The following is a 72,089-nucleotide window of genomic DNA, read 5'->3' as shown; positions in this document are numbered from 1 at the left end:
CTGGTTGACGAGGGTCGAGCAGTGGATGTGGTGTACATGGACTTTAGCAAGGCATTTGATAAGGTTCCCCACGGCAGGCTCATTCACAAAGTCAGGAGGTGTGAGATACAGGGTGATTTGGCTGTCTGGATTCAGAATTGGTTGGCTGACAGGAGGCAGAGAGTGGTTGTAGATGGTAAGTATTCTGCCTGGAGGCCAGTGCTGAGTGGTGTCCCACAGGGCTCTGTTTTTGGGCCTCTGATCTTTGTAGTTTTTATAAATGACTTGGATGAGGAGGTTGAGGGGTGGGTTAGTATCTTTGCTGATGACACAAAGGTTGGAAGTGCCATTGATAGTATCGAGGGCTATTACAGGCTTCAGCGAGACATTGACAGAATGCAGAGCTGGGCCGAGAAATGGCAGATGGAGTTCAACCGAGATAAATGTGAAGTGATGCATTTTGGAAGGTCGAACTTAAATGTTGAATATAGGATTAAAGTCAGGATTCTCGGCAGTGTGGAGGAACAGCGGGATCTTGGTGTTCAAGTGCATATCTCCCTCAAAGTTGCCACCCAGGTGGATAAGGTTGTTAAGAAAGCATATGGTGTTTTGGCTTTCATTAGCAGGGGGATCGAGTTTAAGAGCCGCAAGGTTTTACTGCAGCTCTACAAAACCCTGGTGAGACCACACTTGGAATATTGTGTCCAGTTCTGGTCGCCCTATTATAGGAAATATGTGGAGGCTTTGGAGAGGGTGCAAAGGAGGTTTACCAGGATGCTGCCTGGACTAGAGGGGTTGTCCTATGAGGAGAGGTTGACTGAGCTCGGACTTTTCTCTCTGGAGAGAAGGAGGAAGAGAGGTGACCTGATTGAGGTGTACAAGGTAATGAGAGGCATGGATAGAGTCGATAGCCAGAGACTTTTCCCCAGGGCAGGATTGAGTGCCACGAGGGGTCATAGTTTTAAGGTGTTAGGAGGAAGGTATAGAGGAGACGTCAGAGGGAGGTTCTTCACCCAGAGAGTTGTGAGCGCATGGAATAGTTTACCAGTGGTAGTCATGGAAGCGGAGTCATTAGTGACATTTAAGCGACTGCTGGACATGCACATGGACAGCAGTGAATTGAGGGGAATGTAGGTTAGGTTATTTTATTTTTGGATTAGGATTATTCCACGGCACAACATGGTCGGCCGAAGGGCCTTTACTGTCCTGTACTTTTCTACGTTCTATGAAACCCTAAAGTGCAGGTTCATAGTTCCTTGTAAGTGAAGTCGCAGGTAGGTAGGATAGTGAAGAAGGCATTTGGTATGCTTGCCATTCTTGATCAATGCATTGAGTATAGGAGTTAGGAGGTCATGTTGCAACTGTACTGGACATTAGTTGCACCACTTTGGGAATACTATGTGCAGTTCTGGTTTCTATGTTATAAGGAGGAGGTTGTGAAACTTGAAAGGGTTCAGAAAAGATTGACAAAAATATGCCAGACTTGGAGGGCTTGAACTATAAGGAGTTTCTGAATAGTCTGGGGTTCTTTTCCCTGAACTGTCGGAGGCTGAGGGGTGACCTTATGGAGGTTTATAAAATCTTGAGGGGCATGGATAGGGTGAATAGACAAGGTCTTTACCCCTGGGTTGAAGAATCCAAAACTAGAGGGCATTGATTTAAGATGAGAGAGAAAATATTTAAAAGTGGCTGAACGGGCAACTTTTTCACGCAGAAGGTGAAGCATGTTTGGAATGAGCTGCCAGTGGTGGAGAGGTGGAGGCTGATACAATTACAATGTTTAAAAGGCACCTGGACAGATATATGAATAGGTAGGGTTTTAACGGAAATGGGTCAAATGCTGGCATGTGACACTGGATATATTCATGATATCTGATCAGCATGGACGAGTTGGACCAAAGGGTCTATTTCCATGCAGTACGCCTCTATGACTCTTAAGGCTTTGGAGGCCAAGTCATTAGGTATATTTAAGATAGACATCTTGATTTGTTCCTGATTAATCAGGGGATCAAGGGTTACAGGGAAAATGAAAGAAAATGGGGTTGAGAAACTTATCAGGCATGATCGAATTGTGAAGCAGATTCGATGGGCCAAATGACCTAATTATGCTCCGAAAACGTATGGTCTTATAATGTTCTGACCCAAATTAATGCTTCACATCACAGCATTAAAATAGGTCAGCTGATCTTTATCCACATTGCTGTTTCTAAAATCTTGCTCTGTACAAATTATACGTAGTGTTTCCTTTGTTATGACAGGACTTTGAAAGCACTTTTCCAGTTTTAAGGGATTAAGGGCCTCCTGAGATGGTGAGAGACACGATAAAATTCCAGGATTTATTTTAAATGTCACTCTGAGGCTATTTAATGACAGGAGTGGGGAATTGAGAAAAAAGGTGTACCAGTGATGCAGAAAACTATTTCTCAATTTCAACATAAAGTGCTTATCAGGAGTGTTTTTTAAATTCTATCACAGCATGTGGGCATCACTGGTTAGGCCAGGATTCATTGCCCAAACCTAATTGCCTGGAGTGCAGTAGAGAGTCACCCACGTTGCTGTGGATCCAGAGTCACATGTAGGCTAGACCAGGTAATGATGACAGTTTTCGTCCCTAAAGGACATTAGTGAAGTGGATGGATTTTTCATGACAACTGTGTCATGGTCATTATCAGATTTTTAATACCAGATTTTTATTGATTTTAAATTCCACCATGTGCCATGGTGGGATTCAAACCCAGGTCCCCAAAACATTACCCAGGTCTTCAACTTCGTAATGCAGCAATAATACCACTAGACCATTGCCATCAATTCTGTCTTCAATTGTTCTCTTTCTCATCTGGAGATATTTGAGGTTGATATTGCACAGTTGAAATAGAAACTGTTCAAGTGTTCCATTCCAGTGCTGATGTCCCACATTGTATTAAATCCAGAGGTTCCTATCAAGAGCCATAGTTGTTTATCAAATGGTATCAAAATTTGATTTGTAGGATGGGATGTCTGCTGTAGGATACACATGAGCACACCTAGGTTTGAGATAGAACAAATTCAAAAATAGTTTGCCAATGATTGTTTAATCAAACCAAAACTTTGGAGGTTAAACTATGAATCAGGTTCGATGTGGGCAGAAACAAGAAAGAGGAAATTCCAAAATGAGTGTAAATAAAGAATCAATACCTTACCATACTAAAGGTATTTAAAGCTCCCTTTGCAAAGCTACAAACTTTTGAAAGCTTAGAACAGTTTCCATGAATTAAATCTTCAGAACACAGTTGAACATAAATATATTTCCACCTGTTAGGCAAGGAAAATAAGGTGGCATGGGCGTTTTATAAAATTTCACTTCATTTGTAAATATTTCACATTACATTTGTTTAAGTTTATTCAAATGTGCATCATTGATCAGAGAGCAAAAGTGAGTGAGACACCTAATGGTTGTCATGCATTGATGGTAATAGGGGAATTGGGAAGTTTTCTTTCTTGTGAATGAAGCACTGTTCTTTTTATGTGTTTGTCAACAGTGTACCATTTCTGATGTAGTAACCAGAACTGTGTGCCAATTCTACTTTTTCTCTTCTTGTGTTTACCCGAACAATTTGGGTCAAAATTCTGAGTGCCAGCAGCTTACATCCAAAAAAAAGTTCAATGCAGTCGTTCGGAAACTTTACGTTGGTTAAAACTGCCATCACGTGATTTTGCAACATCAACAGGCAGCCTATTAAAGAGTCAATTGCATCAAAATGGGTTTACATCAGAAGTCTCTGGTACTGCAGTGATGGTTACAATCTCACAAGACATATATTGGAAAGGGAGCCAATGTTGTCATGAGTAAGCTGTGAGCAAAGAGTATTGTATAGAACGCCTATGAATGCAAATCACTAAGACAGCAAGACCTGCAGATGCTGGAGTCGGAGATAACATAGTGTGGAGCTGGAGGAACACAGCAGTTCAGGCAGCATCAGAGGATCAGGAAAGTTGATGTTTCAGGTCAGGACCCTTCTTCAGAAATAAGGGGAGGTCAGAAATGAATGCAGAGGAGTGGTGAGGCTGTGGAAGGTAGGTGAGATGGTGATAGGTGAGTGCATTTCGGCAGTGGTTGGGATTGGTCAGTGAGATGGGAGTAGGGGATAGGTGGGAGAGAAGATGGACAGGTTGTGTAAGGTCAAGGAGGTGGCGATGAGAGGGAGGGTTGGTCTTGGGATGAGGCCAGAGGTGGGGAGATTTTGAAACTGGTAACGTCCATGTGTTGGCTTCATCCCATGATCAACGCTCCCTCTCATCCCCGCTTCCTTGACCTGACACAACCTCTCCATCTTCTCTCCCACCTATCTGCCACTCCCACCTCACTGACTAATCCTGACCACTGCCTACATGCACTCACCTATCACCATCCTACCTTCCTTTTCCAGCCTCTTCTCTCTTGATTTCTGAACTCCCTTGCCCCTCCCCCATTTCTGAAGAAGGGTCCTGACCCAAAATTTCAACTTTCCTGTTCCTCTGATGCTGCCTGGCCTTCTGCGTTCCTCCATCTCCATACTCTGTTATCCGTGGATGTAGCAGCATACTTCTGGGAAACAAAACAGTGTCAAATCTAGAATAGTCAACAAATCATGAAACAGGAAGATTTGAATCACAGCCACAACTTCACTGTAAACTCTACTCCCATTAACATAAGACGTGAAAGCACAAATGTAGCATCGGTGTTCTTTCAAATTAAATTGCACTTCTTGATATTTCACATTACATTGACTTCACTTTAACTTTCTGTGCATCATCATTATTTGAATGTGTATGTTTATGTCAAGCAGGACAATACTGAACTTCCAGCTTCAACTGCTCCTCATATCTATTCACAGGTTCATTGTAAAGAACATTACCTGACATAAATCTCAGAGAGTTATTGAAATATTGTAGAGAACTGTAGCCCCTGAAAGACTCTGCCAGCCAAGACCTTGAGACAGACATACATTTGGTCAGTACTGACATCATTCTTGAGGCTGCTCATTTCTCTATCTTGACTGTTCTGGTTGCCTCTCCCCCAACATATGCAGGATGCCAGGCCCTTGACATTTCTCCCCAAACTTCTCCTCGTCTATTTCTCCATGCCTCTCACTACAGACTCACTCTCCCGAACCTGTGGGAAAATATTTTCTTTTCTCTAGTCCCTTAATCTGTGCCATTAGAAAAGGAATACCAGTTGACCTCTTACACAACAGTACAAAAGTGGCCACGCCACTTTCAAACAATTGAGAACTGACTGCCATAAGATTCTTGAAAGATTCTTTATTTTGAAAGTGTGACAGGGTGGACAGTGTAGAACACAGTCTTCCTCAAGGTGAGAACCTAAAAGAAGGCAAGATGGACCAGTGATCTGTCTCCTGCCTTCTCAAACAAGGAAGAAGGGGAGGCTGACAAAAATGCTGCTGAGATACAATGCTGATGATGATGCTGATGAAGCCAAGGTAGTACTGAAACAAAGCAGGCAAGCCCAAGAGAGCCTGCTAACATCTAGATTTTAGGCTGAATGACTTTGCATTGTTGACACTCAGGATTAGTCATTCGTGGCACAGAAGCTTCCTGTCCTCAGGGAACGCCTGTTTCATAAATGTTAAATTGTAAGAGAGTTTGATTGTTACTGAACGTAATTAGAGTTGTTCACTTTGGACCAATAATGCAGGGCAACAAAAAGTCACACTTTGTGAATTGCCGTGTACATAGATAAAGGTCACAAATACCGTACACATGACAGCGTTAGGAAGGGGAATGCCAATCATGGATTGTGGAGGACCTTTGCATTTGGAGGACTTTGTAAGACATGTTTTATTTCAGAGCATCCATGTTCGAGTTCTGCAGACTGACACAGAGAACATGCTTGTATGACTCAAACCTGCTGGTGGCCTGAGCAGGAGCAGGCAGCCCGGGGTGGCAGGTAGTGAGAGCAGGAGAAGGCAGCCTGAGGCAGCAGTGGGAGCAGGAACAGGCCCCGTGGCAGCAGTAGTGGAAGGATCAGGTTGCAAATTGGCAACAGCAGGCAGCCTGGTGCAGTGGTGGGGACAAGGTTGATCCCGAAGTAGGGAGGTTGGCCCTTGTGAGGAATGCACTTCTGGACTGTGGTGCTGAACTGTTAACTGTGTTTCTTTGTTTTTTTTTTCATTTTTAGTCAGAAAGATTATAAGATTTAACTTTATAACTTTATGTTTTTCATTTTTTGCTCTGTTCTGAGATTCTGTACCTAATTATCTTTGAACCTTAGGTAGCATTAAGTGTTGACTAACAAGTTTTCTCTGTACTCATATTAATGCATGTGACAATAAACCTAATTCAATTCCTCATTCAATTCAATTCATTTCCAAAACGTTTCCATCTATCGTTGAGGTAAGGGTGTTGTATGATGCTAACTGACTTCTGAAACCCAATGATATAGCTTAACTTCCATTTCCTAGAGATTGTGTTTCTCAAGGTGAATGAGAGACTTGGATAATCATCACTCTTCAAGATAGATTTCAAGGAAATCATGAATAATCAGCAATCTTAGATCAGATTAAAATCACACTGAAATAGAGCAAAGCAATTTAGTACAAGGTGTTGTATATTTTTCAATTATACTACTAGGCAAAATTTGTGAACAATACATGCTAAATGGTTTCAGTGTTGCTTAATTTGCTTTTTGCAATGGAACATCATGATGACACCTCAATAGCTACAACTGAGCTTGAGGAATCCTACTGACTGTTTGGTTGTCTTGCTTAAGTTAACTTTGGCAGATGTCTTCTGTTGAGCCTTGGCTTGAAATGGCCCTAATCTGCCGGGTATCTCCTGCACAGATACAGATGTAACCCCATGGCCTGTACCTGATGGGACTCTGCTGTCCAGCTATGTCCTGAAATGCCTGTATGGCTGGCTGTTGTTCCTTCCCCCACTCTATGCCTAATGACACCCCACTTACCTCTTAATGAATTGGGGCACCGACAAGGATGTGAAGTTATCTCTTGTCAAGTCATTGAATAAATACATTAATTGTTCAGGTGTTGGAGGGAAGATCACCATGGGCAGCCAGCATTTTTCTGCTGGTCCTGGCTGTCCATTGCAGCCACCAACTAAATCACGGCGGTTGCCATTAGCTTGCATGCCGGAGGCATAACATCAGACAGAACCTGGGTAGGATCCTCTATGCGTGATCCCTAGCACCTCTTTTCAGACATTCCACTGTTTTCCTTTATATTTCCATCAGCATATTAATGACCAGAGGCTTATCATCTCTACTGGACTCAGCAGAGCCTCTGACTGTCAGAGACTTCTCTGATCTATAGATGTAAGCCTGCCAGTGCTGTGCTAGCAAGCATATCGCCCCAAGCCTACGCTAGATAGATTACCTACCAAGGTGATTATCTATGGCCAGGAGCATTGAGAGGGAAACCTTGACAAAACGTTATCTGAGGATCTGAGTGATCCTCCTGAGAAGTGTGCTTTACAGGCTGGTAGAGACAAGCCTAGTGGCTGGGAGCTCTTTTTGTTTGCTTTGTCCTGGCTTGGGACTTTGACCCAAAAAGACTGAAGAGAAAAACATGAAGACTTCACAGTGAAGCCTTAAACTAAGGCTTCATGATGGCATTGGGCTTGATGTGTATCTGGCAGTCGCAGATTGTAAGGTTTCTCACTAGGTAGCTGTGGATATCCAATTTCCCCTCAACCATTGGTAACTTACTCCTACTCCCTTGCTAGCTTGGTGGGCTACTCCTCAAAGGGAGTCAGGAGTCTTACATCAGGCATCTCCCTCACCCCTGTCTGTCAGCAATCTTAGCAGGAATACATTAAGACTGTGCCTGCATCGATCTACTGTATATTGATGAAGATATGGGGCAAGTTCTGATTGGAAGGAGCTTCATTGTCATCAACTAGCTGGAATTGATCAGTATCGTTAAAACGTCATGAGATGTGTATGTCTGATGTGAGAATAATGTCCTGTGAGAGGTTTACTTTCTGTCATCGTGACCTCGGCCCATGCAGGCCATTGGTGAAAAGCTATCAGAATTATAGGTTTACCTATTTGTAATATAAGGTTGGTGACCTGATGGTGAATGAGTTGCTGAGGGTGACAATTCCTCTCACTTATGGTGCCATGGAGAATTGATGCTTAATAGATCATTCATGCTTGTGCAACACTGGATCTGATTTCCCTTGGCATTCTAATGGACAGTGACTACCTCAGCCACCATGGTCCAACACGTCTTTTTCACTCAGAATGGTACCTCCTTTCTTGGAGAGCTTCAAGGAACACACAGAGAGAAACATCATGAAAGCTGAGGGGCTGTTCTTGCCACATTTCCAATATCATCAGGTGTATTTGGGATTGATGAGCAGAGGTTGAATAATACTCCTTGGTTCCAGACAGTTAAGTGCTATCCAGATGTGTTTTTAATCTATTGCCCAAAAGTGGGACCCCCTATTGGTTGCCAGGGCTGCAGAAGTTCCTGCCCAATATATTGTGTTTTATTTGTGCATGAATTTGTAATGAGTTGAGGAAAACATAATCATTCAGATATACCCAACCTTTCTCTTCGCATAAGTTCCTGCCTCCACTGTCTGAGAAAAAAAAAGCCCATTCATCATCAAAATTGTCTCTCATTTGGACTGGGTTAGAGTCAGTTTAGCTCAGAAGGTATTTCATTCATGATTGATGCAATTTCTGGCTTCTTGTAAACTGCATCTATGTAACATATAACATGAAACTTGTGTTCTTGTAGAATTGAATATCTTGAAGTTTATTTGCAACATCAACTATTTACACAGCTAAAATATCATGGGACTGATATTTTTGGTTTGATGCTTACTGCAAATCCTGTATATTACGCACACACAACAAAGTGTGACTGAAGGCGAAGTATCTTTATACCGGAAGTAAAATGTCCTGATGTAATTTAACTGTCTGTATCCTATCAAACAATATGGTGTGAAATTATTCAAATATCTGTTTCAGTTGGAAAGAATTGTAATGAATCTTTAATGATTGTGAATTCTTGAGCACCTATAGATATTTTAGACTCAAGACAGAAATGAATGCACATTAATTTCTCTTTTAGATCAATCAGCAAGGACACTTGAAGCTTCTATTTTTCATTTCAAGGGCAGTTTCAGATCTCACATTTTACATTTAACTGGTGTTCTTTCACAACTGGAAATGTGATTTGAAAGAATGTTGGAAAAAATCTGGGCTAATATTTTTCTTTTGTGACTTGATTAAACAGTAACTCATTTGTTACTCATGGAAGTAATGTGCTAATAGAAACAGTGAAACTTTCACATTACGCAAGAACGCTGTCTTAGGTGTTGGTGAATTATTCTTCAGCTTAGTGTCAGTTCAAATTGAGTTACCATGGAAATGATGGAGAGAGCTAATAGGATTTATTAATCGGACTGTTTCAAAGTTTTGAAGTATGGCCTGAAAAACGTAACATTATTTTTGCTGCAACTACCTTGAATTGAACTGCCAACAATCAATGGACAAGCACTTAAACAAATCAGCACTCATGGACACAGTTGTGACAGAATAAATAATTCTCATAGATAAGAGATAATGGGAACTGCAGATGCTGGAGAATCCAAGATAATAAAATGTGAGGCTGGATAAACACAGCAGGTCAAGCAGCATCTCAGGAGCACAAAAGCTGACGTTTCGGGCCTAGACCCTTCATCAGAGGGAATGAAGGGTCTAGGCCTGAAACGTCAGCTTTTGTGCTCCTGAGATGCTGCTTGGCCTGCTGTGTTCATCCAGCCTCACATTTTATTAAATAATTCTCATGTTTGCTTATGAAGATGTGTCTTCTGTGCTGAATAGCATTCTATTTTGGTCTGCCTTAATCCATAGTAAATCTGAACCATTTGTTTTTATTCTCAAACAATTCAGTTTGGAACAAAGTTGCAATCAGTGTGATCTGCTCAATGTCAGGTTAGAAGGTAGCACCAGGAACTGACTGCCTTTATAAGGATAGGGGGGAATGGTAGATAAAGGACTGACCCCACAGCTTCGGAACTTCGTTGAGATTGAAGCCACGAGTGGCAATTCTGTTGTATGTTCAATTTAGTATGACACAACCTGCATTTATTTTGAGATCGCGGGAACTGCCGAGCTGGAGTCTGAAATAACAAGGTGTAGAGCTGGATAAACGCAGCAGGCCAGGCGGCATCAGAGGGTCAGGAAAGCTGATGTTTCAGGTCTGGGCCTTTCTTCAGAAAGGTTTGATGAAGGGTCCAGACCCAAAACGTCAGCTTTCCTGACCCACTGATGCTGCCTGGCCTGCTGCATTCATCCAGCTCTATATCTTGTTATCTGCATTTATTTTGTCCATAATTGCCCAATCAAGCAAAAGCATCTCCCCCCACATGAACTAACTACACCTTCCTTATCCAGAATTTTGTACATGAAGTCTCAATGGCCAAGGTCCATCTTAAACACATACGAATAGATTTATGTCGATACAGTGCAGAGCTGAGGGAACACAGCATGTCAGGCAGCATTAGAAGAGCAGGAAAGTTGACATTTCAGGTCGGGACCCTTCATCAGGACTGTAGATCTTGTGTAGAATAAAAAACAGTCAACGTCCTTTGCAGATCTGGGCAAGAGGGGCTCTGAGCTGGGGTAGAGCTGACTGTATTTCTGAATATTTGGAAGTGTATAGTAAAATAAGGCAAAATCAGCATGGTTTTGTCAAGGGGAGGTCATGCCTGACAAATCTGCTTGAATTCTTTGAGGAAGCAACGAGCAGGGTAGACCAAGGACAGCCAATGGATGTTATCTACCTGGACTTAAGAAGACCTTTGATAAGGTACCACACAGGAGGCTGCTGAGTGAGATAAGGGCCCATGGTCAGAGAGGCAATGTGCTAGCATGGATAGAAGATTGCCTGTCTGGCAGAAAGCACAGAGTAAGGATAAAGGGATCTTTTTCAGGATGGCAGCCAGTAACGAGCGGTGCTCCACAAGGGTTGGTGCTGGGACCACAACTCATCACTTTGTACATTAATGAGCTAGATGAAGGAACTGTGGGCATTCTGGCTAAGTTTGCAGGCAATACAAAGATAGGTGGAAGGACAGAAAGTATTGAGGAGGTGGTGAGGCTGCAGAAGGATTTCGACAGATTAAGGGAATGGGCGAAGAAGTGGCAGATGGAGTACAACGTGGGAAAGTGTGAGGTCATGCACTTTAGTAAGAAGAACAAAAGCATGGACTATTTTCTAAATGGGGAGAAAATTCAGAAGTCTGAAGTGCAAAGAGACTTAGGAGCTCTCGTTAAGGGTTCTCTCAAGATAAACTTGCATGTTGAGTCAGTAGTCGGAAGGCAAATGCAATGTTGGCATTTATTTTGAGAGGACTTGAATATAAATGCAGGGATGTACTACTGAGGCTTTATAAGGCTCTGGTCGGGCCACATTTGGAGTATTGTGTGCAGTTTTCGGCCACATATCTCAGGAAGTATATACTGCCCCTGGAGCGGGTTCAGTGGATGTTCACAAGAATGGTCCCATGAATGGAAAGGTTAACATATGAGAAACACTTGAGGACTCTGGTACGATACTCATTGGAGTTTAGAAGGATAAGAGGGTATCTAATTGAAACTTCCAAAATACTGAGTGGCCTGGACAAAGTGGATGTTGGGAAGATGCTTCCATTGGTAGGAGAGACTAGGACCCGAGGGTACAGCCTTAGAATAAAGGGAAGAACAGTGATAAGGAGAAACTTCTTCAGCCAGAGAGTGGTGAATCTATGGAATTCACTGCCACAGAAGGCTGTGGAGGCCAGGTCATTGAGTGCATTTAAGACTAAGACAGATAGGTTCTTGATTATCAAGGGTTACAGGGAGAAAGCAGGAGAATGGAGTTGAGGAAGCCATGATTGAATAGTGGAGCAGACTCGATGGGTCAAATGGCCTAATTTCTGCTCCTATGTCTTATGGTATTGAGAGAAGATGTCAGCGCATTGCTGCGAGCATGGAGCTCAGGATCCATAGAGAGAACCATTTCTAGAGACTCTGAAAGTACTGCAGATAATGTTCGTTATGGTTTGTTCTAAATTGGGATGGTCTGAATGTTGTTTGGAGTCCATGAGGATCAGATATCACTGGACTGTTAATCCAGAGACTCAGAAAATGTTCTGCAGACGCAGGTTCAAATCCTGCTATGGCAGATGGTGAAATTTGAATTCAATAAAATATCTGGATTTAAGAATCTAATGATGATCATAAATCCATTGTCAATTGTCATAAAATCACATCTGGTTCACTAAGATACCAAGGTGTAGAGCTGGATGAACACAGCAGGCCAAGCAGCATCAGAGGAGCAAGAAGGTTGACGATTTGGGTGTGGTGGCCCATTTCTGAAGAAGGGCCCAGACCTGAAACGTCAGCTTTCCTGCTGCTCTGATGCTGCTTGGCCTGCTGTGTTCATCCAGCTCTACATCTTGTTATCTCAGATTCTCCAGCATCAGCAGCTCCTACTATCTCTGGTTCACTAATGTCCTTAAGGAAACTACCATCTTTACCTGGTCTGGCCTACATGTGACTCCAGACCTACACCAATGTGGTTGACTCTGAAATGCCCTCGAGGCAATTAGGGATGGGCAATAAATGCTGCCTACACAGCAACACCCTCATCCCATGAATGAATAAAAGGAGACAGGTACAGAGAAAGGAAATGTGGCTGTCGTCAAGGGTTTGTTTCAGATTGTGGTCAAAGAGCTTCAGGGCAGAGGGGATCCACCAGGGGGTTGCAGTGGTACAGAGACCCACTGAAATCTTTTCAGAGGGAAGAGGAAAACTTCTTAAAGGTGGGCATCCTTGGAACAGGTTTTGAAGTAGGGTTTTCAGCGACTAGGAGAAAGCAAGAACTGCAGATGCTAGAAAACTTTGGCTCCTCTGATGCTGAAGACCTGCTATGTTCCTCCAGCTCCACACTGTATTGATTCTGACTTCTAGTATCTGCAGTTCTTGCTATCTCCAACAGATTTAAGAACATCTTCTTTGCCGCCATTATGTGACACATGAACAGACCTCTCAGATATTACAGTTGATCTTTCTCTGCAGCTGTAACCCTATGTTTTCCATTTTGTTCCGGACGTACTTATGTCAGATATGATTTGTTTGGTTTGCATACAAAACAATATTTTTTCATTTTATCTCGGGACATGTGACAATAATAAGTTATATCAAATCGAAAACTACTATTTGTTGATTCATTCCCAAACAATTTTGGGAACCCAACAAACGTGTGTCAGTCGCTGTAGCGTAATTGGATAGAATTGATTACGTCTTGCGAACGTCATTTCGTGCAGACCCCGTGGACAGATAGACGTCAATCATGGGCATCATCAGCGAGGCGTTGTTGTTATCACGTGTCGAGGGTAATTTTGTTTGATTGGGCAAATGTGGGCGTCAATCATATGCGCGACCGTCGGGGCGGGACCGTATTTCTCCCCGCCCCCACAATGGTCAGGCGGGGTGTTTGATTGGGCCAGGTGTATGTCAATCATTGGGTGCTGCTGCTGGCGGCCATGTTGTTTCTCCTGACAGAGAGAGCCTGTCCGAGCCTTGGTGGGGGGGGGGAAAAGATGTGGGATGTGTCGCTCGGTCACTTGTTACTGGGCGGCCAGCTGGTGTTGCTGGCAGCAGCTGTGCTGTTGCAGTGCCTGGCAGCCGGCTCGTTGTCTCAGAATGCGGCGGCCAACGGCTCGCAGCCGCGGCAGCTGCAGTCAGCGGCCCGGCTCCGTGGGGAGCTAGGCCCGGGAACCTACCCGGAAGACATGGAGCTGCTCGAGTACCGAGACCCGCTCTCCCCACTGGTGCTCTGCAGCTTCCTGTAAGTCCCTAGCACTTTGCCGTGTTCCTAACCCACTTACCGTCTACAATGTCACAGCAAGTTGCGGCGCAGTGAAAGCCTCTCACAAAAGTTCTGATGTTCTCATCTCCTTCGGGGCCTGCACCATTCTTTTCACCTTAAATAAAACCCCGTACTCCTTTTCTGGTTATGATTCTACATTCTAACAACTGTTTCATGGGAAAGCGCTATCTTCCTGAAATTCCCTGTTAGTTTTGGAAAGGGGACTGGATGCTACATAAAAGGCAATGTTCACTCTCAAGACTTGATTCATAGTCTACATCTTCAGTCTACATCAAACTTGCCAGTTTGTACGCAGTGCAAAAAAATTGTGGGTGCAGACAACGTTATAGCTTGATACTTTATCCCTGGATCTTCTCTCTGAAATCTTTTATTCCTGGCCTCAAATGTGCAAATGTTCTTTTTCTTATGACATGATAGCCATAACCTCTCATCTTTGGCATTTTCTCTGCTTTTTGTTTTTGCACTGTTGCCCTTTCCACCTGGCATGAAAAGGAAAGTTATACGACCCTCCATTGGTGTACTGAGGTTGCTGATGCCATTGATGGGCCATTTTCGCCTTCATCTGTGCTGCAAATATGTGAATGTGTTTTTAACCTAACTGATTCTTTTGTTCCTCCAAACAAAGTGAAATATTTCATCCTTCTATTTGGCCTTGCTACTTTTCATTATTGTGTATGTCTCTGAAGTATCTTATGGCATGAATGAAGTGTTGACGACAGAATCTTCCAATCATCTTCCCTACCATGAACCTCAACACAAAAAAATCAGCCCAAAGTATCTAACACACAAGCTTTGAGCCCTGTTTTTGCGCTTTCTTACTGAGCAAGAATTCTAATTATCTTTTTCTGTGATGTGAACCCAGCAGTATCTCATCACTCTTTCCGATCAACTGTGAACAAGGACTTTCTTTATTTTGTGTGGCCTGCGCCGCCGCCGCCGCCGCCACCACCAAAGGAAAAACCTCAGGTATGGGTGACCACAAAATAGTTGAGGCTGCTGAAGTCCATTCAGGTGTGAGGGCAGAGTTTTTTCTTCCTGGAAACGCTATTAGCTTAACCCCCAGAATCCCTGCTTGAAAGATGAACCATACCTTTTATGAGTCATTTAGTGCTAGATGGGAGCATTGTCAGAAACTTCACGGAAACCAAAAAATGGCATTAACCTTTATGACCTCAACATTTCAGTTGTAGACCCTTTATGGGAATTGGAGTAATACTGTACTTGATTTGAACTACAGCTATAAACCATTTATTTCTTTGATTTGTATAATGATAGCATTTTATATTTCGTCATCTGTGTTTTTGGCAGGCCAGATGAATTTGTTCAATGTGATGAACCAGTGGATCTTTTTGGAAATGTGACTGCACACCAAGAGCAAGGATATGGTTGTGTAAAAGTAAGAAAAGTTTTATTTTAGTCTCGACCTGTTAATTAAATCTTATTGTAAGTTGTGCTGTTGTTTGAACCGTACTGGAGGATTGCATTGTTGCTCTAATCCTACTATTCCATGATCACAACAAAAATTATAACATTTTACCGAAGTCCCCGGACGGTAAATGATATGCTTTCTTTAAATTTGACATTGAATAAAAAAGGCCGTCAACCAGATTTCTTTAATAAACATTTATTTGTTATAAAATGATACTTATTCTATAAAGATATAGAACTGGTTAACAAGCAGTTTGTAATATGGCAATATAAATGCTCATCCCTGTTATGCTGGACACGGGAGTAAATATGCATGAGGTAAAGCAAGAAGAAGATTGAATTTTCTCAGATTTAAAAATACACTTGACCAGTCAACTTTAGTTTTGAATGCAAAAAGGATTAAGTTTGAGGTGTCAGCTGTCGCTGAGAATCTTTGCAAATACTCATTCATGAATTATAGCAGAACTCTTGGAGATCTTTTTCATGCATTGACCCAAAACAAGGGCTTTTTTTCTAGAAATGGATCTAAATTGAGAGGCTCCTCCTGAGTGACTCTGAACAATCTGGAACCTGACAGCCATCAAGCACAGGCAAGGGGTCTCCAATAAATGAGCAGTTGTCGCAAGATTTCTGACAACAAAAAAGATGCCTTGTTGAGAAAGATGTTCAATGACCTTTCCCATGCCGCTTCCAACAAAACTATTCAAGAATACACAATCTTTCAAACTCAAATCCCCAAAGTTTTTTAAATATGCCTTCATAACACAAATCAATAAAGTTGTCTCAACGTCCATTTTCCAAAAACACAGTACTTGAAATGTTGACATCTCTGTTCTTGAAAGGAGCCAACTTCTTCCCTTCTTTGTGTTTCTAGCATTTTCTGTTTTTAACTAATTATTCAGAACTCTGTGTAATATATTTACCTTTGCAGCAATTGAGTTGTTGCAATTGCCCTTGGAACCATTAGGCTTCTGAAAGGAGTTAGAAATCAGACATTCAGCTCCTGTTAGACTTGTCAATGACTTAGTAATCTTGAAAGTAGGCAGTCCATCTGTTGCTGCTCTTTGACCCTTATACTTGAATCCATTTAACTGAAAGCTGTCTTACATATTGGCACACAGTTTTGATTACATCTGTGTTCCCATTGTATGACCATAAAGCTGCACTTCATTCACTGTGGATAAAGCTGTGTAAAAGTTGGAACATTTAAAGTAGGTTTTTGAGTAAAAGTGCAGCCAAGGCCAAGCAACAGATTTAATTTTTCTTGCTCATAACATTTGAAATTCCTAATAGAAACCAAAAGAACTATGGATGCTGTAAATCAGGAACAAAAACAGAAATTGCTGGAAAATCTTAGCAGGTCTGGCAGCATCTGTGAAGAGAAAATCAGAGTTAACGTTTTGGGTCTGGTCTGAGGAAGGGTCACCAGACCCGAAATGTTAACTCTGATTTTCTCTTCACAGATGCTGCCAGACCCGCTGAGCTTTTCCAGCAACTTCTGTTTTGGTTCGTAATTCCTATGTAGCATGGGACCCTTCACTGCATTTATGTTGCTAAATGGATTGTACCGGTCTAATTACACTGAAATTTTTTTATCTGATTAACTGCGTCCTGGGCATAGGGCTCCTGACATGAAATGGTGAATTAACTCAGTATTTTGGTCAACAGTTTGGTGGGCAGGCTTACAACGAAGTCGAACACACACCTGTACGTTGTACTGCTTTAAAGGATATTGAATGTGCCGGGCCACGCACTTTCCTCAGGGGAAAAGTGCCATGTATCAAGTAAGAATTGATTTTATTGTTTGGTGCATATTGATTAATATTGCATACATCCACCATGAAACCAAAAAGGTGGAATCCACAAATTACCTGTGAAAAGCTTTTTTGGAATGTGACAAACAACTGTGTGTGATTCTTTTGTCTCCACAGTAATTTGAATATATGTGAGTAATATGACATTTTTTTTAAAGTTACATTTTGTGAAGTAGCTATGTTAATTTCAAGAACAAACAGAACTTGCCCTTGTAATTCAAGCCAGTTAAATTGTGAACATATCTTTGCATTTCACACTTGAATTTAGATTATTTGTCTTAAGTCATAACATTGAAAATGGAATAGAATATATTTCTACAAAGCGAGAAATTGCAAGGTGAAGGTACAGAGCTTAATGGTTTCAATTTTCAAGAAGCTGTCAAGAAGAGGCAGGAACCACTGGCTACCTGTATTTTATGCTTCTCAAGGCAAAAAAGATTACTTTTGGCTTGATTAATAAAGTTATTAACATGCAAGATTTGCATGTATGCATATTGTATTTCTTTGTACTGCCTGAGAGTTATGTGCACACAAATTCAGTCAACGCTACCAGAAAGAAATTGGATAATTATTTGAAGACTTAACAAAAAGATACAGGGCTATGGGGAAAAGGCAGATGAGTGGTACTATGATTTGCTCTATCCAAGAGCCAATGCATAGGTGACGAACCAATTGATCAGTTTGTGCACTGTAAGCATTCAGTTATGCGGTGAAAATCTGAACAGACTGAAGAAATCTGAAGAACTAAATATAGTGTGAGAAATAAAATCTCTAATGCATTCAGTGAGTGGCACTGGGAACCATGTGGCGTTGCGGGGCTTTCACTCAAGGGGGATCTCTTTTGCTAGGGTTGACTTAGAGTGGAATTCCAATGTTTTCCTTAAAAGCCATTCCCATGCCTCCTGTTGATACCGACTGAATTCTCACATCTCCATTTGTTATTTGCATTATTTTAAGGAATGAAAACTGATTCTAAATTAGTACCTTTTGTCCCATTCATGGATCACTTCCTCCTTTCCTCAGCGTTATATCTACTCTTCTGGAGACTAGAGTCGAACCCAAGGACCATCGTCCTATCTTTTGATCACTTTACAGCCTTCTGAACCAAACTTCAAGCTAAATAATTTATGTTCATAATCATTGCTGTGTATAGTTTGGATGGCAGTTGGGGTGATTGTTTTGGGGTTGGTTGGCTCACCAAGCTTGTTTGTTGTTTTGCAATACTCACCAATACTCACTCATCTCAATCCAATTGGACAAAGAACCATGACTTCGACTGGGACAACACCAAGATTCTGGGACTGGCTCAGCAGAGACAAGCATGAGAATTCCTGGAAGTATGGCACTCCATGAAGCGTGCAATTAACAAACACATTGAACTCAACCCCATGTACATTCCACGACGAAGGAAAGCTGGAAGTGAGGCAATCCACTCAACAGACTCCAGGATAGAAAAACCAGGCGGGAAAACACACTGACGCTTTGTCAGAGGCTACACTGAGGATGTTACCAAGCATGCTAACGAAACATCTGCAAATCAACAGACCAGCTCAGCGAGCCAGCCAACCTGTACCTGTTGTTTCTTGTTGGAATGCCATATCCATGGCCTTAAAACAATCACTTTCACCGTGTCACAAACCTTTCCTTTTGTGCCCCCCCAACCACCAATCCCTCCTCTTTCCCTCAGCCCTTGATTAAGACTGCTCATGTTTTCCACTGGTGATGAAAGAATATTTGCCTATCTGTCTCTGTTTCCACATTTTCTGTTTTTGTTGCAACATGGTGTACTTTTGCGAAACAGTCCGAACAATTTAGTCCAATGACTTGTTTTTAACATGTTCTGTTTCCTTACTAAGCCCTCTACATGTGTATTTTGCAGGTACACAGGACACTATTTTGTAACAACCTTGCTATATTCCTTTTTCCTGGGGTGCTTCGGTGTGGATAGATTTTGCCTGGCCCACACTGGCACTGCAGTGGGGAAATTGCTGACTCTTGGAGGTCTCGGGATCTGGTGGTTTGTGGATCTAATACTACTCATCACAGGAGGCCTGATGCCCAGTGATGGCAGTAACTGGTGCACTTATTACTGAGGATGCACTTCAACTGGAATCTATGAAGCTTTTTTTGGATTGGATGGTGGAGAAGGACAAAGCACGTCGGAGTCTGTTTGTGCCTTTGCCTGGAGTAATACAATTTGTTTAGATGGATATCAACTTCTTGCACATAAGACATTTGCCTGGATTTTTCTTCCCTCTCATGTTTGTTCTATATCCCTATCGGGATATATAATACTATAATGTCTCAATTTGGAGTAGTTTGTGTATCATTTTTACCAAGTTTGTAAATATACATGTTGCAGTCATGATTTTCTGAACTTCGCTCTGATTTTCTTTTTAATTTGCGCTTTATGAAATGCATCAAGCAAGGCATAGGGTAACATACAAAATAGAAATTGTGTATTTCTGTAGCACTGATTGAATTTTTGAATTGATGAATGTCTGTTGTTTCACAGTACTTGAAATAAGCAATGCATGTGCAATCTGTTATTTAACAGATGATTTAATAGCTGTGGAATTAAATACACACACCGTAGAAAATCTTTTGGAAAGTTCAAAGCTGGATGGAAGTCAAATGAAGCACTTGGATAAAATTATCATATTGTCAGATAATTGTAAATAGCATTGTGTGCTGTTTAAGATAGGAACCCACTTCAGGGCAGAATGTCTCGGTATTTTCCTCGTGGAAATACAGCCAATAAACAACGATTTTAGCTTTGAATATTGCAAGTCAGACCTGCGAGCTGTGATTTCAACAGGATAAAGCCAGAAAGAGAAGACTGCATTGTTAATTCATGGTAATTGGCTCACCCATTTTGGATTGATTATCAATTAAACAAGAATGGTGACAGCTATGTTGTCTCACACACTTTTTAATGTCTGTTCCCATTGTGGCATACTAGTTCCACTGGTACTTGGCATCATGTAAAATTGGCATTTCACGTGGGGGTTAATTTTGTAAAATGTTCATGAAGTCAGAAGAGAATATCCCCTTCAAGACTTGGTTGTTGCTGATCTTCTAAAGATTTAACCGTTGAAACTTTGATCGATTTAAAGTAGCATGCAGAAACTTCTCGTTATAACATTCTATATTTAGTTGAAGAGTGGATCCATATGGATACTGAGCACAGCGGCAGGATAATATTTGTGCCTTCTCCCCTTTCCCTAAAATTGACTTAAGTCATTGAATTTTCTGGTCTTTGTTTGAGTGGGTGACAGATGGCCTCTAATTTATCAACGTTGCCACTATCCAATGCCAGATATCTTCCGCGTGCAATTGCTTGTCATTAAGTGCCTCTGTCTTTCAGGATGGTTTACTGAAAGGCGAAAACTGAAATTCTGACTGTACGTAACATGCTCATTCTCTAGTTAAATTGTGAGTTTCTCCTTTGACTTCATGGGTGGGAATGTCTGTGTATTTATGGAAAAATGCTGATTGGGCAGCTCTTCCACTTCTAAGTATTCTGTTATCTTCTGTTTCATATGTCTGGGAGAGACATTGAAAAGAATTCAGCTGATGATGCTGTCTCTCTAATATTTCATGAACTTTTTCAAAGACATTGCACATTTTATAATCACTGAAGCATTGTAAATGGCATGTTTTGGGAATTGTTCATCCGTTCTCTGTCACAGAATGTCTTCAAACAGCATTCTTCAGTTGGTCATTGCATAGTCAATTTTGTAAAACCATACAGCACAGAAATAGATGCTCTGGTCCAACACATCAGTGCCAACCTGACATGCCAATCTGTCCTAGTCCCATTTGCTGGCATTTGGCTCAATCTCTCCAGCCCTTCATATAAGTGTACACTCCATGTGTCTTTTAAATTTTGTAATTGTTCTGGCCTCCACCACTTCCTTTTGCAGCTCATTCCATACCCACATCACCCTTTTTAAATCTTTAGTCTCACCTTAAACCTGTGGCCTCTAGTTTTGGACTCCTGTCTCCATCCTAGGTAAAATACTTTGGCTGTTTATCCTATTTGTCCCCGTCACGATTTTATAAGCACCTGTAAACGTCTTATCACTCAGCATCTGATGCTTCAGGGAAAAAAAAAAGCCCCAGCATATTCAGTCTCTCCTGAGAACTCAAACCCAACAGTCCCAGCAACATCCTTGTCAATGTTTTCTGCACCCTCGAGTTTAACAACATCCTTCCAGCAAAAGGGTGACCAGAAATTGACGCAGTATTCCAAAAGTTGTCTCACCAATGTCCTGTACAGCTGCAACGTGACATCCCAACTCCCATTCGCAGAGTTCTGATCGAGAAAGGCAAATGTGTCAAAAGCCTTATTCACCGTTACCTGCAACTCCTCTGAAGGAACGATGCAACTGCATGCCGTAGTGTCTTTGTTTGGCAACATTCCCCAGGGCCTTGGAATTTCTTTCTAAACCACTATGCGGACTGCAGTGTTACAGACTGAATGGCTGACAGCATCCTCTCCAAAGACAAGCTAAAGCTAGCAGTCATCCTTCCAATAATCTCTTGACTATCAAAAAAATTCAAATGCCTTTTTGTTAGATAACAGGTGAGCCAGATTTTGATCTCGATCGTCAAATGCGTCATTGATGTTGAAAATCACTCAAAATTTCTTGGAATTACAACAGGTATGTGTGTGCTCATTGCTTGAGATCCACTTTCCCTTAAATGCATTTTCTTGGGGTGACGTTAAATGATCATGAGTCTGTAGATGCATTTTCCATGGAAATCATCAAAAACCAGAGCATATTGCTTGATAGAAAGTAAACTGTAGAAGTCAGAACTGTTTTGAAGATCAGACAGGAAACAATGAATAGAGGGAAAGATGGATAGGTGTGATTTTAACAATGTTGACATGGTTTTCAAAGAAATGTGTGCTTTTTAAAAATTTAATGGGGCAGCCAGCATGGTGACCTGTTCACAATTCGGCTTCCTTTCCCTGATAGCACTTGCACAGTTACACTTAGGATGTTGTTTTTGGAACTCAAAGGTTACTGCTTGGATACTAAGGCAATAAATACTTTCTTAGCCAACAACAGCCACAACTCATGAATAATAATTTTATTTTTAGAAAGGTTAACTTTTTCCAAGGGGTGAGGATCAGTAATTAGAAGACAAAGATTTAAGGTGTCTGGCAGAAGAATCAGAGGCAACAAGTGGTGAGTTACAATGATCAGAACTGCAACATTTGAAAGTCTGATGGGAGCAAAGACAATAATAACATTTGAAAAGGAACTGGAAAATACATTGCTGGATTAAGGAGAAAGAACAGGAGACTAAAAGTAGTTGGATAGCTCTTTCAAAGACCTAGCAGAGACACAATAAGGCAAATGGTCTCAATCTCTGGTGTATCAATTTATTATTCTATAAATAATCTGGATTACGATGATAAAGTACTCAATCCCACTTCAGATTAGTTTATAGTCCAACAGTTCCATTTTAATCCGATATTTAGTGAACAATTTCATTTCAGGCCATCTTCAGGTTTAATTCAAAATCCCATTACAAACAATCCAATGAGACTTTTCCTTAAGCAACCTAAAACCCAACAACCCCACTTCAAACCTTTTTTTCCCCACAAATAGTTCTATTTCTAACTGTTTTATAATCATATAATTGCATTTAAATTAATTTATAGCCCAAGAGTCCCATTTCTAGTTTGCATATAGCACAAGCCAGACCACAGCCCAACAATTTGGCGTCTACTGACACATAGAGTGTTAAAGCAGATATCACGAACACATTTAAGAGGAAACTTGATGCACATATGAGGTAAGAGAGAATAATGGGATCAGTCATGCTAGTAAGAGGTCATAACTCATGCTGATGAATGCAAAATGCATGTTCATTTAATCAAGTTAATCAGGAAGTTGGTGATTTCATTGATCTTCTCTACATGCAAGTGGACACCTGTATTTTTAGAAGGTGGATTTAGCTTCATGTAGCACCACACTTCTTTGGGGCACCTCCAACAACTGCAACTTACATTTAAAAAGGGACTTTGGCACAGTAAAATGTCCTAATCATGTCAAGGGCCTTTATTATCTTACAGCGTGCCTCATAAGGGGAAATAAGACTGATGACCAAAAGCTTGATCAAAGATATAGGCTTTAAAGGAGAAGGAGAGGTAATGTCTCAAGGAAGGGTAGAGCTGGAGAAGTTTTGAGAGGAACAACCAAATTAAATGAGGGGTGGGGATGAATATAAAGAGACCAGTGTGGTACATCTGGACTGAGTAGAGCAGCAGATTTCCCTCCTGAAAGATCAACAATTAGCATGATGGTGTTTTACGTCAATCTAGTAGTTTCACCTTCACTGTTAGTAATTTTTTTCTGGATTTACGTAATTATTTGAATTCGGAAGTCCCCAGTCTCTGTCTGATTTGAACTCATGACTGCACCAGGATTCTTTCCAGGCTACAGGTGCCCCACAATAACATATACCTGGTTCTCTAGCAAATATTGAGTAATGCAAGCATTACCAAATTTTTGGATTCATTTGAAGGGAAATACAGCTTCAGTTAAACTTTGTTTAATTAGAAATGTGAATGTGTTAATCTTGAACTTGTAAAGACCATGCAGAAATTAGATTCTTTTGGTGAGTGTACAGGTTATGCCAGTAAAACCTGCAATTCAATTTTTAATTTGTAATCAGAAGAATACTAAGTAAAAGTAAACCATTTGGACATACATATTGAATCTGAGATCATGACCATATTGCTTCTCTGTTGCCAATCTAAATATGGTCTTGCATCTGGCATGCCCAACACTTTGGAGAAAAAAAAGCTTCACATTAAATATTTTCATTCAAAATTCCAAAAATATAAGTCTTGACTGCATGACAATCTTCTAATTTGATAAATGCTCTGAAATTTGGTTTAATCTCATTATAAGCTTCTGTCACACAAAATTAACATTGACCATCATGATCATTCTGCTTTCAGAATGAGGAGTATCTGATTAGCGAATATGTATTCAACCCAGGAGAATTAAGATATGTTATTGTGTGATTTTTTTAAAAATTACAGCACACTTTTGCAAGGTCTTTTTGCTGTTTTCAACTGTGGATTCAAAGATACTGGTGCTATCTATTGGACCTTTTCCTCCAGTTCAAGATTGTGAAGCTCTAAACTTCCATCTACTGAAGGCATTCCACCGGCCGACATGTTAAAATTGTAATTAAATTCCCACTTTCTAGCTATATATCTACTTACGTCATTCATTGTAAAATTATCATAAATGAGCTTTATAAGGCTGTGTATAAATCCAAATTATTTTCATCTTATTAGATCCTAGTTCAAACTTACAATTCATACCCTTTTCAATGCAAAATAATGTTCATTAGCCTCCACAACACTGCCTGTTTGCTGTCTGTCTTTGTACTTGCTGACTGTATTTGCCTATGCAGCGAGGACAATTCTAATCCTGGGTCACTCCTCATCTTCTCCATTCCATAAATCTAAGTACACCCAATCCTCTGTGTTGCAACACAGCAATTTTCAATCTTTTGGATCTTTGGTGCCACTGACAATTTTCTTCAAAAATCCTAGCCCCCACCATGATACCAGGAGTGTTTTTTACATTTAAATACATTTTTGTGTTACATTAACCATTAATGGACATTAAAAATTTAATGATTTTGCTGAGAGTAAGTTTTGTCGCTCAATTATAAAACACAAGATATTTTAGCGAAAAACATTTTTTGGATTTCATTGGCCAGCATGTCAGTTGTTAGGGTACCACTGGACTACCTTCACAACCCACTGTTTGACAAACATTCTACAAGAAAATGTTCACTTTGTCTATTATCTGTGTGGTGCTGACTGACAATGGTTCCCAACTCATCAATGCCTTTATTGTGAAATTTGCATGCTCCTCTTAAACACCATTTCCTGCCTAAAGCTGGTACTTTGAAGAGCCGTGTGCTCTCTAAACACAGTAGTATTGTGCTCCTAACATGCTGCTTGGCCTGCTGTATTCATCCAGCTCCATACTTTGTTCTCACAGTAGTATTGTGTGTTGTCTCAACTCCAATATGTTTCACAATGAATTGAGTTAAATTATGCTGTCCAAGAAAGCCTGAGTTATTCGCCAACAGACAGTTACACAAAATCAAACCTCACATTTCTAGTTAGGGTTTTTGGGCCTTATTAACATGAATGCAAGTATTTGTATCACAGTTTTGACAATATACACAGTTCAATGAGCTACTTGCTTTAATTGACTGCTTTAAAAAATCAGCAGAGGGCACCACATTAACATCAAAAAGAACTTTAGCAAAATACAGAGGGAAAGAAAAATGACAAATTCACTGCATGAATTGAAAAACAAATACATTTTCATAACAGACATCTTCAGCATAGAGTTATTCAATTTCTTAAATAATAATGTTGACCAATGAAGCCACAATCTTCGAATCTTTCACTTTTTGCTTTGACTTGGAATGTAAGAGGTTTGGTGCTTGAGGGTGAATTAGTTAAGAACATTGGTCTGTGTCCATGGGAATCCCTTGCTAATAATTTTGAAGTAATGGGTTAACTTGTTGACAAGAACTGTAAATTTGACTGCAATCTCAGAACACAAAAAGTTTTCGTCTAACACTTTAATACTGCTTGAGAAGTAGCTGCAGTCAGAGGGCCTTTCTTTCATATGAAACATTGTTTCCCTGAAGGGCAGCTATCTCTCTTTTTGAAAACATGTTCAGGAAATTCTCCCAGTGCCCTCTGTATCATTGGTGGCTTCAACACCACTGCTGGTAGAGACGATACATTAAAGGGAGAAGTGCTAAACAGCTGACATCCCTGATTTAGCTCTGCTCTTCAATAGGTTGAGACATAGAAATTTGTTAACAGCGAAGCCATACATCAGTAGGAAGAACTTTTGAAAAAGGTCCTGCTGCAGGATGAATATTCCATCCAGAAAGAAGAGACCACCTTTTTTGGGGGACTGCAAACTGAATTACCAGATCTTTAAACTTAAATCAAGTGCTGTATATTTTTGAACTGTGCATTGCAGTGTTATTTTTGAATCACTGAGGCAGAACATTTGAGACTTAGTGACACCGAGACTCTTCAGGAAATTCAGCCTGAAGGCAGCTTGCCTGGTTGTACTGTATCGCACAAAAGCTGAAGTGCCAGACCCTGCTGGCGGAAAGCATCCATCTCCCCCTGCTGTCTTCAAATAGGAAAATACAGAAAAATCAAAGCAGCTTACAAGAAAGTATTCTGACGAGACCCAGGCCTGCCCAATCAACTTGTGAATTGAGAAACGACCATCATTACACAGATGACAATATGTCGCCGATTCTAAAAATGTTGGCGCAACATTGAGGGCCGAAGGGCCTGTTCTGCGCTGTATGGTTCTATGTTCTATGCTCTAATTTAACCTGGATTTTCAACCTGAACTTGTGATTGGTGGCACTTTGTGTGTGTTTTTCGACTTGTACTGCCTGTCAAACCATTTGCCTTTGTTATTTGAGTCGTAAATAAGAATACAGGTATTACTGTTTTCATGTGTTTTTCATTAATGCGTCTTGGCTGTGATGCGATTGATGAATAGTGGATGCTGTTTGAACAACATGAACTTTCCACTGCATAGTATAACGATTTTCTATAGCAATTTCCCTATAACGTGATCTACTATGGAGATTTTCTATGTTATATACTTATATGTAATGGTGTGCTTTGTGAACCTTAATAGATTAAATTGCAGTAGCAAGTTACAAACCCTTTTACAAAAACAAAGTTGCTGGAAAAGCTCGGCAGGTCTGGCATCATCTGTGAAGGAGAAAACAGAGTTAATGTTTCGGGTCCGGTGACCCTTCCTCAGAACTGAGGAAGTTCTGTTCCTGATTGACATCATGCATCGTTCTTTTGGTTTTTACGAACCTTTTTGCTCTGTCTTTTGTTAAAGATAAGTGTGAAATGAAAGAGTTATTTTCTGTTATTTGTTAAGCCTGATGGTGTGTATTGATTCTGTCTTCATCATGATTAACTGAAAATGTTGAACATTTTCGGCTGATGAGAAAGCTGGCATGGATTGTTGACATGTAGGTTTATTTGACAAACCTTACTGAATTTTTTTGTACAGTTGACGAAGGCAGTAAACATAAATGTCTATGGATGTATTTTGTATGGACTTCCATTGGACATTTGATTAAATCGCTCTTAAGAAATTGTTGACAAAAGTTAAAACTCATATAATTGAGGATAAATACTTCATGTGGTTTGGAAATTCACTGAACAACAGCCTAGATATAGTCAGTAGATCTGGCAGCATCTATGAAGAAAAAAATCAGAGTTAACATTTCAGATCTGGTGACCCTGCCTCAGAACTGATGGTAGCTGGGAAAATGTCGGTTTATATGCAGAAGATAGCGGGGGGGGGGGGGGGGGGGGTTGGGTACACAAAGGAGTTGATAACGATCTGGCAAGGACGGTGAATAGATGTTAACGGGGACTGTTAATGACTAATGATAGATATTGTGTAGCGGCAGGCTATCTAGTAACAAGGCCTGGTGTGTGGAGTAAGGGGCGAGGACAGAGGAGACTTTAGGTCCTGAAATTATCGAACTCAGTATTGAATCTGGAGGGCTGTAGAGTCCCTAAGCTGAAAATGAGGTGTTCTTCTAGCTTACGTTGAGCTTTGGTGGAACACTGCAGTACACCAGAGGCAGAGATGTTGCCCAGGGAACAGGGTGGTGTGTTAAATTGGCAGGCAACAGGTGGCTCGGTCTTTTTTGTGAGCAGAACGGAAATGTTCTGCAAAGTGGTCACCCATTGTACGCTTCATTTCCCCAAAGAAGAGGACATCACATTGTGAGCAGCGAATGCCGTAGACTAGATTCTGGGAAGTACAGGTGAAGTTTCGCTTCATCTGGAAGGTATGTTTGGGCCCTTGGATTGTGGGGAGGGAGGATGTAAATGGGCAGGTGTTGCACTGGTTACGGAGGAAGGTGCTTTGGGGCTGTGGGAGGGTGTTTTGGGGGTAAAGGAAGAGTGGACAAGGGTGTGCCAGAAGGAATGGTCCCTGCAGAAAGTGGACAAAGGAAGGGAGGGGGATATGCGTCAGGTGGTGGCATCTTGCTGGAGGTGTCGGAAATGGCATCTGATGATCTTCTGGATGTGGATGCAGGTTGGATCGGAGGGGAGCCCTATCGCTGTTGCAGGAGGGAAAAGAAGGGATATGGGCGGAAGTGTGGGAGTTGGGTCAGACCCAGTTGAGGGCCATGTTGACAATGGTGCTGTGAAATCCTCGGTTGTGGAAGAAGTTGGATGTTTCGGAGGCTCCCTTGGCCTCGTCTGTGTAAAAACTGTAGCCACTGGGTTCCAATGGAACTACATATGACATCATCAACTTTATTCCTGAAAAGGTTAGAGTCCGGGTAATTTATGAAGATGGAAAAGCCAGAAATAATGGAGATCCAAAAACTCGGGAGAATGGCAGTAACATGAGTCATTATGCTACCATGAATACCTAAAATCATCTAGAAAGCGGAATGAAACTTTGGCTTTAATATTTGGAGAGCTGGTTAGAAAAAAAGTGAGGAGAAGTCAGTATTTAGCTACACACAGCTCTAGTTGCAGCACGTTTGGGGTATTAAGCAATTCTGCGCACCAGATTTCAGGCAATATTTACTAGCCCGAAAGGAACAGTGGTTCAGATTTGCCAGAATTATACCAGAATTGCAAGGGTTAAATTGATTTAAAAGAATTTGAGTTGAGTTTTCTGGAATTTAGAACATTAATTGTGATTTCACTCAACGTTTCCTGGAATTGGTGATTTCACTGAATGTTTCAAGACAATAAGGAACAGATAAAATGGAGGGAAAGGGGCTATTTTTGCTGGATTGGAACATTTTCTACAAGTCTGAACCAAGCCTTTTATGAGCATAGTCAAAGGTTGAAGTTCACTTTTGCAAAGACCAGTCAAACATGCAACATTAATTGTGAATTTTAAATTTGAGACTGGTAAACTTTAGTCAAAGATATTACATAAAGTGGGGAAATAACACAGTAAGGAATTAGGTCATAATCATCTGTTACTTTCTTGAATACAGAATGAACTTTATCATCTGTTCTGTTAATCGTGTTCCAAGATTGACTGCTCATTACATTGTTGCTTGTGGCATCTTGCTGTGTGCTAGTTTGTTGCAATGGTTTTCAACTGGTTGCTGCAATGCAAAAATTATTTGTGGACTATGAAATATTTTGTAACAGTAAACAAGTGAAACTGCATGTCTTTTGAGAAGCTATAAATTTGATCTCTCCAGTGTATATTGGAATGTATAGCAAATAACGCAGAGCAACTTGACTATTAGGGTTCATAGTGGCACCTGAATTGCTGAATACCAGTCCCATATTAGCAGCTGTTGTCTTCTCGCTAAGTATTACTGTGCTGAGTACTTCTCACTTTTAAGAATCTGCTACCTACATCATGCTTTCAGAAAGGGCCAAATGATTTGCAAAACAATGGACTTTTCAATTCATTTGTACAATTAATGCAGCTGTAAAGTGGTGCTTGACTCACAACTGCTGTGTTAGCAGAATCTGAAGCAGCATCAAACAAATCTGATAGATTTAATGAATAACAACATTATTCTTGGAATGAATGCCAACCAGGAATAGAAACAAGTTTCTTGGCTTATTGCTTGACTGCTAGCTCCTTCAGTTAAACATCTGTTGTTCTAAATAAAGCAGAAAAGTCAATAGTTTAAAGTTTTTGAAGCAGAATACTGCCATTTATTGTACAACTTGCTATCACAAACCATCATTGAATGAGGCTTCTTAAAAGAAAATCAGGCGTTATGGAAAGTATTTGTATTCAACCTATAACTACACACCTCTGGACCAGGTTGTACTTGAACTTGAGCCTTATGGCTTAGAGGGACAGACAATACCACTGTGCCACAACAGCCCCATTTGGAGTAAGATCTGGATCACCGGCAGGAGCACATTCACATCCAAATTGTAGAGAAAATAGGGGAGAGTGGTCAAGGAGTCCTGACTGCCCGAGGCTGGGTCCCACTGTAGACAATTCATTCCTCTTTCCGATCAGTAGGAGAAAACCACCAGAACCATTCACACATTGGAAACCCTGCTGCCTATCTGGCTTGAACCTTCCGCAGCAACAGTAGAGTTTTTAACTGACGAGGGCTTCTATGGAGCCACTCAATAACAGATGACAATGGGCATTCTGAATAAATCAATGAATGTTGTGGCTGCAGAGACACCCAGTTGCAGGAAGAGATAATGGGAACTGCAGATGCTGGAGAATCCGAGATAACAAAGTGTGGAGCTGGATGAACACAGCAGGCCAAGTAGCATCTTAGGGGCACAAAAGCTGACGTTTCCGGCCGAGACCCTTCATCAGAAAAGGGGGATGGGGAGAGGGTTCTGAAATAAATAGGGAGAGAGGGGGAGGTGGATACATGATACAATTTTAACCTCACTGCAAAGCCTCTTCCAGGGATGCCTTACCTGAAGAAGTTACCCTCCTCCCTCCGGACAAACCCCAGGGGATCTTTCTCCCACTGCAAGTCTCTTGTATCCGCATCCCCCTCTCTCCCTATTTATTTCAGAACCCTCTCCCCATCCCCCTTTTCTGATGAAGGGTCTAGGCCCGAAACGTCAGCTTTTGTGCTCTTAAGGTGCTGCTTGGCCTGCTGTGTTCATCCAGCTCTGCACTTTGTTGTTGCAGGAAGGGAGTCTGGAAGATGATGATGATAAAGTCCCACTTTTTTTTATTTATTCAGAATGTGGGTGTCGCTGGCTAGGCTAGTATTTGTTGCCCATCCTAATTGTCCAGAAGGCATTTAAGAGTCACCCACATTGCTGTGGGTCTGGATTCACATGCAGGATGTTAGTTTCCTTCCCTGAAGAACGTTAGTGAACCAGATGGATTTTTGATGACAATCGACAATGGTTTTATGGTCATCCTTAGACTCTTAATTCCAAATTTCACCTGCTGTGGCGGGATTTGAACCCAGATCCCCAGAACATGACCTGGGTCCTTGTTTGAATAATCCAGTGAGAATACCATTAGGTCATTACCTTCCATAAATGATTCTTCCCTCCACATCCTGAAAACTTTAACCTGCCCTGTTCGGCTTTTTGGCTGATTAACAAACTGACAGCTTGTGGTTGGTACACCAAAAGGTGCCCTGCAGTTCAGTTCCACAGAACACTGATAAACCCATTCTTTTGAGTTCCCAGATCGCTCAACACTTGTATCTAAAATCTGCTGAGAATTTACCTCTATGTTAAGTCCAAGGCAGAGCATCAGATTCATGAATTTCAATCAGTTTTTTGGGAGCTTGTTTTTTGATCCTGAACTACAGTTGTTAAAGGGAAATAAATATTATTCAAAATGGAGTAACACTCAAGAAGATATGCAACAGGATAGAACTGTGTTATGCTCCATTTGAGAGCCTGAGTAACTATAAGTCTTTGAAATGAGGTGATAATATAGTTCATCATTTTTATTTATACCTACAAAGCCCCTAACCATGACAATTGACACTTGGTTTCTTTTTAAGAGACTACTGGTAAAACAAAATATTCAAGTAACCACATTTAAATCTGATTACAATGGTCTGCAATATTCTTTTCTTTTAAAAATTTTTTTTTCTAATTAATTATGTCAGGTACTACAGTGATCATCAAGTCTTCATTTCCACGACGCACAACAAGCCCCAGGGTGTCACTGTTTTTAATCGCTTCGCTCACTTGTTCTGAAGATGTGATTGTTTGTCCGTTGATACTGATAATGATGTCACGGTCTCTTAAACCAGCACTGAAAATGAAGAATTTTCAAGAATTATGGAAATGCTTTTGTCCAATGATACACAAAGTTCGAAAAGTGACCATAAAAGCAAATTGTACAAAAGGGACCAAACACATGAAACAGCATTCAAAGTAGCAGCAGAAATTGACCACTTAGCCCCTTAAGCCTGCTTGCAATTCAGTAAGATTCTTTTGCTAATGTTGTGGGGGAGGGCTTAAACTAATGTGGCAGGGGGATGGGAATCAAATATTGGACAGAAAAGAGGTAGAAACGAAAGCCAGTAGGGAACTAGATAATGGAGTCAGTGTGACTGAAGGGAATAGTAGTCAGGGAGCAGATGATGAACACAAAGGGACAAGTGGTCTGAGGTGCATTTGTTTTAATGCGAGAAGTGTAATAGGTAAGGCAGATGAGCTTAGGGCTTGTATTGGTACCTGGAGGTATGATGTTATTGCTATTACTGAGACTTGGTTGAGGGAAGGGCATGATTGGCAACTAGTTGTCCCAGGATATCGATGCTTCAGGTGGGATAGAGAGGGAAGTAAAAGGGGTGGAGGAGTTACAGTAATGGTCAAAGACGATATCACAGCCGCACTGAAGGAGGGCCCCATGGAGGACTCAAGCAGTGAGGCAATATGGGTAGAACTCAGAAATAGGAAGGATGCAGTAACAATGTTGGGGCTGTACTACAGGCCTCCCAACAGCGAGCCTGAGATAGAGGTACAAATATGTAAACAGATAATGGAAAGGTGTAGGAGAAACAGGGTGGTGATGGGAGACTTTAATTTTCCCAAAATTAACTGGGATTCACTCAGTGTTAGGGGTCAAGATGGAGCGGAATTTGTAAGGTGTGTCCAGGAGGGTTTTGTAGAGCAGTATGTATGTAGTCCAACTCAGGAAGGGGCCATACTGGACCTGGTGCTGGGGAATGAACCCGGCCAGGTGGTTGATATTACAGTAGGGGATTACTTTGGAAATAGCGACCACAATTCCGTAAGTTTTATAATACTCATGGACAAGGATGGGAGTGGTCCGAAAGCAAGAGTACTAAACTGGGAGAAGGCCGACTATACCAAGATTCGGCAGGATCTGAGGAACATAGATTGGGAGAAACTGTTTGAAGGTAAATCCACATTTGATATGTGAGAGGCTTTTAAAGAAAGTTATGTGCTGAGTCAGAGAAAATGGGTGACATTCTTAACGAGTACTTTGCATCGGTATTCACCAAGGAGAGGGACATGACAGATGTTGAGGTTAGGGATAGATGTTTGCTTACTGTAGGTCAAGTTGACATAAGGAATGAAGAAGTGTTGGATATCCTAAAAGACATTAAGGTGGACAAGTCCCCGGGTCCGGATGGGATCTATCCCAGGTTAATGAGGGAAGCAAGAGAGGAAATAGCCGGGGCCCTAACAGATATCTTTGCAGTGTCCTTAGACACGGGTGAGGTCCCGGAGGACTGGAGACTTGCTAATGTTGTCCCCTTGTTTAAGAAGGGCAGCAGGGATAATCCAGAGAATTATCGACCGGTGAGCCTGACATCAGTGGTAGGGAAGCTACTGGAGAAGATACTGAGGGATAGGATCTATTCCCATTTGGAAGAAAATGGGCTTATCAGTGATAGGCAACGTGGTTTTGTACAGGGAAGGTCATGTCTTACCAACTTAATAGAATTCTTTGAGGACGTGACAAAGTTGATTGAGGGAAAGGCTGTAGATGTCATATACATGGACTTCAGTAAGGCGTTTGATAAGGTTCCCCATGGCAGGCTGATGGAGAAAGTGATGTCACATGGGGTCCAGGGTGTGCTAGCTATATGGATAAAAAAAAAACTGGCTAGGCAACAGGAGACAGAGAGTAGTAGTAGAAGGGAGTTTCTCAAATTGGAGACCTGTGACCAGTGGTGTTACACAGGGATCTGTGCTGGGACCACTGTTGTTTATGATATATGTAAATGATTTGGAGGAAAGTGTCGGTGGTCTGATCAGCAAGTTTACAGATGACACTAAGATTGGTGGAGTAGCTGATGGTGAAGGGGACTGTCCGAGATTACAGCAGAATATAGATAGACTGGAGAGTTGGGCAGATAAATGGCAGATGGAGTTCAATCCGGGCAAATGCGCGGTGATGCATTTTGGAAGATCAAATTCAAGGGCGAACTATACAGTAAATGGAAAAGTCCTAGGGAAAATTGATGAACAGAGAGATCTGGGTGTTCAGATCCACTGTTCCCTGAAGGTGACAACGCAGGTCAATAGGGTGGTCAAGAAGGCATATGGCATGCTTTCCTTCATTGGACGGGGTATTGAGTACAAGAGTTGGCAGGTCATGTTGCAGTTGTATAGGACTTTGGTTCGGCCACAACTGTGTACAGTTCTGGTCACCACATTACCAAAAGGATGTGGATGCTTTGGAGAGGGTGCAGAGGAGGTTCACCAGGATGTTGCCTGGTATGGAGGGTGCTAGCTGTGAAGAGAGGTTGAGTAGATTAGGATTATTTTCATTAGAAAGACGGAGATTGAGGGGCGACTTGATTGAGGTCTACAAAATCATGAGGGGTATAGACGGGTGAATAGCAAAAAGCTTTTTCCCCCAGAGTGGGGGACTCAATTACTAGGGGTCATGAGTTCAAAGTGAGAGAAGGAAAGTTCTTTACACAGAGGGTGGTGGGTGCCTGGAACGCGTTGCCAGCGAAGGTGGTAGACGCAGACACGTTAGTGTCTTTTAAGATATATTTGGACAGGTACATGGATGGGCAGGGAGCAAATGGACACAGACCCTTAGAAAATAGATGACAGGTTAGACAGAGGATCTTGATCGGCGCAGGCTTGGAGGACCGAAGGGCCTGTTCCTGTGCTGTAATTTTCTTCGTTCTCTTTTCTTTGTTCTCTTTGAGTGGTCAGGTCAGCCACAATCTTAACAATGAGTTAAGTGATGTTATCTGAAGGCCTGTGGCCAGACTGTTGATTAACCCACTGTAAAATCTGTTACCTTGTAAAACAAGCCATTTCACACAGGGAAATCACCTCTGTCCTGTCCTTGCACAGCACAATGGTGTTGTGAAGGTGAATGAATGGAGCAATTAGAAAAAACAGCAATTAATATTTCAAGTTTTCATATGCTATTGCTTAACTGAGTTAAGGCTTCATTGCAGTGGAGGACAGGGAGGAATTATCTGCTAGCACAGTACTCTTTAGCAAACACTGAAAACAGTCAACACTTTTACTTCAAAACAAAAAAAGTGCCCATTAAGTGATAAGGGCCAGCAAGTGCAGCTGAGAAATTGGTCTATCATTTTGCATCTCAGGTCACAGTAAAGTTCTCTCTGCTAAATCCAAATTATGCATCTCAGTCCAAAACTTTGAAATCGACCCATTACTCCAGGAGCAATAATTCTCACAGTGGAATTGAAATGAGAATGGAAAACCAGATCTTCCACAGATGGCCCACAGTGGACATTTATATTAGTCTGGGGTACATTTGAACCCACATCTAGAAACAAGGGAAGCTTCTAACACCCTGCACCAGCCAGACTATTTTGGCTGCACCTTCCAAAGCAAGAATGGATAGATGGCATCACATGTGGACAGGGTGGTGAAGAAGGCATTTAGCATGCTGGCCTTCATTGGTCACAGCATCTAGTATAGGATTTGGAACGTTATGTTACAGTTGTATCAGTCATTAGTGAGGCGGCACTTGGAGTATTGTGTGCAGTTTTGGTCACACTGTTATAGGAAAGACACAGCTAAACTGGAAAATGCGCAAAGAAGATTTATTAGGATGTTACCAGGACTAGTAGGCCTAAGTTATAGGGAGAGCTTGGGGCCAGGATATGACTTTATTCCTCAGAATGTAGAAGAATGAGGGGTGACCTGACTGAGGTGTATAAAATCATGAGTGGCAAAGAAAGGATGAACGCATATAGTCTTTTTCTCCCAGGGATGGAGTATTGAAAATTAGAGGGCATAGGTTTAAGGTGAGAGGGGCAAGATTTAAGAAGGACCTGAGGGGCAACTTCTTCATGCAGAGAGTAGTGTGTATTTGGAATGGATGGCCAGAGAAAGTGTTTGAGGCAGGTACAGTAGCAACATTTAATCAATATTTGGATAGATACATGGATGGAAAGGGTTTAGAGGGATACGGACCAAGTGCAGGCAATTGGAACGAGCTGAATGGGCACCATGGTCAGCCTGGACCAGTTTGGGCCAAAGGGCCTGTTTCCATGCTGTGTTACTCTATGACTCTATGGAACTGCCCTGTTGACCATGGAGATTTTTTATTCAGATTGTAGTGTTTGAAACTGGCAAAAGCAAGATCCAACTGGCAGCAGAAATGGTGGAAATTAGTATGAGAACTTTAGCCAGTGCTAAAATTCTTTTTGCCACACACTTTATTTTTTACTTGTACCCCAACGACCATGCAGAAAATGCTTCATGAATCAGATGAAAACCTCGCAGCTCTTGTCTGTTCGAAACATTTTTTATGTATTTTTTTAGTCTTCTCCAATGTTGGCTGCAATTTAAATATTGAGAGTTTGAATGAATGATGGTCAAAACTAGTTGAATTGAATTCTCGAATTTTGCCTTATTACCATCAGATGGAACATGGAATCAAGCAGTAAAGGGGGAAGATATACTCTGCCCCACAGCAGTGTCTAGGTTTATCTGAAGTGGTACAAAAGTTGCCCATTGCTTCAACAGTCAGAAAGTGCCCTAAATCCTAACGGAATTAATTTTATAACATGGTGTGAAAGCCTTTGCAGTTCCATTCTAAACTAACTTCCCTCTAGCGATGTAGCACCAACAGGAGATATAACAGGAGGATTAGGTGTGTGGACATGGGCTTTCAGTATCTAATGAATACTGTTTTATTTGCTATACAATTGAACACAACCAAAAAACATATGGATTTCAAAAACCCAGCAGATTCCTCATCGTGCCACTTGTCTTTTCTTATATCTCATACCTTGCAGCAGGCGTTGCCGGAATGACTTCAAATATGTAAACCCCAGCAGAAACATCAGGAAAATCTTTGTCACGCATTTTCAGGTCCCGCAAGAGACTGAAACAGAAAATCATTTGCCTGCTGTGATTTCTGTAATTGTAAGTTGCATGCATTGAAATCTGACAGCATTGCGTCACTGTCAAATCCAGCATAACTTTAAATGCTTCATCTTTGCAGTGAGTAGGATAAAAGCCAACATGGTTGCAAAACTGTACATATTGTACATTTCCTCATGATAATGTGGCATTGTCTCACTTGGTGATTGTTACAAGCTTGTCCCAGTTCATCAGTAACACTCCTGATCAAACAGACACATTACACTCATAGATATGGGTGGATTCATGGATAAATACTCACTGAGGTTGTTGGCTTGCTTGCCATGCTGCCCCGTTATCAGACAGATGTTTCATCACTATGCTAGATAATGTCATTAGTGCAGCCTCTCCTCTTGGTATTTATGGTATAAATTGATGACCTTCATTGACTGGGTTCACTGAGATGAGGGAAAATTTGTCGTGTTGTTTTGTTGCTAGCTGGTGTTTGTGTACCCTGATGCCTAGTTTCCTTCTGGTCTGGCTGATCTAATGTTTGTTGCAGTCATTGCAAAGTATTTTGTAATGTTGGTATGTTGGTCCTGCATATCATGGTATGGGATCTTTGGTTCTTCTGAGGGTTTATCATACCATGCTAGCTCAAGCCAACCACAGACACATGGGAATTCCTAGAGATAACAAAGTGTGGAGCTGGATGAGCACAGCAGGCCAAGCAGCATCTTAGGAGCACAAAAGCTGACGTTTCAGGCCTACACCCTTCATCAGAAAAGGAGGAGGGGGGAGAGGATTCTGAAATAAATAGGGAGAGAAGGGGAGGCAGATCAAGATGGATAGAGGAGAAAATAGGTGGAGAGGAGACAGACAAGTTAAAGAGGCATGGATGGAGCCAGTAGAGGTGAGTGTAGGTGGGGAGATATGGAGGGGATAGGTCAATCCGGGAAGGAAGGACAGGTGAAGTGGGCAGGATAAGGTCAGTAGGTAGGAAATGGGGGTGCAGCTTGAGGTGGGAGGAGGGGATGGATGAGAGGAAGAACAGGTTAGAGAGACGTGGACGAGCTGGGCTGGTTTTGGGATGTAGTAGGGGGAGGGGAAATTTTGAAGCTTGTGAAATCCACATTGACACCATTGGGCTGCAGAGTTCCCAAGCGGAATATGAGTTGCTGTTCCTGTAACCTTCAGGTGGCATCGTTGTGGCACTGCAGGAGGCCTAGGATGGACATGTCATCCAAGGAATGGGAGGGAAAGTTGAAATGGTTCGCGACTGGGAGGTGCAGTTGTTTATTGTGAACTGAGCATAGGTGTTCCGCAAAGCGGTCCCCAAGCCTCCACTTGGTTTCCCCAATGTAGAGGAGGTCACAACAGGTACAGCGGATGCAGTGTACCACATTGGCAGATGTGCAGGTGAACATCTGCTTGATGGGGAAAGTCTTCTTGGGGCCTGGGATGGGGGTGAGGGAGGTGATGTGGGGGCAGGTGTAGCACTTCCTGCGGTTGCAGGGGAACGTGCCGGGTGTGGTGGGGTTGGATGGTGTATGGAGCGGATGAGGGAGTCACGGAGAGTGGTCCCTCTGGAAAGCAGACAAGGGTGGGGATGGAAAAAATCTTTGGTGGGGTCAGATTGCAGATGATAGAAGTGTCGGAGGATGACGCATTGGATCCGGAGGTTGGTGGGGTGGTATGTGAGGACGAGAGGGATTCTCTTTTGACGGCTATTGCCTGGTTTTCAACCCATAATGCAATCAACAAACATGTGGAATTAGACCCCATATACAAACCCATGAGAAAAGAACCAGAAATGACACAAGCCAACTTAACAAACCAGGTCATATAAATTCCCAGTGGAGTAAAACAACATTACTTCATCGGAGGCCGCACAGACGATGTTGTCTGGCATGGTGACGAAACGTCTATACAATAAGTGGCCAGCTCAGCAAGCAAGCCAACAACCCCATCCACAACCCAAGCTACAAATACAAGGACCTTAAATAGATACTTACTCCAAAACAAAATCTTATAACAAGCTTAATGAGTGCATGAATGCAGTACATAACACTTACCTTGGTGTCAGTGCTACCATTCTTATTCCCATATATTTTTTCTTTGGTGAAGAGTTTTCTGTTGGTATAAAACCAGAATGGTACATTTAGGATACAGGATTATGCCTACTTATGGAACATACAACATAGGAACTATGACAACATTCATTCAAATTTTGGATTCTGACGCACACCCACCAAGTGATACTTAGCTCAAGCATCCAGACTTGAGGTACTGGGAAATATCTGCTGGTGGGAGGTAGATGTGGGAAATGTCACAGCTACGTTTGACCTCTTTCTCAAATGCCATTTTCTGCTGGACTTGCTGAGTGTTGGTTAAGAGGTTGTATCCCTGATTCTTGTTAACTTGTGACTGTATCTGCCTTATCCTAGTGCTAGAATGACTGAGACTAGTTGTTTCAGCACAAACAAGGAGTTAAATGAAGGATTAGATCATAAAGCCCGAAAGTGTGGAAACAGGCCATTTGGCCCAACAAGTCCACACCAACCCTCCAAACAGCATACAGACCCATCCCCTAAACCTACATTTCCCATAGCTGACGAACCTAATCTACGTATTCCTGAACACTGGGTAATTTCGTATAGACAATCCACCTAATTTGTACATCTTTGGACTGTGGGAAGAAACCCCAGCACCCGGCAGAAACCCATTTAGACTTGAGGAGAATGTGCACACTTCACACAGACAGTTGACCAAGGCCAGAATCAAACCTGGGTCTCTGCTGTGATGCAGCAGTGCTGAACACTGAGCCACCAGGCCGCCTCTATGGATCTATACAGATTTCTTTCTGTTATCTGTTATCTGTTTAGTTCAGTGACAATAGATCACATATTGACTGAACAGTGGGTTAACAGTAACATGATAGTTTGGGTTGAAAAAGAAAATGACTCACACTTTCTGTGGAATTCTTTTTAAAACATGAGCAACACACCACTGAAATGTAGAGCTATGTTCTGTCCTTTCTGCTGATTTAGCTGCTCTCATAATGAAAAGCAGTTGACGGTTTTTTCACCTCACAGTGGGTCTCCTTGAAGATGTACCAATAGAAACAACCACAGCATGTAATATAAAAGTCCAACCAGCAGTCTGGTTTTAATCATAAATGTGTGATTAATTTTCTGTCTCATACCTTTCAGCTGGCGGTCATGAGATTCTGCAAGGAACTGCTGAATTCTTTTTGCAGGGATTGCAAAAGATATCCCAGCTGTCACCTTAAGTGTGTTAATGCCAATGACTTCACCATCCTACAGTGTAAAATAATTGATGACAAAATACATTTAATTAAATTGTCTGGCAAAATGCTTAATGTGTTGTACATTTGACACTTGGAGTGAAATTTTAACTCCAAAGAATACGTTCAGGATGGTTTATGAAGTGAAATAACAAAATATTTTAAACCCCAAACCAAAGCAGTCCATTTTGAGTGTAAATCGAGGTGTGTTCAGGACAAGAGTGACAGTGAGTAACCAGCCAACCCTGAATGGGTGATTCTGTCATTTAAATACTCATAAGAGGCTGTGTGCATCTGATATTTTCCTTTGCTCCAACTTTCATGCTATCTGCCTGAGGAAACTAAGCAGCAAGAAGTTCTGCATGGAAGAGGCCAGTGCTTTTCCAGAGCAATCTGTTGGTTAGGAGACACTGAAGTTTTGCCTTCACACCCCTCCTGAATGCAGAACTCCAATCTGTCTGGTCTATCAAACAAAGCTGTTTATCTCTTGTGAAATCAAACACCCTCCCAACCTCTCAGGCCCTGCCATGGTTGTCCTTCCCTTTTCTCCTTGACTCCTTCTTTCCTCTCCCCCCATTTCATGAGAAACCCCATCAATATCTGTCCTTTTCATCCAAATCTATGATTCTTTCCTTATAATCCCTCACTATGATCTCAGGCGGGCACAGCTTCCTGCCAGTCTGCCTTTCAACCTGGCTGCTGTGGACACGAAACAGATTTTAAAAAAATTAATTGTGTCCTCCCATTAAATTAAGCAGCTGCTGGGGGAAGTACCTTCTTCCAGTTTTCCCTTCAGCAAACAAGCCCTCTCCCTGTAAATATCACATCCTCGATGTCATTAATTCTTGACACATATTGTTCAGTAAATGTTGTTCCAAACCACACAGGAACAGCCAAGATGTCATTCTACTTGAAAGAAAATGCCCAAGAGCACTGAAGATTCATTCTTTATTCAGGATTGCAGCCTGTCAAGCTAATTATTGCATACACCCTCTGATACTAATCAATCTTCTCCTCCCCACACTGCATTGCATAGCTGTTGCGATTGCTGCCAATTTGCCCCACTCATTGACCTGTACTCATTTGCTTCAAAAGCATTTTCTTCAACCAGGCAGAGTTGATTAGCTGCCCACTGCTTCACAAAGCATCCTAAACTGTCTTTCTGCATGACTTCTGACATTTCCAGCTGTGGTAATGTTCTCTCCTTGAGTCACAGAATTCCTACAGTGTGAGAGCTTGCCATTCAGCCCATTGAGTCCACACCAATCCTCTGAACAGCATCCCCCTCCCACCCTATCCCTGTAACTCTGTATTTATCATGGCTAACACACTTAACCTGCACATCTTTGGACTGTGGGAGAAAACCATGTAGACACAGGGAGAATGTGAAAACCGTTGCTGAGGCTGGAACTTAACCTTTGTCCCTGGTGCGGTGAGGTAGCAGTGCTAACCACTGAGCCACCGTGTCACTGTAATCGTTTGAAGCCAAGGGACTATGTGTTTAAATCCCATTCCAAAGACAAGAGCTGTGAAGCAAAGCTGACACTTGTCCAGAGCTGAGGAAGGACATCAGTGTTGGAGGTGCTGTATTTTGATGACATGAAGCACAGGTCTCTTATACACTCTCACACTTATAAGATCCATGACCACAACTGCAAAGAAGTTCAGGATACTTTCCTCTTGTGTTTGGCCCTCAAGCAACATCAGTGAGACAGTCTTTATATATCTGTTCATATCATAGATCATATCATAGCTGCAATGTTCTTTAAACTGCAGTCGTGATTTCAATGGCTGTAAAAGTACTTCGGATACCTTGAGGTTGTTAATGGCATGATATAATTGCAACTCCTTTTGTTGAAACAGAGGAAATTGTAAATTGTGACAAAACCTGTAGAATTTCTTGTGAATAAATAAAATTTTGAGGAGAGTGAAACTGTTCTAAGAAAGAATTTTTTTTGGGATTAGATGGAAGGTCATAAATAATTAACAATATAAGCCATTGCCAGCAGTCACAGTTTAGCAACCAAAATATTTGACTTGTGGCTCTTCTGTCACTACCTGATAACTTTGCTGTTGGTACTTAGTGTTCTTGGTAAGTATTGAACAATCTCTCATTCACAAAGCATCTACTTTCAATATCAATATACCAGTGGATAACAGCAGATTCCATCATTTAGCCTTTGGGCCAGATACCAACATAACTTTTGGAAACTCACTGCACTTCCAAGAAGTAATGAAATAACGGTTAGCTTCATTGGACATGGGCCAATGATACTTGAGCAGGCTCAAAAAAATTCTCCATACCCATGGTCACTTTTGCAAAACAGAAGTTTGAAAAGTAATCCTTTTAATTTGGAGAGCAGGAAGTGAGTAATAGCTGCCTAGATGACTCTTCCTCCCGTGGGAAAGCACGTACTTCAGTGAGGCACACAACTGCTGCTTTCCCACCTGTTCAACCTGGAGTGCTGTTTTATCAGATCTCTTTTGAAATGGGAGGATTCACATCAGGATCCATTGCCACAGTTACAATTACCTAATCAACCTGGCAAGCCAATGATGGAGGATCATCTGTCGGGAACATTACTGCTCAAATCCAACAATGTCCTCACATCAGGGCACAAGTAGAGTAACAGGATAATTTAATGCCATAACTGATAATATTCCAAAAGGTAAAGCCAATGGCTGGTAGGGACTGTCAATTACTTTTGTGATTGAGAGCTCCCCTACCACACACCACATTTTCACTTCCACAAAATCAGGCCTGAATTCCAAAAAATTAAACAAGAAGTGCTTCTTATGCAAGTTTTACATAACTGAGAAAATCTGCAGCATTACTGCTGCTGCTTTACATGAACTGACACAGTTCCCAGTTCGGAGTATACATCAAACACATCTGGCACTCTCTGTGGTGTCCTGATTCAGTGAGGCTAACTGCATGGACTCCAAATGGATTCTTGTTTCTGTGGTTCATTACTTCTTCACTTATAGGAGTGACTTATAAGGAGAAACTCAAAGAGTGCTATTTCAAACTTAATAAACAAGATGAGATTTTCGTTGTTGGATTGGTTGCATAGTTATATTAGAATACATGCCAGAGAATAAATGATAGAAAGAAGTTTTTTGTAAAATATAAAGCTTGGGAATCACCATTACAAAAACAGGGATCAACCATCTAGGACACACATGAGAAATTTCTTGATACCACAGGATTCTGAACTTGTAGAATTCTCAAAGAGTTGCAAAATTCCAGTCCTGATCAGGACTAGGGGCTAAAATCTCAGGTACTAGGATTTGCCTCTGTCCCCAAGCCCACCATCAATCTGAGCACAACAGCCACTCTACTCCCCAGTGATCAGAGTGATCCCTCCCCTGACCTAAGCGGAATGGCCCTGACCATCGCTCCAGACCCAACACTGCTCTCTCCAACGCTAATCTGAGCATAGCAGTGTCCTGCTATGGAAAAGACCTCACTCTTCAGCCCAGGCACAGTGCCTGCCCTTACAGCCACCGGAGTTATTGGACCTTGACGCACAACCATCCTGGGCCCTGATCCTGACAAAGGTTGATTGTGCTTTGGATACTAAGGGAGAAGACAGCCAATGCGGATGATGTGGTAAAGTGGTGTTGAGATAGAGATCTCATTGAATAGCAGAACAGGCTTAAAGAGCAGCATGGACGACTCTTGTGCCTATCAAGCACTACTCATCTTGTAACCCCTGAGTTTGAAAACATGAATATCTGTGCCATATTTCATATGCCAATCTCATTGGAATATACATGTCCAAATGATGCTGACAGCTGCAAATCTAAATGTGTTCTGTCACAATGTGATGTTCACCTGTTTACTCTCAGCAGCCCCTTGCCTGAATAAAATAGTTTTTCACCACAAGTCTAGCAGCTGGTCTACTTCAACATATGTGGCTTCAAGAGAATTAGTGGAGATAATTGGGGCCACACGCACCATAGCAAACCAGAAAATTCAAGTTAACATTTCCACTTATCCAAAAACAGATAAGCTCTGATTGAAAACAAAGCTTATCGTGCATTTTAATTTAACCCCATGTGCTGTAAACAACTCCTTCAGTTCCATTACAAATGAGCAAATTATTTTGAGGCTTCGAGTGTCAGTGTCAGACACTGGCAGCAAAATATTATACGCATTTCTTTTTCACCAGACGTTAAATAGTGTTCGAGTTCTTGTGGATACTTTGTCCAAAATTCTAACCGTATAAATTTCATGAAATATAACCTCCATTTTTACTGTCCCTGTATTTCTGAGTTGAAAGGATTAATTTCAAAGCTAACAGACCCCAGTGTATTATGAGCTGTTCAAGAGTTCAAAACTTTGGACAAAAAGAGGTCTTTTTTTACAAATTATTAATTCAAAAATATATGTTAAACTGCTGCTCACCAGATTGACAAGTGGTCCTCCAGAGTTTCCATACTGTAATAAAAATGGAACATGTTCACAAGGCATGATTTTAAATTATTAATTCTTTATCCAAAGACATCTTTGATTCAAGTATTTTTAAAATTGACAACTTTAGTACACAAATTTTAAAATTGTAATGTTGAACACTGGAAAAGCACTCTTATCTGCTGTATATTGAATGATACAAAGTCTTTCTCAATGTCTGTAATATTTGCAAGAAATGACAATATTCATAGAGCTAATAACACACACTGAATGAAAGCTCCAGAATAATACCTTAAAGTAGCCCATGAAAAGAACTAATCCACTGTCTGTGCAGGCCACCATTCCAAAATTTGCCATTTTTGCTAGGCAACCTAGTTAGATAATTTTAAAATTTGTGTACTCTTTAATAAGCTTCCTAATAACAGGCTTCATTTTCTTTTGCAGTCCAGGACAAACCAATCCTTGAAAACTGGTTCAGCTTATCAGAAAGCTTGCACAGTTTCCCCACCTTGAATTAATTTATCTCTATTTTTACAATGGTGCCATTTTTGAAAACAATTATTATTTTCCTGGCCTTGCAGCATTCCTCCATAAACTTGAGATCATCCAAAGCTCTACTGCGAATGTTTTAACTCACACCAAATCCCCATTCACAGATCACTTCTGTACTTATTAGCCGACCAGTTCAAGAATGCCTTGGTAAACAAATACTCGTCCTCATTTTCAAATCTTTCCATGGCCCCAACTCTTCCTATCTTTGTCATCACATTCAACTCCACAATCCTCTAAGAGATCTGCATTCTTTCAACTCCTGCCTCTTCACTATTCATGATCATGCCTTCAGCTGTCTACATGTTTGGCTCTGGAATTCCATCTTTACTCCCTTCGTTCACCTCTCTTTCCTCCTTGATGATATTCTTGAAAATTTACCTCGTTGACCAAGTTTTTGGTTACCTGAACTAAGATTTCTCAGGTGGCTCAATGTCAAATTTTATCATTTGTGGAACAGCAAGAGAAACTGCACTATGTTAAAGGCATTACATAATTGAAAGTTATTTGCCTGTCTGTTCGGTTTGAGATAAGAGTAACTGGATCTCAATTTATTCATATGAAAATTCATATTGCTGTAAGAAACAAGATTCTGCAGTGTGCACTAAACATGTTTTTCTCATTAATTAACGGTACAGATCATTGCATCTTCATTTTACCTTGCTCTCTATCTACTATGGCACAATTGTAGGCTCTTCTACAGTCACCAAAGTTCTTTGTTGATTTTGTTGGAACACAGTCATGAAAGACATACTTTTAAAAGATTCATCGCTGATACACTGAGTTACCTATTTGTCAGGCAAGGTCCCATTGGACAAAGAGTCAATTGGATTCACAGAAATTATTACTTCATAAAAAGCTCAGCTTTTCACCTTGTCAAAATTTAACAACAATTTTACAATGAGGTGTGTATATAGATTCTTATATCTTATTTGTTTGCACTCTTTGACCTTACATTTATTATGGCATCTGTCTGAATATAGTCCATATCAGAATCTTTGAGACCAAGCTCTTTGCCTTCTCTCTCAGTGGTGCTGACAATTCCAGTTGTGACTGTATTCTGCAATGAAAATGGACTGCCAATCGCCACCACAAACTCTCCTGGTCTGAGATCTGAAGAGCGTGCTAGCAAAAGCACAGGTAGAGGGTTCTATTCACAGACAAAAAAAAATGTAATTAATGCTCACATTTCCAATTTCGTAAGCATAGAGAATCAAATAGTTTACGTTAAAGAAATGCAGTTTTATATAAAAGAGAGCCGATATAATCAAATTAACTACTGATTTGAGAACATTGTTAGAATCTGAAAATACAGAGAAGGCTGCTGACCTTATTAAGCCTGTGCCAAATCTTTCAAACAGTTTCGAAATTAATCCCTATTCTGCTGCAGTTGCCCCATAGCTCTGCAAAATTTTCTTTTCAAGTAAGTATCAAATTCCCTTTTAAAAGTCAGCACTCAGTCTGCATCTACCACCATTACAGATCATAACAATTCACTATTCAAAAAATTTTAATTTTCCCTCTGGTTATTTTGCTACTTATATTAAATCTGTTTCTATGACTTTTGACCCTTCTGCCAGTGGAGGCAGTTTTTCCGTGACAACACTGTCCAAAACCTGCATCGCTTTCACCATAATTGTCTTAATTTGTGAATTATTAACCTGTATATTGAAGCGGAGAAAGAAAGAAAACTGAATTAAGGAAGTCATGAGAATGGGAAACCATCATCTCTGTGGTTTAGTCTGGGTTTGAATCCAAAGTCTCAATTGCAAAAAGATGTGTTCCAACTCCTTGTGAGTCAACTGCCTCCAAGTTGGCTCTCTTATTTTGCATTTGCAAATACTTCACTTGATGCCCAACTGAAAGCCATATTGGCCAACATTCTCGTCTTAAAAGCTAAAAGAGTATTTGCAGAGCAAAGCAATTCTTTGTTTAAACAAAAACTAAGGCATGATAAACATCGCACACTAGGAGGTAGGGGAGAAGGGTAGGTGCAGAAGAAGATAACTTAAGGAACTTACGTCTGGCTGTATTTTAATTAATGCTATATCTGACTTTTGGTCAACATCTTTGACCTTTGCTTCATAAGCTTCTCCATTCTTCAATTCCACCTTTATTTTCTGTTTATTGCTGAGTACATGTGCATTGGTGACAATTAGACCATCTTCTGATACGATAAACCCAGAGCCACTTGCCACAGCGATTTCACGGTTACTGAAGGGCATCCTGCATGGTAACAGGTAATAATAACAGAACACAGTTCGCAAAGTATGGAGCAATTTTACAGTATGGTCAGTGTACTCTAACGTAGTAGCTTACTGTCTCAAATATTAACTGTTCGGTTAGATACAACTTTTTTCATCAGAACTTACTGTTATGAGGAAATCTTAATTTCTTTTCATGATGTTTGATCCATGATAAAGTACCATTTAAAAGACAATGGGAAAAAAGAATGAGACCACGTGGGGAGGTATTCAGAATGCAGGAATAGAATGAATAAAATGGCCAACTTCCACATTTTGGACATCCTGGAGAGTTCAACTTTAATAATTAAAATTCTTTGCATCTTAGAACACCAAGCTTTTGAAGATAAACAAGGTGGTGGGGGATATGACAGAAGATAATGTCAGTTATCAACCATTGCAAATGTTTGAATGTTATGACTTTTGTTATGTAATTAACATGGGTAGAAGCTCCACTAACTCTAAGTATAGAAAAACAGGCTGGAAGAGAACCAGCTCTGAAAGGATTCAAGAACAGTCAAAGTGTTTTGGTTGAGAGAAGGAACTTGGAATTAAGCAACAGTAACCATTTATGGAGATGGAATATTTCCAAACAATTCAGGGAAAATTACAGCAGGAGCTTGTATTTTTGATATAAGCCTTTGGTCTGGGCAAAATAAATTAATGAAGAGGCACATATATTAAGTTATGTGGAGGTCTGAAAAGATACGAGAACCAAAAACCTACTCTCTGTGTACAGCTAGGTTGATCATTTCAAATGCATATGAATAATTTATTCCATCATTAAATATGTTTTGCTTGCATGATATATGTCATCGTGAATCATAGAAAGTGGTTAACTAACAGTTGTTACAAGTACTGTCCTGGAAATAGTTACCATTTCAAATATTGTACTTGACTCTGGTTGGGCTAATTTTCAGAACTCTCATCATTTAATCTCCAATCAATATTCTTTGAAGGATATGATTTCCAACAATGCAATCTAGTCAAGTACCTTTTATTCCAAATTTCCACTTAAATAAAGTGTTTCCTGGAATACAGACATTACTAGCAGTCCAGCATTTATTGCCTATCTTGCATTATCCGTGTGAGGTTGACAATAAACATTATACCTGAAGTATAATTTAAAATCATTTTAAAGGTGCTACATATTATGACTAACAAACTTAATTGTACCAATAAAACAAAATAAAGGCTTTTTAAAAATTTTTCTCCTGTCTTAATCTTTCACTCTTAGAAGCCACATAACTGCACAGTACCGAGTGGAGATTCCTCTTCCATGGGTCTCTGCCCTCCTGAATTGTGTCATAATCTCTCATGACATTGTATATGCATAATTGTTATGAGCTTGTAAAATACATCACTTTTTGAACTGACACTATGAATAGTAAATTTTGGCAGGACAGTTCAGAAGATACGAACCCCATTGTAGGAAATTTCTCTTTTCTGGCTGCAGTGACTTAGTTACACATGGTTGAGACGCTAACACATCAGAAGAGGCAAATTTCTGAAGCTAGGCTGGAATTACTCACCCTATTCCTGCTCAGGAGATTCCTGCTAAGGGGACACAAATAAATCTGAACACTCATTCGCAATTATTTATGTAGAACTACAGAAATCACTGCAAAACAAGTCAATCAAGCTTGTATCACAATGATCCAATGCAGTAATACCAGGTCTTGTCCACATCTGCTACACAGTTCATGGAATGCTCAGAGTTTAACAATACCTGAAAGATTTGAAATTTGAAGTCACAATTTCTCATGAGGATTGACTAATGTCTGATCTACCAAGGACAGTCCCAGCTTATTATTCCACAGTGCTCATTAGTGTTAAGGTGAGGCGCATTTGTTGAAAGCTCTTTGGGAAAAGAAAGCATACATTTCTTCACAAGGTGTCATTCAGAAAATGTCTGTCCATTTCCCAACCATATCAAAGTCCATTGTTCCCACTTCCTGATGTAAAGTCATAGAGATACACTGTAAGGAAAGAGACCCTTCGGTCTAATCAGTCCATGCGAACTATAATACCAAACTAAACTAGTTCCACCTACCTGCCCCTGCCCCATGTTCCACCAGACCTTTCCCACTCATGTATGTATCCAAGATAACAAGGTGTAGAGCTGGATGAACACAGCAGGCCAAACAGCACCAGAGGAGCAGGAAAGCTGACGCGTCAGGCCTAGACTCTTCTTCAGAAGATGTCTTTTAAATGTTGTAATTGCACCCACATTCACCACTTCCTCAGGAAGTTCATTCCACATGTGAACCACCCTCTATGTAAAAACTTTGCCTCACGTCTTTCAAATCTCTCTCCACTCACCTTAAAAATGTGCCTCCTAGTCTTGAAATCTCCCATCCTGGGGAAAAGACAACTCCCATTAACTCTCTGTATGCCTTTCACTATTTGGTTAACTTCTATCAGGTCACCTCTCAACCTCCTATGCTCCAATGAAAATAGCCCCAGCTTTTCTTTCTAACGCCTTAGGTCCCGTTTAAATCTTTCCCCTCTCACCTTAAACCTATGCCCTCTAGTTTTAAGACTCCCCCACCCTGGGGAAAAGACCTTGTCTATTTACCCTATCCATGTCCCTCATGATTTTATAAACCTCTATATGGTCACCCTTCAGCTACTGACCCTGTCCCAGTCTATTCAGCCTCTCTGTATAGCTCAATTCCTCCAACCCTGGCAACATCCTTGCAAATCTTTTCTGAACCCTTTCACGTTTCACAATATCCTTCCTACTGTAGGGAATCCAGGAGTGGCCTAACCAATGTCCTGTACAGCCACAAAATGAACCTCCCAACCTCCTGCACACTGAGCAAATGTGCCAAAATGAGATAGTAAGAACTGCTGATGCTGGAGTCTGAGATAACAAGGTGTCGAGCTGGATGAACACAGCAGGCCAAGCAGCATCAGAGGAGCAGGAAAGCTGACATTTTGGGTCTGGACCCTTGAACAAAGGTCCAGGCCCGAAACGTCAGCTTTCCTGCTCCTCTGATGCTGCCTCGCCTGCTGCGTTCATCCAGCTGTACACCTTGCTATTTTATTTGAAACATACCAAAATGCCTTCTTCGCTATCCTGTTTACCTGCAACTCCATTTTCAAGGAATTCTGAACCTGCACTCCAAACTCTCTTTGTTCAGCAACACCTCCCAGGACTTGACCATTTGTCCTGTCCTGATTTGCCTTTCCAAAATGTAGCACCTCATATTTATCTAAATTAAACCCCTCCATCTGCCACTCCTTGGCTCATTGGCCGAACTGATCAAGATCCTGTTGTACTCTGAGGTAACCTTCTTTGCTGTCCACTACACCTCCAATTTTGATGTCATCTGCAAACTTACTAACCATACCTCCTGTGTTCACATCCAAATCATTTATATAAATGTCTAAAAGCAGTGGACCCGGCACCAATCCTTATATGCCAATGTATTTTCTTTGTATCACTGTAAAGGTCCATAAAATGACTGTCTTACATGCTGAACCTATACTCTTACCTTCGAAAAAGTTCAAGATGAACCACAGCAGGAGCAATTTTCTCCACCACGTCTGCGATGAAGTTAAACTTGAATCGCATGCTGTCTGGGTGCTGGTGACCTACACTAAGCAAATTTTTTCACTTAGTAAAAAAACAGATAACACAGACAATTTGTTTCACTAGGTATTGTCTTTTGTAGTCCTTTTCTAACTTTCTGAGGGACTGATTCTCACCTTTTATTTGTACCTCAGACTCACACTCCTACTCTTTGGCCACCCAGTGCACAGCAGGTCGAGCAGATCACTGGAACTCCTCATAAGTCAGATCCTGGGCCAGATCAAGGTGGCCATAAACAGGCAATGGGCAACTGAATGGATCATTGGGACTGACTGCCTGCGTATCATCCCTAATTATGTTCATGGCCTAGCAGTCTTTGTGAAGGAGCATGTCCACAGGCATGCTCAAGCCTTCTGTCACCATTGGTTGCCAAGGGCATTGTTAATTTACAAAACAACATGCATTTTGCTAAGAGATGGTAAGCACTGCCGATGCTGGAGTCAGAGCTAACACGGTGTGGAGCTGGAGGATCACAGCAGGCCAGGCAGCATCAGAGGAGCAGGAAAGCTGACGTTTCGAGTCGGAATCCTTATTCAGAAATGGGGGATGGGGAAGGGAGCTCTGAAATAAATAGAGAGGAGGGGTGAGGCTGGGGAAGGTGGGTGGGATGGTGTGGGATACGTTAGAGCAGGTAGGCAGTGGTAGGATTGGTCAGTGAGGTGGGAGGAGCAGATGGGTGGAAGAGAAGACAGACAGGTTGTGTCAGGTTATGGAAGCAGAGATGAGAGGGAAGTTTGGTCATAGGATGAGGCCAAGGGTGGGAAGATTTTGAAACGAGTAAAATCCACAGTGAGAGGATTGGGTTGTAGGCACCCAAGGTGGAATATGAGGTGCTGCTCTTCCAGTTTCTGGTTGGCGTCATTGTGACACTGGAGGCGGCCCAGGATGGACATGTTGTCCAGGGAGTGGGAGTGGGAGGTGAAGTGGTTTGCAACTGGAAGATGTTGTTGTTTGTTGCGAACAGAGCGCACATGCTCTACAAAGCGCTCTGTGAGCCTCTGCTTGGTCTCACCAATGTACAGCAGGTTACATTGGGAGCAGTAGTCACATTAGCGGATGTGCAGATGAACCCCTGTCTGATGTGAAAGGTTTTTTTGGTTCCTTGGATGGAGCTGAGTGGGGAGGTGTAAGGCCAGGTGTAACACTTCCTGCGGTTGCAGGGAAAGGTACCGAGGGTGGTGGAGCTGGTGGGGAGTGTGGAGCGGAGGAGAGAGTTGCAGAGAGAGCGGTCCCTATGGAAGGCAGATGGGGTGGGGTGGGAAATATATCTTTGGATGTGGGGTCAGATTGCAGGTGATGGAAGTGGCAGATAATAATACATTGAATCCATAACATGAGGATAAGGGGGATTTTGTCTTTTTTTTTGTGGGGAGTGGGTGTGAGGGCTGACGTGTGGAAAAAGCAAGAGATGCGGTTGAGACATTTTTGACCACTGAAGTTGCGGGGGGCGGGCGACATGTTGCGGTCCTTGAAATAAGAGGACATCTGGGATGTTCGGGAGTGGAACACCCCATCTTCGGAGCAGACACACCGGAGGAATTGGGAGTAGGGGACTGTGTTCTTGCAGGAAGTTGGATGAGAGGAGGTGCAGTACAGGTACCTGCAATGGAGCAATGGAGACAGAGAGGTCCAGGAAAGAGACAGAGGTATCAGAGATGGTCCAGGTGAACTTGAGGTTGGGGTGAAAGGTGTTAGTAAAATTGATGCACTCTTCAAGTTCCTCATGGGAGCATGAGGCAGGGCCGATACAGTCACCAATGGAGCGGAGGAAGAGGTGGGGGATAGTGCCAATGTAGCGGAGGTATCCTACGAAGAGGTAGGCATAACTTGTGCCAATGCAGGTTCTTTGTATCTTTGATTTCTGCTCGTGTCCCTTTAAGTGCTGGCTCCCTTTCACCTGTTTTTAACTTTGGTTTGGCTTATTAAATTCTCCTGACAGTAAAAGAGTGAGACAGTTTGTAACAAAACAGCTGGGGACAAAGTGGAGCAGAGGATTGTTGTTCACTTTTGAAAGTTTGTTAGTAACAAGTGGAATTATCAAGAACCTCATGAAGTTCTTGAGGACAACCTAAACACGGCATTGCTTAAATACGTCTGCACCAGAAAGGCAGAAATGTACACACTTTCTTCATGTACTTGAAAGCATTCTACTTCCATTTTGCTGTTTCTTTCCATTTTTATTAATGATGGTTGGAACATTTGTACTGTATTTGCAGCATTCATACAGTAATATATCTCAGAATATGCTCATAATTCCTCACAAACCGCGAAGTTCCAGTTTTTCAACAGCTATTAAGAGATGGTATTGATGATGACCAAACATTGTAAGAAACTTAAAGCATAAATCAACCTGCAGCACAATTGACTGGTAGGACATGGTGGGTCAAGGAGCCATTTTCCATGCTGTAAAAACTCTACGACTCTCTCTATAACACTGTGACTTTCTAGCAGTGGTGAAGCAGTGGCAGAGGCTTCAGAACATTTCTGTTAACAGAAAGAATAATCAGTGACAGCAAGGGAACTGAGGAGGACAAGAATTTAAATTAAATCAGATTTGGGGAAAAAGCAATATGAACGTAGATTGTAGAAAATTTCTGGGAAAAATAATTTTGTTAAAGTCCAAGATTCAACTGATGGTTGTGAAGCAGCTTGAGAATAAGATAGCTTAAATTTAGTAAATTAAAGAAATATTCCTTCTCTATTGCATATTGAATAGTTGAAACACCTGATGAATGAAATGTATTTTGTTGCTTTATTCACATAGATGTTGGATTCCTTTTGTTATCTAAAGTCAAGTAAAGTTACTATTTATTTTTATGGGTTGAGCCTCACTCAGCATTGGAGCCTTGCCAAATATAATCATAAGTCAGGATCGGAAAATGAAGCCAAGAAGCCAACCCCACTAGTTTAGGGCCGATTCGGGAGCTTTGTTTTGACAATTTCCTATTTGGGCTTTATTTTTAAAAATAATAATTGAATGAAATTGCATCAATGGTGTAATTTTGCTACTTCTGCAATCCAGTTTAAATGTTCACAGTGATTGTGCAGCACTGCTGGCCAAGAGGTTGTGCAGTCTTCAGAACAAAAGGCAGCAGAGACTGACATTGAGAAAGTAGTATGGGGTAAGTTACTGCATGACTCCATGTTTATAGGACACAGCTGTGAAGATGTACTTCTCAAAGGTCCTATTGGAAAACTGGTTCTTGTTATGTGTTGTTGGACTCTGCAAAACTAAGTTCTCAACGGGTTAATCCAGTGACAGTTAGAATGAACTAAGCTCAAAGCAGTTACTGTTCCAGAACATTTAATCTCAAGACCCATTAATGTATACCAGCACTGCACAGTAATGTCTTGGTATTCAATGTTAAATCCAACAATAATATTCCATTCATTTTCAGACTGGGATCCAAACTAATCTGTTCAGCTGAAATATTTGTGTAAAATTCGTAAAATTTATAAAATTCACATTTTGCCATGTTTGCTTCTTCATCTGCTGATGTGGAATGAAGTTTGATTAAAACAGCTGAAATTTTACTTAAAATTATGCTCAGCATGATGAGAACATATAATCTAAATACACTTTAGAGACAAGCTGCTCTTTTTTTTGCACATCGCTCTTGGAAATCCATCTAGTCCATAAATTCCCAAAAGAAACTCAAAAATCCCTTTAAGCTTTTGGAGAAATTGTTAAAACAACTTCCCCTCCTTCAAGGGATTTTTCAACCTCCTGTGATATTAGAACTGTTAAGGTATCGGCAACAGATTCTTTTGACTTGATCAAGTGAAATGTTATAAATCTGCAATAACTCAGCCAAGAACAAAAGATATGACTTCAAAGGCCAACTTGCATAACACCATCCTAGTCGGACAAGTTTATACACTCAGGAAAAATGCTGTGGCAGCAGACAAAGAAGTTAAAAGAAGGTGGAACTTTTTGTCAGTGGCCAAGATTTTATCTTCATAAATACAGTGTACACTCATAGAAAATTCACAGCCTGAGGGGCTCAAGCTTCAAGATCTATTCTTAAATATGAGACAAACTGAAAAAAATATAGATTCCAAAGCAAACAAGCCTTCTCGATCTTGTAGTTTTGACCTTCCCAATCATAACAGCTGTTGCATGGAGCTATGTGCACTGGAGCGAGCTTGTTGATCAATAATTTCTGACTATTCAGAGATTCAGACATAGCTGTGGTGATTCCTTTCATACAGCAGTACTATGTTATTTCTTGAGGAAAATCCAGCTCCCGTAACCCTCGACAGAAAACCAAGCAGTTCCGCTGCAAGAATCAGATCCATGGCTCCTGATGTACTCTCACTGCTTTCCTCATCTCTGCATTCTCTATGTAACATTCAATGCCGTTGTCCAGTTAGAAGTCGGCTGGATCTGAATGCTAGGGCTGGGAGTGAGTTGAGAGGGGCAATGTCTTCACAACAATCATGTCTGTCTTCATCGGTATAGGGTCCTCACAGAGCTTCAAGTGGCAAGTGACCAAATCTGACTCTTTCAACATGTACCAGTGGGCAAATAATACCATGGAAATATCTGTTCCAACTGATACACAATGAGCTTACTTTGCTGACTCGGTTGACAAGCATTTCACATCCCCACCCCTCACCCATGCTCCATTTATGGGATGGAAAAAATGTTATGCAATTCGCAGCCACCTGTCGTGACCAGAGTAAAATTGGTTTTGCCTGGTATATTCCTCAGAGGGAAGACTGCACCATTCACAACCCCAAGAGGTCATTTACCACTTCAGTACCTCTGAATTGTAACCTCTGTTATAATGCAGGAAACATGCAGCAAATTCGTACTCAGTGGTGTCAGTCATGGCGCAGTGGTGCCACTTTCCCTGTTGAGTCAGAAGTGTGTAGGTTTCAATCTCAATCTAGAGGTGTCTATCAAAAAAAGATTGACAGTCCAGCGCAGAACTGTATTCAGGCAGAAAGTGCAAACTTTTTGATGAGATATTGATTTTTTTTGACCTCTCAGTTAATGTAAGTGATCTCCACCCACAGATGATGTACCAGTGCTCTCAGCCAATGTTTACCTCTCCAGAACCACCATCCAACAAACAGTCCAACTGGCCATTGTTGTTCTTTGTGGGAACTTACTGTGTGCAAACTGGCAGATAATTCTTTACTTTGGCTGCATTCATTACAAAGCCACCACCAGGTGTAATTATAAGTACACATGCATAGGATCATAATGTTGCAGCATGAATTCACAACTCAATGACAGAATGGCATACTGCTGGTTTGTTTTGTATTTGTCTGTCAAGCCTGTGTTAATTCGCTGCAACCTGTTTATTTTCCACTATTGTAGCAGCTCTCATCCTATGGAAGCAACAACAATAGATCTCGAATATTCAAAGTGATTTGATTATTTCCTGTCTGGACATCAAATGTCACTTTTAAAAAACCAATTACCTTGAAACAACAATGGGGCAGACAGTGCACGCACTGATACTGATATCACTGGATACAAAATCTTGCGATAGTTCTGTGCACGGAGACAAATCCTGAAACCTGTCGTCATGTCCAGCTGACCTCACCATCTCCGTCTGTGCATGCATCTACTCTGTGCCCTCTTTCATGCATTACAACAGTGACTACACTTTAAAAGTTCTTAATTATCCATTCAACATGTTGGATTGTGAACGGTACTTTTCAAAACAAATCTTCTTTCTCAGCCGTTTAATTGGCGTTGGTTGATGAATGAATCTTTGCAGAACACCAGTGGGATCTGTACTACCAAAATAACGCCAGGGATCCACTTGTAAAATGGTTTAGCAACCTCTTCAAAAAGTCAGTACTTCCTGACTGCCACATTGCAATATCAGCCTGCATCATGTGATCATGTCAGAGGGGCTGTAATACGAAACCATCTGACTCAGAGGCACAAGGACTCCCCACTGCACGACAGCCTCATGACACCAGTAGGAAACAGCTTCTTTGATGATGGGTTGTACCTTATTTCTTGTTACTTTCTAAACAAAATTACATTGGCACAAGCCTTAGACTAAGTTTGAAGCATAGGCTCATGAGGAAGGTGAAAAATTAAACTCTAAGTCTTAGCTGCTACTTTCAGCCAGCCGAATAAAGGTTGCAGAACAAGACCTTGCTAACTCAACGGTCAAACTGTGACTCAGCTGATTCTTGGAAGAAACAATTTGTTTTGAAAACTGCTGACAAAAGATCCAAAAATATATCTGGGAATCACATTATAGTGTTGACACCAGGAGGCTGCAAGATCATTTTTGTGGTTGTTTTCAACCAAATATGTTGGGTTTTAGAAACTCAGTTGCTGGAAATTCTGACTTTGTTGAGAATAATCATTTGATCAGAAATGGTTACAACACAAAACAGGTCTATTCAGCTAATTGGTCCATGCCAGCTCTCTACCTGAGAAAGTTTAGCCAATCTCACTGCCCCTCAGAGCCCTGCAAATTTTCTTCCAGATGCTTTTCCTATTCCCTTTTGGGATGAGCAACTGAATCGGTCACCACCCACTATTTAGGCAGTGCATTTGAAATGGTAATGGTAAAGTTGCCATAGTCTTACCAGACCATAGGGCTGCTGACTCATTAGAAAAAGACAACTGGTTTAACCTGATGGGCACCATGACTCAGGCAAGGGAATAGTTTGAAAAGGAGAATCTTTCATGGTAACTTTAGCTGGTTCAGAAATTGAAACCACATTGTTGTGTTACTGTGCATTGCAAACCAGCTGTGCGGCTAACCGAGCTAGCTAAACCAACCCCTTATTTGAAAGTTAATTACTTGCTAAACAAAAAGGATTTCCTTCATGTTTTGTTTTACCAAAACATTTAAATCTGTGTCCTCTCGTTCGTGATCTTTGCACCTGTATAGGTTTCTCTCCCTCCCAGTCCTGTTCGCTGTTGATTTTGGACATTTAAATCTTCTCTCAATATTCTCAAAACGGCTGACTGTCCGATGAGTATAAACTCAAACTTACTTGGAAGCAATTATGTTCCATTGTAACATGTAGACATAACTCTACAGTGATATTCACATTCTACTTTTGACTAACTTTAAGTGATGGTACATCTTCTGGATCCCCAGCCAAAGCACTTTTTCACAAGTGCCACTTTGAAACAACAAATACTAATAGTTCTGTTATTCTTCCATTCATGTTCATGTAAAAGCTCAGGCTATTCTGTGGGTTCTGGCTTTTCAGAAGTATTTTTCAGTTGGCATCAACATGATAACTTCCAATCGCTGTCGGCTAAAGGACATCATCTTGACAAAGATTACCAGGGAAGTAAGGGGAGAAATGACAAAATGAATTGTTCATGTGATTGACTTTTCTAAAGACCAATCATGGATGTCACATTTTCCTCACTGTGTTCTGAAGGTGTGCAAGGCTCTCTTTCAGTGACTTATTTGTGAAGTTCTGGCAAATTCCTTCCTGCATTATACTTGATTTCTCATTATGGCAGCAAAAATGCAATGTACATATTCCTTTTAATTATGACTTCCTTTCACAACCGTTGATACCCTAGGTATGCCTTTGTAACAATGGTCTTGGTATTTTTGTACTTTTCCTGAAGAACAGTAACATTTTCCATGTCCACTAATTCTGTCAACAATAACTTCTGGAATAGTATCACTATCATTTTATGTGGTTGAATATTTGTGGAGTCTGTCAAAGGCCATCTTGAGTGCCCACCCATCAAAAGTTTCCTTCCATTTCTGCTGAAGTTGTAATGAACAGCACTTGGCAAGCCTGGTCAGTCAATACTATTTTCTAGATATGTGCCCCACTGTCTTTCACAAAATCTGTATGTTCTGCAGAAATTTTCATGAGGCAAATAACCATTGTCCATTTAAGAATTGATTAAAAATGATAATTTCAGGTGACTGATGGTAAATTTTGTTTGCACTAATAAAATCCATATTCTCTTACAGTTTGTCAGCAAGTTGTCACTGATGAAAACTTTTTGATGCTTAGTAAGAGGTACTTGTAATTAAAGGGAGAATTTAAACGTGATCTTCCTTCTAGATTGTAAGGTGTGACCAATTGGCAAAATGACAAATTGAAGTCTGAAGGAGCAAGTTTACATGAATAAAATTAAATTATGTTTGAATGAAAGAAGTTCCTGTATGTAACTGTACAAACAACCAAGTCGTGCCCTCCTAGTGCAGTAACACCATCCAAGTCTCAGGCCCAGGAGGCCTGAGTTCATCTCATTCAGAAGTGTGCAATAACATCTCTGAACAGGTTGATTAGAAAACACCTGTAATCAAATATGTATGTTTTCGAAAGGGTAGCATGCAATGAGGTCATGTTGAGCAAAGAAGGGCAGAAGGTTAGGTTGACAAGATGACATACAATTTGAAATTGAAAGGGTTGAAGAGTCAGTTTTTGACTGAAAGTGCTTTTTCAAAAAAAAATGTTATTTAATTGTATAAACAATGCTGCAAGGCTAGCAACTGTTCCCCACCCTTAAGTGCTGTTGAATGGATGCCATATCAGTGGATAGTTGACTTGTAAATATAAACTGCTTTCTTCAGAGTGGCTGAGTCAAAACTGTGAAACTCCCTTTCAAACAACGGAGCAGCCCTACACCACTAGATTTCACTTCAAGGAAGCAACTCATCACCAACACTTTCTCAATGACAAATCGGGATGAGCAACAAATGTTGACTTGGCTAGTGACCCCGCATCCCTTGAATGAATTAAGAGATGTCATCCACATTTCTGTGGGATCGGCCGGGAGTCACATGGAGAACAGAATAAGTAAAAAATGCAGATTTCTTTCCCACAGTGAACAGGATAGGGTTTGGGACAGTTGATGTTAGTTCACCAGGTGTAATATGAATCCATGCCCCCGAGCATGACACGAAGCCTCTAGATTACCAGCCTAATGGCATTCGCTCGAAGCCCCCTTCCTTCTGAGTGGTGGCCTCCAACTAACGAGATGCCCTCCAGTGATGGGCTGCAGGAGCTAGCGTTCATACATACCTGCATCACAGGCTCCCTTCTGGATCAGAATGACAGGAAGCGCGTTGGAGGACTGGTGCCGGCGGCTGAGAGCCTTCAGGCGGCAGATGTTGCTGTAAGTCTGGCCATCGCTGCCACACACCTCAGCGTTGTGCGGGCAGCCGCAGGTGCCCTTCTTGCGCTTGCCAGCCGAGTAGATGCACTCGAAGCCTTCCGCACAGACACCGTGCACGTCCTCTCGCCCCCCGCAGCTCTCGCCCTCGGCCGCGGCGCAGACGGTGCAGCAACCGCAAGAGTCCTTCACCTCGCCCTCGGAGCAGTTCACCGGGTCCGGGGGGCACCGGGAAGGATCGCAGACCTGGGGGCAGGCATGTCTCATCACTCTACCGTTCACCGCCATCAGGCAGAAGCTGAGTATCAACACGGTGCCCAACATGGTCCACGGTCGGCAGCAAACCTGGTCAAAGTGGCCACGAAAGGAGCAAAATAAAAAAATCAGATCCCGGAGGAACTGGGCAAAGAATGCAGCAAGGCTATTGCGTCTCTCTCACAGAAGGACAGACCTTGCAACTGAAATGAATTGCGGCAGTTTGCTCCCAGCAGCTCCTCCACCACCTTTGCAGGAATGTACTGGAACGAGTAATGCGCTGAAAAAAAACAAAATCCTCCGGAGATAACAGTTTGGTCACTCTGTCCTCGTACTTGTCAGGTTTCTCTGGTCACTTGTGGCTGTCGTCTATTGCTGTGAGAAAGGAGGGCAAGAAAAAGAGCCAATGAAATCTGTGCCAAAATCCCCCACACCCAGCCCATTGGATGCTTCCAATTAAGCTCATTCTTCGCAGAAAGCTTTAACCCTTGCAAGCGACCCGTTCAAGATCAGTTTGGATCAGGGACCGCTTTTCGTGCTGTCGTGCTTGTTGTCTTGTGAGCTATGCAGATATTATCGGCCGCCAGCAGCAAATCAATCGACCCTGCAGATTTCCTGTGAATGGGCATAACGCCTAATCAGCAGGCAGGGCGACAACACATCTTGTGGATCCGCTCTCCTGGAAAAATAAGAAGCCATCTCTTCTCGAAAAACAGTGAAAGACTGTGCAGGGTGTCAGCTCCTGTTCAGTCGGTGGCCGTGTCAGCTCTGGACCAAAATCTTGAACAGGAAAAAAAGTGTAGATTAAGATCGACTAATTCCACTGCTTGGAGATTCTAGAAATAGGGGCTAAGATAACAAGGTGTAGAGCTGGATGAACACAGCAGGCCAAGCAGCATCAGGGGAGCAGGAAAGCTGACGTTTCGGGCCTGGACCCTTCTTCAGAAATGGGGGAGGGAAAGAGGGTCCTGAAATAAATAGGGAGAGGGGGTTGGCTGATAGAAGATGAACGACTAAGGATCCTGGGATTGTGTTCATTAGAGTTTAGAAGGTTGAGGGGAGATCTAATAGAAACTTACAAGATAATGTATGGTTTAGAAGGGGTGGACGCTAGGAAATTGTTTCCGTTAGGTGGGGAGACTAGGACCCGTGGGCACAGCCTTAAAATTAGAGGGGATAAATTTAAAACTGAAATGAGATGACATTTCTTCAGCCAGAGCATGGTGGGCTTGTGGAATTCATTGCCACGGAGTGCAGTGGAGGCCGGGATGTTGGATGCCTTCAAGGCAGAGATCGACAGATTCTTGATCTCAGAAGGAATCAAGGGCTACGGGGAGAGTGCAGGGAAGTGGAGCTGAAATACCCATCAGCCATGATTTAAATGGCGGAGTGGTCTTGATGGGCTGAATGGCCTTACTTCCACTCCTATGTCTTGTGGTCTTAAGATGGATAGAGGAGAAGATAAGTGGAGAGGAGACAGACGGTCAAAGAGGCAGGGATGGAGCCTGTAAAATCAGGACCAATCGAAGCTAACAGACTGGATTAAAATTAAGTTTAAGTGAGCATGGCAGTTAACTATAAATCAACATGAATTGGTGCATTCTCCATGGCAATACTCTCCTAATCTGCTAGAGTGTACTTCCCAACTGATCAACACACTCTTCATGCTTTATAATGGTGGTGCTTGGTATGGTGACTCAGTGTTAGCACCACTGTCTCACGGCACCAGTGACTTGGGTTCACGTCCACCTTCGGTCAACTGTCTGTCTGGAGTTTGCACATCCTCCCTATGTCTGCATGGATTTCCTCCAAGTGCTCTGGTTTCCTCCCTATGTGCCAATTTTATGTCCAATTGACAATGTCTTCTTGAATATCACGTGATGTAAATTGGCTAACCAGTCCACCGTGTAGAATCTTGTCAAAGGCCTCACAAAAGTCCATAAAGACAATGTTTACTGCTGTGCCCTTATCTATCTTCTTGGTCACATCCTCAAAAAAAACTCAGTCAAGTTAGTGAGACATGATTTCTCATACGCAAAGCCATGCAAACTGTCCATAACCAATCCTTGCCTCTCCAGATGCATGTAAAGCCTGTCTCTCAGAATTTCCTCCAACAAATTACCCACCACTGATGTCAGACTCACCAGTTTAACATATAAAGTAGATGATTTGTTTTTAAAATTGATTTAATTATTTGTTATATTAGAGTAAATTTCAATGAATTATTATACTTCAGGTTTTTGCCTTTTTTTTCTTGACAATTTTGCTTCATTTCCTTCCACTCATGAAAGCTTTGACTGGTCACAGGGTTTCCCTGCACAGAAATGACAGATCTTTTGGTTTAAATGGTCTTCTTCGCACCATAAGTTTGACAAGGTCAGCCAGACGGACCTCATGGAATACGAGTTCCCTGTTTGGGACTGTTAACCCTGTCCAATCAGGGAGCCCTGGCTGACAGATGTAAATTGGAGTGTCAGACGTTCTGTTCACTCTCAGAGCTGGCTTTGAGGAAGCTGGAACCAGCGTCAAGTACTATGCACATGTATATAAAGGGTGACTTGGTGACTCTGTGGATTCAATACAGTGGTGATGAGAGTGGGATTAATTGTATAACCATGCACAAGTACCGACTGGCTGAGGCCCAGTTGGACTTCAGGCAGACATCATAACTGGCTTTGTCATAAGAAAATGCAGCAAGTGGAGCATTTGAGTTACAAGATGTGCCAATGTAAGTGGCCAGACCACTTGGCGGACACACCACTTGAGTGAAGGCAATTGCATAGCTTCACTCAGGACATGTCCGAGACAGGGACTTTAGGTCAGCCCACAGGAAAGCCACAAAACAAAGCCAAGCATTGACCAAACAGTTAATGTTTTCTTCTGGATCCTGACCTGAGAAACATTGTAGTTGCTGCCGGTTTATGGATTTGAGACAGCAAAAGAGTTCCACTAGGCCTGAACTGAGTAACACAATTCATAGGCCGGCGTGCGTTGACTGGAAAGCCCACCTACATCTGGCTTGGAACAATTAAATTGCTTCGTAACATCCAAATCAGAACCAATCCAAATAAACTTCTGGTTAAATGGTCACCAGTTCTAATGGAGGTTCATACCAGTGAGCTGCATCAGCGATTGCAGAAACAGTCTTTACAAAATTCACTACGGAATTCAACTCTTAAGTTTGTGTAAAATCTCAGTTAGAGTGAGAATCTGCACTAGCGAAACTTTAAAGATTAAGGTGACAACTTCAGTTCTGGTCTCGTATGAAAAGCAGCTTGTTCACTGACCATTGATTGCAGTAAAAAGCTCGGCTCCCAAACCTAATGGCGCGAAATTGGTTGAGAAAGATTCACCTTGATTGGCTCAACATTTTTCAATGAGAAAACGGCTGCCTGAGTGAAGTCCTAACTAAATACCTGGAAATTTTTCAGGATATTTTAGGGACTACTAAAGGAACCAAGGCCACCTTACATGTTGACCAGGAAGTAATTCTACAATGCTGTAAGGCCCACCCAATGCCATTTGCCTTATGTGCAAATGTTTAGGCAGAAATCAGGAGGCTGTAAAGTTAAGAAATCATCAAACCAGAGATAGCAGGAACTGCCGGTGCTGGAGAATCTGAGATAACACGATGTGAAGCTGAAGAAGGGTCCCAACCCGAAACATCAAGCTTTTCTACTCCTCTAATGCTTCTTGGCCCGCTGTGTTCATCCAACTTCACACCGTGTTAAATCATGAAACCAGTCCAGTTTGCAAATGGGCCGCACCAGTGGTGCAGAGGGGAAGTCCGACGGGTCAGTTTATGTTTATGGGGAGTTTAAACAAATGGTAAGCAGCTTCCCACAGCTGGATAAATACCCAGTCCCTTACATAGAGGGCTTATACACAAAGCTGGCTGGTGAGGGCCATCCTTCATAGAGCTAGGAATGAGTCATGCATTCCTGCAATTGCAGTTAGATGAGGATTCCCAGACATATACTACAATTAATACCCACCAGGGTTTGTACACATATACAAGACGGCCGTTTGGGGTTTCATCTGCCTGTGCCACTATTCAGCAGATGATTAGAATATTTTGCAAGGTCTGCCTCAGGTCGCCATTTATCTAGATGATGTGCTAATAACAGGGAAGACCAATAAAGAAAACTTAGAGAACTTGAACATAGTCCTTAGACATTTCTCCAAGGAGAGTGTGTGTCTTAGAAGAGACAAATGTTTGTTCTAGGTACCCCAAGTAGACCTACTTGGGCTCAAGAATCAACAAGACCAGTTTACACTCGTTGGAAGACAAAGAGGGCAATCAAAGATACCACAGCTCCCATGTTGTACTGGAGCGGAGATCTTTCCTTGGATTGGTGAGTTATTGCGAAAAGTTCATATGTTACCCAGCCTTCACCCTGGCATCCTTGCATCTGCTTTTGAAAAAGGGTCAGTCTTGGAAATTGTCTCATAACCAAGAGGTAGTCTCTAGGGAAGCGAAGAAACAGCTATCATTGTCTAAGATCGTCTATGATCTCAAGTGAGATCTGGTGCTGACATGCGATGTCTCCCTATATGGAGACATCATATAGCTCACAAATGGCCCAATGGAAAGGAATGCCCAATAACATATGCTTCCAAGATTTTGGCCAATGCAGAAATACACCCAGTTAGAGAAGGAAGATGGCAGTCTTCTTTGGTGTGAGAAAGTCTCATCAATATCTTTATGGTCATAAATTTGAAATATTAACAGAACACAAACCCCTGCTCACGGTCAAAGAGGACAAGGCCATACTGTCCATGCTGAATTCTGTCCCGAACTGTCATTTGAAGTGCATAAAATTACAAGTTGGAACAGCATCTAGGAGGCCAAATTACAAATGCAGATGCCTTGAGCAGCCTCACAATAGCAGATACAGCACCGGAGATGCTTCCATTGGAACAGTCCATTCTGATTTTAAACTTTCTGGATACCTTTCCAGTCACCACTGACAATATCAGACTGTGGATGCAAGGAGATCTGTTCCTGGCAAAACTAAAACTGCTGGTCATGATGGAGGAAGCAAAAAGGCTATCATAACCAGAATTGAAACCTTTCTGGACCCCAAGACCAGATCACCATGGAGATGGCATTTCATTATGGGGTACAAAGGTCACCACCAGATACTGACTGAACTCCACCAGGGTCATCCAGGGGTATCCAAAACGAAGATGTTGGCAGGAAGCTATACCAGATGGCCAGGATTAGATGCAGCCATTGGCACATTGACGGCCAATGCCAGAGTGCCAGGAAGGACAAAAATTACCACCAACAACTCCCTCCTCATTCGTGAGAATGGCCGAGTAAACACCGGTCCTGGTTACACATCAACTTTGGAGGTCCTTTCATAGGGTTAATATTCTTAGTCATTGTGGATGTCTACTCAAAGCAGTTGGAACATAGAGTTTATTCGTCAAACACAGGGACGACGATAGAAAAGCTCCAGTCATCTTTTGCATTGCACAGGTTCCTGGAATTGTTGGCCACAGACAACCGGCCATCATTTACCAGTGGAGAAATTCAAGTATTCCCAAAAGTTGAATGGCATTCAGCATCTAAGGAGAGCTCCACATACCCATTGTCTAATGGTCTAGTGGAAAAGAAATCCAGACTTTGAAGGCAGACCAAACTTTAAAGAAACAGCTTTCAGCTTCACTTGATACTAACTGTCCCGGTTCCTATTAATTAATGGACCACCCCTCATGCAACTGCAGTGTAGCTCCAGCAGATTTGCTAATAGGTAGAAGTCTCCACACCGGGTTAAAAATCTGATCTTCCCAGACCTGAAGGTGGTGGTGGGGGAGGCGGGGGCTGTCATGGGGGTATGCGGTTGGGAAGGTAAAGGTAAAACGGCACCAGGAATGCCAATGCCAGATACAAAAACTCCTCTAAACGAGAGAGACAGTTTATTTAAGGGATGGAGTTCGATGCTGAAACCACAGAAATGGCCCTGTTTGGGTAAGAAGCATGGTCAATGCAAGGTCAGGTCCTATGATGTGCAAAGTTTGTGAAGGTGAGGTGGTCCTGAACATGCACAAGGACCACTTGAAAGCTGTAAACTCGCAAACGGTGCAGGAGCAAAGCATACCCGCCCCTTCAAAATAGTCAGAAAGTCTGTTGGATCCCATACATTCTTCCCCTCCATCCAACATCGAAGAAACCTCAGAGTCTGAGATGGACTCAATGGATGTTGCAGCCTCGATAACTCTACCACCTGAAGGAGGACACCACTTCTTCTAAGACTGTCCGGGCACAAGAAGCAGGCAGTGGTCCAATACACTCACCCGTTCCAAGGCTGACTAGGAGGAACTGGACCCAGTGCAAAAACGCCCCAGAAAAGCCTACAAATACAGGCCCCAGACTTAGAAGGGGAGGGACGTCATGATTGACACAAGGTAGACCTCATAGATTGAGGCTGTTGATCTGATCTGATCAGGGTCCTCCGGCTGACAGATATAAACCGGAGTGTTACAGGCTCTGTTTACATTGAAAGCTGTCTCTGAGGAAGCTGGACCAGTGTCAAGTCTATGCACACATAAAGGGTGACTTGGTGTTGGGACACTGGCCTCTGTGGACATATTACAACAAGCTCAATAAAGATTTTATGTGTCTATGATATTGTGGGAGTGTACTCAAACAATGGCAAGCAACAAGCTGTGAAAGTAACTGCATCAGTCCATAGTTTTGTTGAATTCTAATCTTTGATGCAGGCTAACCTGTAAGTACAGTGTCTGCATGCATGTAATATGCACAATTAGAAAATTATTCTCCATATAATTTGCCCCATTCATTGAAATGTTACAGTCAAGAGTGAGTTCTAGAAATATTCAAGACTCCAAACTGATGAAGCTTACCATCTTTCAGCATTTGATCAGCATACTTTCCATTAAATTCAATATTTATCTCCTCTACCCTGTGACTGCAGTGTAAACGTACACTGACTAGTGACTGTATTGAACCAACTTGCTAGTCTTACCTTTGTTGAGGTTGTGCAGGACGTTCATGAGGCCTCTATGTGTCTAGTTCTAGTCGCCCTGTTATAGGAAAGATATTATTTAGCAGGAGAGGGTTCAGAAGTCATTTACCAGGATGTTGCCGGGAATGAAGGGCTTGGCTTATGGGGAGAGGCTGGATAGGCTGGGACTTTTTTCACCGGAGCATTAGACTTTGAGGAGGTCACCTTATTGAGGTTTATAAATAAATGAGGGGTGTAGATTAGGTGAGTGGCAGGTCTCTTTTCGACACAGTGGGGGATTTCAAGACTCGGGGACATACTTTTAAGATGAGAAGAAAAAGATTTAAAAATAAAACATGAGAAGCAATTTTTTTCTACAGAGAATGGTTCATGTATGGAATGAACTTTCAGAAGTGGTGAATGCAAGCACAGTTACAATGCTTGAAGACATTTGCTAAAGTACATAAATAAGAAATGTTTGGAGGGATATGCGCTAAGCGCATGCAATTGGGGCTATCACAACTCACTTTCTTGCCTATCTTTATATCATCAGCAAATTCAGCAACTATACCTTCAGACCCTTTGATCAAATCATTTATATAAATTGTAAAATGTTGAGATCTCAGCACTATCCCTGCTAACCAGAACCTGATCATTTATGTCTACCCTCTGTTTCCAGATAAGTGGTGGTTAGGCATTTAGAAAACAGAAGCTGAGTTACTCACTGCTGGAATCCTCGCCTCTGACCTACACTTGTAGTGACAGTATTTATATAAGTGGTCCAGTTCTGGTCAACATTAGCCTCAGGAATTTGATAGTGTGCGAATCAATTGTTGGAATGCCATTGAATGTCAAGGGGCAATGGTTAGATTTTGTCTTGTTAGAGATGGTCATTGCCTGGCTTTTATGTGACGCAAATATTACTTGCCCCTTATCACCACGGTACTGCCATAATATCATGCAATGTATCCTCAGCATGAAGACGGGATTAGTCTCCACAAGGACTGTGCTTGTCACTCCTACCAGTACTACAGACAGATGCATCTGCTAAAGGTAGATTGGTGAGGACAGTTCAATTAAGTTTTTCCCTCTTGTTAGTACCCTCACCATCTGCCACAGTCTAGCAATTATATCCTTTAGGATTCTGTCAGCACAATCAGTCGTGCTGCTCCCAAGACACATTGCAGTCCTCCACTAAAAGTACATTCCGTGCTCTTGCCATCGTCAGTGCTTCCTCCAAGTGCTGTTCAACATGGAAGTTAACAAATTTATTACCAAAGGGGAAGAACTAAGTGGTAATCAACAGAAAGTTTCCTTTCCCTGCTACACAACTTCATGGGGTCCAAAGTAAATGTTGATGACTGCCAGAGCAATTCCCTTCCAACTGTACATCACTGTAGTACCACCACCTCAGTGAAATGAGAGACACCCGGGAATTGTGATGGCAGTCTCTGAGACATAGTCAAAGCCACAGAATCATAAGTTACAGAAAAGCTACTTTACAGCCTATTGCCTTGGACAGCTCTCACAATTTTGCCACAAGCCCCAGATGTTTTCAGGGTCAACAGGTTTATCATTATCATTTCAGATGCTTAGGTTGATGCCAGAAGGTCCACCCAGTTTAATCTTTTCATCTTTGTAGTTGTTTTGATACAAATGAATAACTTGCTTGGCCATTTCATGGGGCAGTTAGGAATCAATTGCTGTGGGTCTGGAGTCATGGTTACACCAGACCCGGGAAGGTGATAAATTTCCTTCCTGAAAGCATGATGGATTTTTACAACAATGGTTTCTTCTTTCTAATTGAGTTCCAATTTCACCATTGAACATGGTTGGATTCAAAAACATGTCTCTAGAACATTCACCTGATTACTACTCAAGTGATGTGACCACTATGCCATTGCCTGCCTTCTGGTTATTCTGATTGTAATCCCATTGAGAAGAAACACTTAGTGAATGTTGGAGAGCACAGCTGAATTAAAAGTCATACCCTTTGTTTTTGCCTGGCCATTTTGGTTCCACTTGATTCTGGTAAGCAATTCGAACAAACTCTAGCAAAAATTAAATTCTAGTACAGAAATTCACAACGAGTTGAATCCCAGGGAATCCACCTATAAATTCATGTTAAGTGACTGGGCGGTCACACCTGCATGGAAGGGGCAGCAGTGGCAGGAGATAAAAACCAAATGCAAAGAGCACCTTCAACTTAGTTCTATCTGTACAGTCGAAGTATGTCACAGGAAAACAGGTAGATGATGGAGAATATTTCTTCCATGACTGTTGTGATTGGTCAAGTGATTTAAATCAGAGATGTAATTAACATTGAATGAAACAGAATAGAGGTGAATGAGCAGGCAATGTCTTGCACATCTACTGCAGGGATTAGCTACTTGAAGAACCTAAGCTCAGAGCTGGTGAACTGGAGTCTGGACTGTTGACACTGCAACACATCAGGGATCTTGAAATAAAAGAAGCTGTACCTAGGTACCTTTATACTTAAGTCCACACTGTAAATGGCGACATATAATCTTTTCACTATACTCATTGAGTATATGTGACAATAAAAGCTAATTGGAAGAGGTATCTGAACACTTGTGTTTCAGGAGACAGTCACAGCCCTTAGACTCCTTCAATCAAATTTTCCTTGTTTTCAGGGACAGAAGGATATGACTGGGATTGAATGAGAGCAGAGCCTTAATGAATATGACCCCTCGTGAAAGTTGGGGGAGAAAAAGGAAATATAGCCATAATAGGGTACATCATATGAAGGGGAATAGGCAAAGGCAGAGAATTCCAAAGGCGGTGTTGCTGACCTGAAAGCAAGATTCAGGACGACTGTTCTGCACTAGAGACGAACTTGAAGTGGGAGAGGAAGCTTCAGTTGCTGTGGTCCAGGTAAATGTGCAGCTGAAAAATTGGTATGGGAGAAATAGCTCTTCAATTCAAGGGCACTAGTACCAGTACTTGTGAAAGAAAGAGCTGTTCAGTTGGGGTAGGCTACATTTGAATCATACCAAGTCCAGTGTCTTGATGGATCATATTACTATGGTTGTAAATAAACCTTTAAACTAATCAGTTGTGGTGTTGGTGGAGAGGGGGAAGTTCAATTGAATAGAGCAGAGGTACAAGGTTGTGAAGAGATGAACAATAAAGTGTTTCATGGAGGGGCAGAATAAATAAGGGTGCAGCAGAAATTAGAACCAGAAAAAATAATTTTGAAGGTGAGAGGAGAAAGATTTAAGGGAGACATGAGGGGCAACTTTTTTGCACAGAGAGTGGTTTGTGTGTGGGATGAATGACCAGAAGGAGTAGTGGATGTGGGTACAGTTGTAATGTTTAAGAGACATTTAGATTAGTACATTAATAAGAGGTTTGGAGGTTTATGGGCCAGGTGGGACTGGTTTAGTTTGTATTATGGTCAACACAGACTCGTTGGACCAAAGATTCTGTTTTGATGCTGTATGACTCTGTGAACTACAGTCAAGTTCAAGAGTAGCCAGATCTTGGGAACAACTGCAACCTCCAGACTCTCTTCAATCCTGACTTGGAAATATATTGTTGTGCACTTTTCACTGTTATACTAAAATCCCCTGCCACACTTAGTTGGAAGCATCATCACCACAGGAACTGCAGGGAAGACCTTCTACCATCTTCTCAGGGTGAACAAGGATTGGCATAAATGCAGTTTTGTGAGTGCTGTTTACATCCTGTAAATTAGTAATAATTGACATTGTTCTATTGGATGATCTGTGATGCAGCTCAAGCCCATAACTGAGCTGAGATTTCATGCACTGTTTGGTCGACATCCAGAAATTACTTGTCACTCAGAGTAATCTTTCCCCTTTTGGATGGATTCTTCCAGATCTCCAGCTGGGCTATTAACTGGATACCACAAGGGAAACATGAAATTTTGACTTGAATTAAGGGAAAACCTGACACCATCTGGTACATTTTGTTTCAATTAGACTTCCTGCTGCCTTTGATGGGGCCTCTTTGACACCATGCATGAAAATATTTGCTGACCAGATTACTCCAAACTGCTGACAAGGAAACAAAGATATTCTGGCAAGCTCTGCATGACAGAATAAACAGTGGATTAGGGGAAGAAACATGACAGGCCTAAAAATTCAAATATTTGTGCAACAAACTTTGTGTGAATCATCTGTATTCTGTTTGGGTACTGTTATTTGAGTCATGTTAGCGATCCCAGCACCCTTATTATTTGGTTTCAACAGTCTTAGTTTCCGGTGTCTGTCGGCAGTGTGAGTAATTATGGACAGAAGGAGATCTAAATGAAGTGCCTGAGAGGAAATTCCAAAGTTATTTGAGATGGCAGTCCCTGTGTTGGTGCGTTAGCATGACCACAGTTCAAAGTCATAAATAATTAAGTCCATATCGCACAAACATTATATTCCACTGAGAAACTGTTGACGATGCAAAGTACTAACCATGCTTATAAAAAATGAAAATTGGAAACATCTTTTCCTTTTTCCCACACTGGCCTCAGTCCCAAACCTTCATTCAGGAAGCTGCTGGGTATTATCACCTGACAAACATATGTTTGCTCCTGTTTTCTAAAATCAGCAATCTTATCCCCAGTTGGATGAACCCCAAACTGAAAATTTGCACATATTTTTGGTAGAAGATATTAACTGTGGATCCCTAAATTTATTTGGTATGACCTTGTATGCAGTCA

At 41.6% G+C, this 72,089-nt stretch overlaps 2 protein-coding genes across 2 annotated transcripts; one reads left to right on the top strand and one right to left on the bottom strand.

Moving 5' to 3' along the window:
• The first annotated feature begins 13,517 nt into the window (after positions 1-13,517).
• On the top strand, positions 13,518-20,017 carry tm2d2 (TM2 domain containing 2). The gene is made up of 4 exons (XM_048522691.2): positions 13,518-13,823; positions 15,174-15,261; positions 16,962-17,077; positions 18,987-20,017. The coding sequence occupies exons 1-4, from the start codon at positions 13,519-13,521 to the stop codon at positions 19,198-19,200; spliced, it is 723 nt and encodes a 240-aa protein (XP_048378648.2). The 5' UTR covers position 13,518; the 3' UTR covers positions 19,201-20,017.
• Positions 20,018-31,609: 11,592 nt separating this feature from the next.
• On the bottom strand, positions 31,610-61,081 carry LOC125448131 (serine protease HTRA1-like). Its single transcript, XM_048523189.2, has 9 exons — positions 60,074-61,081; positions 50,985-51,084; positions 47,263-47,467; positions 46,197-46,391; positions 44,687-44,719; positions 40,174-40,288; positions 39,044-39,101; positions 36,895-36,990; positions 31,610-31,938 (listed from the first exon to the last, which is right to left on the bottom strand). The coding sequence occupies exons 1-9, from the start codon at positions 60,486-60,488 to the stop codon at positions 31,773-31,775; spliced, it is 1,383 nt and encodes a 460-aa protein (XP_048379146.1). The 5' UTR covers positions 60,489-61,081; the 3' UTR covers positions 31,610-31,772.
• Between the last annotated feature and the right edge of the window lie 11,008 nt (positions 61,082-72,089).

Source organism: Stegostoma tigrinum, chromosome 40, assembly GCF_030684315.1.
Source record: "Stegostoma tigrinum isolate sSteTig4 chromosome 40, sSteTig4.hap1, whole genome shotgun sequence".
Taxonomy (NCBI): domain Eukaryota; kingdom Metazoa; phylum Chordata; class Chondrichthyes; order Orectolobiformes; family Stegostomatidae; genus Stegostoma; species Stegostoma tigrinum.
Note: the sequence above shows the minus strand (reverse complement) of the source record. Positions and strands in the feature narration are given on the sequence as shown.

Coding starts and splice junctions, on each gene's coding strand:
- LOC125448131 (XM_048523189.2), bottom strand. CDS start 60,488: ATGTTGGGCACCGTGTTGATACTCAGCTTCTGCCTGATGGCGGTGAAC. Junction 39,102..40,173: donor TCATGACCGCCAGCTGAAAG/GTATGAGACAGA, acceptor TTATACCAACAG/AAAACTCTTCACCAAAGAAA. Junction 31,939..36,894: donor CCGGCAACGCCTGCTGCAAG/GTATGAGATATA, acceptor CTTCATTTTCAG/TGCTGGTTTAAGAGACCGTG.
- tm2d2 (XM_048522691.2), top strand. CDS start 13,519: ATGTTGTTTCTCCTGACAGAGAGAGCCTGTCCGAGCCTTGGTGGGGGG. Junction 15,262..16,961: donor AAGGATATGGTTGTGTAAAA/GTAAGAAAAGTT, acceptor TTTGGTCAACAG/TTTGGTGGGCAGGCTTACAA. Junction 17,078..18,986: donor GGAAAAGTGCCATGTATCAA/GTAAGAATTGAT, acceptor TGTATTTTGCAG/GTACACAGGACACTATTTTG.